Source organism: Dendrobates tinctorius, unplaced genomic scaffold (assembly GCF_039654945.1).
Source record: "Dendrobates tinctorius isolate UK_male_01 unplaced genomic scaffold, ASM3965494v1 ptg000126l, whole genome shotgun sequence".
Taxonomy (NCBI): Eukaryota; Metazoa; Chordata; class Amphibia; order Anura; family Dendrobatidae; genus Dendrobates; species Dendrobates tinctorius.
Window position 1 is genome coordinate 2,768,289 of NW_027361794.1, and position 72,089 is coordinate 2,840,377.

Sequence of the window (72,089 nt, forward strand, 5' to 3'; positions counted from 1 at the left end):
GTGACTGTCGGTGGTGGATACTGCACTTGTGACTGTCAGTGGTGGATACTGCACTTGTGACTGTCAGTGGTGGATACTGCATTTGTAATTAACACAGTCTATTACTCAGTAATCATAGCTTTGTTACCTTCTGGGATTTCTTGCAACTGATAAAAATCAATGAAGTTTAGAAATGTGAAAAGTCTTTATTAACATAATTTCAGTATCTTGCTTGAAGTCTTCATTCCCTATTCTATACCAAATCTGGTAATTTCCCTATCCCATAATATCACAGCGTACCATAGCAATCAGTAATATCCATATAATTATTATCAGATTTTGTACTGTATATGGATTTCAATATTTGAAATAATAAACCAATAATAAGTGATAATACATTATTATCCATTTTTTTTTTTCATGTGATAGAACATTTTTTATGTCATAGGTGTAATTACCTTTTTCAACCCATAGGTGTCACTGTGTTTTATGTAACCAGTGTTTTCATCTTTATTAATAAGGAATATATTTATTATACTAATAATATGTAGGAATGTATAGCCATGAACCAAAATAAGAATATATGAGTGAGCGAATGAATGAATAAAAGAATTGTTGCATATAACTCAGAAGTGAAACATTTTCCTTAGTAATAGAACCATATAATTGCTATATTTAATGAAGCAATATTCTCAGTAGATATTACTTTACTAAATATTGGTGAAAAAATTAAAAATAATGAAAAATAAGAATGAAAAATAAGAATAAGAATAAGGCTTTTATGTTGATGCAGAGTAGTTATGTCTTCAGTAACATATACCCTTAATATTTCCATGATCTGGATTATTTCATAATGGTCATAAACTTGTGTTATCAAAATATTCAAATCATGCAACTTTGCATGTAATTCCTCTTAGTGTAAAGAAATGACTCTTTATAATACTCGTTATTATACCCAATACTTATACCATTGTTCCTTATTAATATTTTTTTTTCCCTATTAAAATGTGTGAAGAAGAGGTATTAATCAAATGTGATTATGTAGTCAGGATAAAAAACATATTTCCCCCTTAATACCAAAAAATATTGTTTCATGAAATAATTCATTTATCAAAACCAAAATTAAAAATAATTAATGTATAAATTATGTGAATTTATACTTGCTTATACCATTATTTGTCTGAAGATGTGTAACCATCAAAATTAATTTGAATATCATAAAATTATCCTTTGGAAAAATTAATTTAAATGTAGTTTAAGATTAACACACTTGGACAGAGAAGGAAGGTCCACTATTCCCAGATACAGCTGGTGAATACCAGGCTCTGTGCTGGTGCCTGTTTAAAAGAGCTAAAGCTGACAAGGAAAGAATAGATTTTCTTCCTAAACTATTTTCTATTTTGTTGTGCGATTGCACTTATCCACAATTAACTAAATCAAGAAATAATAATTACTATAGAAATATAGAAATATATGTTTGTATAGATAATATTTCATTATGTATCTTAATATTCTAATAATTTCCTAAAGATAAAAGCTTTGGGGGTTTTTTTTTTTTTCTTTCTCTCATGCATTCAGGATCCTGAGGTCTCACAAACGTATCACATTACTCGCTCAGCAGCTGCTCATACACTCAGTCACTGTCACTCAGACTGTGTCACATATTAACTTTATACCTCACATATGAAAGTGTGATGAATACACGTATTTTAACCCAAATTATCCTAATTATCAATGCATTGTAAACTATTTCAATTTAGTCTCTTAATATTTCTTTGAATATTCCCCAAATACACATGACATAAATATATATGTATAGCTATACTTGACATTTAGGCCTGGAAAAAAAATTCCATTGCTTTGCAAAAGTTGAGACCCCCTTTAAAATTCTTTTCCTAAGGAACAGGGACATAGTATACTGGTATACTTGTATTATTAGAACAAGGTTCAAATTCCCCTGCTGTGGTTGTCATTCAAACCATGCAGTAAAAAAACACACACCCAGAACATTTTAAAAAGCAATTGGTTATTTCCTTTTAAGGGTTAGATATATAAAATCATGCAATATTGCAACATCCTGTGTAAATAAAGGCATAAATCCTTGGAAGAGAATTTTTCTCGATTAAGTCCTGCTTTGAAATGAAAATTCTAAGGAAACATAAAAAATAAGGTTAATATCATATAATTCTAAATATTATTACTGATGTAGATTTTAATTTTCATTAAAAAATACAGTTCTACTATTTCTACTTCTACAAACACTCTATATATATACTGTATGACTATGTATATATCCACAAACCATAAAACTACAGGATTATACTCTATAAAATAATTACATATAACTCACTAATTGTATAACACTGTTACACAATATATATATTACTTTTTCTAACCAATTCCTACACCCATACTTATTTCTCTGCAAAAAATATCCTGAAAGGTTCTTGCCATTTTAAAGCTGATAGATTCTTGGAGCAGAGTATTCAGTTTACAGGCCATGATGTCACTCACCACCTGTTTCTGTCTGTTAAATTCGGCCATCTTTGTTACAGAAAGAAAATCAGAACTCATCATTTTTCTTAATTCAATTTGTGTCTTTTCGGTGTTCTTTTGCATCATTCCATATGGTTTATAACAAACATGTGATTTTCTTTTTCTTTCTTCGTAGATTTGATTTTGGGGAAATCTCATTTTAGAAGGCTTTGCTAATACAGGCTTCTGATAAGATTTTACTCTGCCTGTCTTTACAAAATTAGCACAATTTACTTTCCTCTCACGATTCTCGTGTTTTCTGGCAAAATCAAGAAATTGCGCACATTCAAACAAAGAATCTTTTTGTGACGCAATAACACGAGATGCAGGATTTAGAAACCAAAATTTGCTTACAAAACTCCTTATGAGGGACGGTGTTTTGACATTCTCACTCAGCATTTTGTACAAACGTTCATATATGGACATGAACGTAAAAATACATTCCTTCCGACCAATCCTTAATTTTTGAAGAATATCAATATCTGGATGATTTTCATTTGATGAACAAAAAATGAGAATTTTTAATCTGTCCTTATCAGTTAAATTCTCATGTGTCTCACCAGATAACTTTAAAGACAATCTCCTAGCAAAATTTACAGGGATCCACATTTTGAACAACTGATTCTTCTCCTCGTTAGATAAATCAAAGTTATCAGTACAACTTTCAAAGATCTCAGAGTTTCTATAAACATCTATTTTGTTGTCATAAGCAGGAATTATTTGGCATATTTTTATCAAATTCTTCCTCACGCTACTTCGGATTTGGGCCTGTGAGTCGTCTATTTTTAGTGGTACGTCTTTCCCTTGTACGTCCTCTACGTCAGTTCTGAAGTCTCCTCCTACTTCTCCATCTTGTTCCACATCTGCAAGGTCACCTTCAATAGCTGCTACTACTTGTAACTGTTTCTCCACATTACAGTGAATCTCGGGAATATCATTATCCTCTACACAATCATTTTTAGATTTCTCTGACACAGATCTATGAAATATATCTACCATCTGTAGAATATTTTTTAATCTCTCTCTTTCTCTATTGAAAAACTTAGAATCTAACCTCTGATTCTCGAGTTCACACTCGGCATATAAACTTAACCATAAAACTTCTGAATTAGAATTGTCTACAGACTTAAATTTCAATTTACTCTGCTTAGCAAGACAATTAATGACATCCATTTCTCTTACCTTGAAATGTCTCAGCTTGTTCCCTTTGATGGACAACGCTGGGTTCCTGTCTTCACACGTCTGGCTTAGGTCTGATACTTTTGGCACTTGTAGTACTTCTCAATCTATCTGGTACTTCTTACTTCTAGGTTCTATGTGATTCTTGTAAATAGTGGAATTCCCGATAACTTGCACATATGATTTGACGTTAGCAAAGTCCAATCCCCCGTGTGGGCAAGTTGAGGGAAATCCGCAAAAAAGTACAAAAATTCAGATCTGGCTGGCTCTCCAATGTAAAATAATGCATATCCTGTAAAATACTCAGGACTAGTTACCAGATAAAAATATAGTGGTTTATTTGGTTTCTTCCATCAAAGAAAGGTTATTACAGAAAAACAGGTGAATAAAAATAAGTGAAAGAGATATTGTCCATTAGATCATGCTCTGAGATCCCACATGGCAAAAGCAACATGTATTCTTCTTCTCTCCGAGATAGCAAATGGCTGCTGTGTCTCAGTTCGGCTTCTCACATCGCCGTCAAGTAATATACCAGCTGTTATGTCATGTCATCTTGCGTCTGTCTCTCATGATGGTGAGGGAAGAAGAGAGCGACCTCTACAGTTAGCCATGAATTATATACGTCTCCTAAAGCACGTGGTCTCTACATATATGGAGCTGTCTTTCTACCATGAGCCAAGCTTAAAAATAGCCTATGTCATGTAAGCTAAAGCATTCTACAGAACTGAGTCTTATAAGAAATTAACGGATTATTAATATTTAACAAGGAGAGACCGGAGCGAGGAGCCGGGGCCTGATCACAAGAGCTGACAATCTGAGGAAACAGCAATGCTGAATTACAGTCTACACTGCGTCACTAGATCCTTATACAGGGGTATAATGAGGCCTCACTGTACAGGAGAGAGCGGAGCGAGGAGCAGGGGCCTGATCACAAGAGCTGACAATCTGAGGAAGCAGCAATGCTGAATAACAGTCTACACTGCGTCACTAGATCCTTATACAGGGGTATAATGAGGCCTCACTGTACAGGAGAGACCGGAGCGAGGAGCCGTGGCCTGATCACAAGAGCTGACAATCTGAGGAAACAGCAATGCTGAATAACAGTCTACACTGCGTCACTAGATCCTTATACAGGGGTATAATGAGGCCTCACTGTACAGGAGAGAGCGGAGCGAGGAGCGGGGGCCTGATCACAAGAGCTGACAATCTGAGGAAACAGCAATGCTGAATAACAGTCTACACTGCGTCACTAGATCCTTATACAGGGGTATAATGAGGCCTCACTGTACAGGAGAGAGCGGAGCGAGGAGCAGGGGCCTGATCACAAGAGCTGACAATCTGAGGAAACAGCAATGCTGAATAACAGTCTACACTGCGTCACTAGATCCTTATACAGGGGTATAATGAGGCCTCACTGTACAGGAGAGACCGGAGCGAGGAGCAGGGGCCTGATCATAAGAGCTGACAATCTGAGGAAGCAGCAATGCTGAATAACAGTCTACACTGCGTCACTAGATGCTTATACAGGTGTATAATGAGGCCTCACTGTACAGGAGAGACCGGAGCGAGGAGCCGGGGCCTGATCACAAGAGCTGACAATCTGAGGAAACAGCAATGCTGAATTACAGTCTACACTGCGTCACTAGATCCTTATACAGGGGTATAATGAGGCCTCACTGTACAGGAGAGAGCGGAGCGAGGAGCCGGGGCCTGATCACAAGAGCTGACAATCTGAGGACACAGCAATGCTGAATAACAGTCTACACTGCGTCACTAGATCCTTATACAGGGGTATAATGAGGCCTCACTGTACAGGAGAGACCGGAGCGAGGAGCCGGGGCCTGATCACAAGAGCTGACAATCTGAGGAAACAGCAATGCTGAATTACAGTCTACACTGCGTCACTAGATCCTTATACAGGGGTATAATGAGGCCTCACTGTACAGGAGAGAGCGGAGCGAGGAGCCGGGGCCTGATCACAAGAGCTGACAATCTGAGGAAACAGCAATGCTGAATAACAGTCTACACTGCGTCACTAGATCCTTATACAGGGGTATAATGAGGCCTCACTGTACAGGAGAGACCGGAGCGAGGAGCAGGGGCCTGATCATAAGAGCTGACAATCTGAGGAAGCAGCAATGCTGAATAACAGTCTACACTGCGTCACTAGATGCTTATACAGGTGTATAATGAGGCCTCACTGTACAGGAGAGACCGGAGCGAGGAGCCGGGGCCTGATCACAAGAGCTGACAATCTGAGGAAACAGCAATGCTGAATTACAGTCTACACTGCGTCACTAGATCCTTATACAGGGGTATAATGAGGCCTCACTGTACAGGAGAGAGCGGAGCGAGGAGCAGGGGCCTGATCACAAGAGCTGACAATCTGAGGAAGCAGCAATGCTGAATAACAGTCTACACTGTGTCACTAGATCCTTATACAGGGGTATAATGAGGCCTCACTGTACAGGAGAGATCGGAGCGAGGAGCGGGGGCCTGATCACAAGAGCTGACAATCTGAGGAAACAGCAATGCTGAATAACAGTCTACACTGCGTCACTAGATCCTTATACAGGGGTATAATGAGGCCTCACTGTACAGGAGAGAGCGGAGCGAGGAGCGGGGGCCTGATCACAAGAGCTGACAATCTGAGGAAACAGCAATGCTGAATAACAGTCTACACTGCATCACTAGATCCTTATACAGGGGTATAATGAGGCCTCACTGTACAGGAGAGACCGGAGCGAGGAGCAGAGGCCTGATCACAAGAGCTGACAATCTGAGGAAACAGCCATGCTGAATAACAGTCTACACTGCGTCACTAGATCCTTATACAGGAGTATAATGAGGCCTCACTGTACAGGAGAGACCGGATCGAGGAGCAGGGGTCTGATCACAAGAGCTGACAATCTGAGGTAACAGCAATGCTGAATAACAGTCTACACTGTGTCACTAGATCCTTATACAGGGGTATAATGAGGCCTCACTGTACAGGAGAGACCGGAGCGAGGAGCAGGGGTCTGATCACAAGAGCTGACAATCTGAGGAAACAGCAATGCTGAATAACAGTCTACACTGCATCACTAGATCCTTATACAGGGGTATAATGAGGCCTCACTGTACAGGAGAGACCGGAGCGAGGAGCAGAGGCCTGATCACAAGAGCTGACAATCTGAGGAAACAGCAATGCTGAATAACAGTCTACACTGCGTCACTAGATCCTTATACAGGAGTATAATGAGGCCTCACTGTACAGGAGAGACCGGAGCGAGGAGCAGGGGTCTGATCACAAGAGCTGACAATCTGAGGTAACAGCAATGCTGAATAACAGTCTACACTGTGTCACTAGATCCTTATACAGGGGTATAATGAGGCCTCACTGTACAGGAGAGATCGGAGCGAGGAGCAGGGGCCTGATCACAAGAGCTGACAATCTGAGGTAACAGCAATGCTGAATAACAGTCTACACTGCGTCACTAGATCCTTATACAGGAGTATAATGAGGCCTCACTGTACAGGAGAGACCGGAGCGAGGAGCAGGGGTCTGATCACAAGAGCTGACAATCTGAGGAAACAGCAATGCTGAATAACAGTCTACACTGTGTCACTAGATCCTTATACAGGGGTATAATGAGGCCTCACTGTACAGGAGAGACCGGAGCGAGGAGCAGGGGTCTGATCACAAGAGCTGACAATCTGAGGTAACAGCAATGCTGAATAACAGTCTACACTGCGTCACTAGATCCTTATACAGGAGTATAATGAGGCCTCACTGTACAGGAGAGACCGGAGCGAGGAGCAGGGGTCTGATCACAAGAGCTGACAATCTGAGGAAACAGCAATGCTGAATAACAGTCTACACTGTGTCACTAGATCCTTATACAGGGGTATAATGAGGCCTCACTGTACAGGAGAGATCGGAGCGAGGAGCAGGGGCCTGATCACAAGAGCTGACAATCTGAGGAGAGAACAATGCTGAATAACCGTCTACACTGCGTCACTAGATCCTTATACAGGTGGAGAAGGAGGCCTCACTGTACAGGAGAGACCGGAGCGAGGAGCAGGGGCCTGATCACAAGAGCTGACAATCTGAGGAAACAGCAATGCTGAATAACAGTCTACACTGCGTCACTAGATCCTTATACAGGGGTATAATGAGGCCTCACTGTACAGGAGAGAGCGGAGCGAGGAGCGGGGGCCTGATCACAAGAGCTGACAATCTGAGGAAACAGCAATGCTGAATAACAGTCTACACTGCATCACTAGATCCTTATACAGGGGTATAATGAGGCCTCACTGTACAGGAGAGACCGGAGCGAGGAGCAGAGGCCTGATCACAAGAGCTGACAATCTGAGGAAACAGCCATGCTGAATAACAGTCTACACTGCGTCACTAGATCCTTATACAGGAGTATAATGAGGCCTCACTGTACAGGAGAGACCGGAGCGAGGAGCAGGGGTCTGATCACAAGAGCTGACAATCTGAGGTAACAGCAATGCTGAATAACAGTCTACACTGTGTCACTAGATCCTTATACAGGGGTATAATGAGGCCTCACTGTACAGGAGAGACCGGAGCGAGGAGCAGGGGTCTGATCACAAGAGCTGACAATCTGAGGAAACAGCAATGCTGAATAACAGTCTACACTGCATCACTAGATCCTTATACAGGGGTATAATGAGGCCTCACTGTACAGGAGAGACCGGAGCGAGGAGCAGAGGCCTGATCACAAGAGCTGACAATCTGAGGAAACAGCAATGCTGAATAACAGTCTACACTGCGTCACTAGATCCTTATACAGGAGTATAATGAGGCCTCACTGTACAGGAGAGACCGGAGCGAGGAGCAGGGGTCTGATCACAAGAGCTGACAATCTGAGGTAACAGCAATGCTGAATAACAGTCTACACTGTGTCACTAGATCCTTATACAGGGGTATAATGAGGCCTCACTGTACAGGAGAGATCGGAGCGAGGAGCAGGGGCCTGATCACAAGAGCTGACAATCTGAGGTAACAACAATGCTGAATAACAGTCTACACTGCGTCACTAGATCCTTATACAGGAGTATAATGAGGCCTCACTGTACAGGAGAGACCGGAGCGAGGAGCAGGGGTCTGATCACAAGAGCTGACAATCTGAGGAAACAGCAATGCTGAATAACAGTCTACACTGTGTCACTAGATCCTTATACAGGGGTATAATGAGGCCTCACTGTACAGGAGAGACCGGAGCGAGGAGCAGGGGTCTGATCACAAGAGCTGACAATCTGAGGTAACAGCAATGCTGAATAACAGTCTACACTGCGTCACTAGATCCTTATACAGGAGTATAATGAGGCCTCACTGTACAGGAGAGACCGGAGCGAGGAGCAGGGGTCTGATCACAAGAGCTGACAATCTGAGGAAACAGCAATGCTGAATAACAGTCTACACTGTGTCACTAGATCCTTATACAGGAGTATAATGAGGCCTCACTGTACAGGAGAGACCGGAGCGAGGAGCAGGGGCCTGATCACAAGAGCTGACAATCTGAGGTAACAGCAATGCTGAATAACAGTCTACACTGTGTCACTAGATCCTTATACAGGAGTATAATGAGGCCTCACTGTACAGGAGAGACCGGAGCGAGGAGCAGGGGCCTGATCACAAGAGCTGACAATCTGAGGAGAGAGCAATGCTGAATAACAGTCTACACTGCGTCACTAGATCCTTATACAGGAGTATAATGAGGCCTCACTGTACAGGAGAGACCGGAGCGAGGAGCAGGGGCCTGATCACAGGAGCTGACAATCTGAGGAAACAGCAATGCTGAATAACAGTCTACACTGCGTCACTAGATCCTTATACAGGAGTATAATGAGGCCTCACTGTACAGGAGAGACCGGAGCGAGGAGCAGGGGCCTGATCACAGGAGCTGACAATCTGAGGACACAGCAATGCTGAATAACCGTCTACACTGCGTCACTAGATCCTTATACAGGAGTATAATGAGGCCTCACTGTACAGGAGAGACCGGAGCGAGGAGCAGGGGCCTGATCACAGGAGCTGACAATCTGAGGAAACAGCAATGCTGAATAACAGTCTACACTGCGTCACTAGATCCTTATACAGGAGTATAATGAGGCCTCACTGTACAGGAGAGACCGGAGCGAGGAGCCGGGGCCTGATCACAAGAGCTGACAATCTGAGGAGAGAGCAATGCTGAATAACCGTCTACACTGCGTCACTAGATCCTTATACAGGTGGAGAAGGAGGCCTCACTGTACAGGCAAAGACTTAGAATAAGGACTGTGGAAAACGGATTTCTATTTAAAAAAGAGCCAAAAGAGCCGGCTCTTTATGGTGAGCGGAGCCGAATGAGCCGGATCACTAAAAAGAGCCGAACTTCCAATCACTACTACGGCCCTGATCATGTGACCCCTGACTCCTCCCCTCCTGTGACATCTTCACAGGTCCTGTGCGCACAGAGCAGCCATATATGTGGAGTGCGGCTCTGCAGGTTAGTGATGGGCATTCTTGCTCTTCTTGCTCCTTTCACCTCTTTTCTCCCTCCTTTCCCTTCATTATAAAGCCTGGGCCTCATTATACAGCTGTACAGGGGTCTAGTGAAGGCTTTTTAGCCCTTTCCTCAGACTGTAGCTCCTGGGATCAGGCCCTCCCTCCTGTCCCTTCACTATAAAGCCTGGGCCTCATTTTACAGCTGTACTGGGGTCTAGTTAAGGCTTTTTAGCCCTTTCCTCAGACTGTAGCTCCTGAGATCAGGCCCTCACTCCAGTTGGGTCGCCCTCACACCCAGGGCAGCAGGGTACCCGGTACCGGGCCGGTGTCAGGGGGAATGTGTCACAGCAGCAGTGACCCAGTCCGTGGCCCTGGGCGCCCAATATCGGTGATGTTAATGGTGTTAAAGTTTATTTGAATAGTTCGTGACGCCACCCGTGGTGTTTGGCAAGGGAGATGGTAAGCCAATGCTGTGTGCAGATCTGCTGGGACTGATGGTGTGGTGCAGCAAAGATGGTATAGCTCCCCACAGGTGGAGCTGTATTCCCAGGGCAGTGTAGGTGCAATGGATGAGGAGAGGCGCAGAGTGGTATAGATGCTGGTACCCAGATATAGCGGTGCTGAAGGTGTTAACAGCAAATGAATGGAGGACACCAAAGCTTGCAGTTTCAAAGCTTTACTCACAGTTCGTGGTACCCACTGGTGCCTGCATCTGTGCCGTGTCCTCCGGGGTAGAGACTCAATCAATCTCCCGGGCAAGTCAGGGTTCTCCTCTCCAACACTCTGCCAACATGTACCTCTCCTAAACGACTCCTCTATTGCGCCTTTAAGTGTGAAGAGCTCCAGTACCGTAGTTCTCTTGAATTCCTCCTGTCAGATGTTCCTAGAACCTTACTTGTATGACAGACAGCTGTAGCCTCTACCAGGGACTCCCTTCTCAGAAGTCCTGGCTCTCTATCCAGTTGCTGTTGTGTCCCAAGTCTTTGATGGGAGTAGTGCATTTACAGCCAACTACTCCACCGGTGTCTGCTGCAGAACCATAAGTGTCCATACAACCTCGGGGACCGGGCCCCGACCTTGCGCTGAGAACTTATAGGCAGGGTTCCTCTTCCAACCCACAACTCCTCTCCTACTCCTTCGTTCTGCGCTGTTCCTTCTCTCTCTTATGGAAGCTTAGGTTGCAGGTCTACGTCTTTCTCCTTCTCTTCTCTTTCCCGTGCCAGCTGGCACAGATCACTGAGGCATCTGCAGCACTCTTTCTAAACTAAACTGAAACTGAACTAAAAACTAACTTCAGAACTGAACTTCTCTGGGACTCACCCTAGACTGACCTACACTTCTTCACTTTCCCCCTATTTTATACTAACTCCACCCACCTCCCAGCACATCTCGTGTTACGAAGCAGGGTTCCACGAATTGTGCTCTGCTACCCCCAGCCTGAAGCTGCTAGGCGGACCTACTGAACTATCCTGTGTGTGGGATGCAGGTGTTGGAGTGTGGAAAGGCGTTCCCAACTTACCTAGTTGGTGGGGCACTACAACTTAGGAGAAGGTGCGGTACCTATGTGGCGACTGAGCCTCAGGGGCGCCACACAGTCCCTTCACTATAAAGCCTGGGCCTCATTATACAGCTGTAGAGGGGTCTAGTGAAGGCTTTTTAGCCCTTTCCTCAGACTGTAGCTTCTGGGATCAGGCCCTCACTCCAGTCCTTTCACTATAAAGCCTGGGTCACATTATACAGCTGTGCAGGGGCCTAGTGAAGGCTTTTTAGCCCTTTCCTCAGACTGTAGCTCCTGGGATCAGGCCCTCACTCCAGTCCCTTCACTATAAAGCCTGAGCCTCATTATGCAGCTGTACAGGGGTCTAGTGAGGGCTTTTTAGCCCTTTCCTCAGACTGTAGCTCCTGGGATCAGGCCCTCACTCCAGTCCCTTCGCTATAAAGCCTGGGCCTCATTATACAGCTGTACAGGGGTCTAGTGAAGGCTTTTTAGCCCTTTCCTCAGACTGCAGCTCCTGGGAACAGGCCCTCCAGTCCTTTCACTATAAAGCCTAGGCCTCATTATACAGCTGTACAGGGGTCTAGTGAAGGCTTTTTAGCCCTTTCCTCAGACTATAGCTCCTGGGAACAGGCCCTCACTCCAGTCCCTTCACTATAAAGCCTGGGTCACCCTCCCAGGGCTGTGGGGTACTCGGTACCGGGCCGGTGTCAAGTGGGATGTGTCACAGCAGCATTGACCCGGTCCGTGGCCCTGGGCGCCCAAGTCTTGGGGGAAATGTAATGGTGTAATGGAATAGTTCGTCATGCCACCTGTGGTGTTTGGCATGCAAGATGTTAAGCTAACGCTGCGTGCAGATCCTCTGGGGCTTATGGTGAGCTTCAGCATAGATTTTGTAGCTCCCCACAGGTGAAGCTGTAACCCCAGGGCAGTGTATTGGCGCAGGCGTGTGAGGAATGTTGGTACCCAGATGTAGCAGTGCTGGCGGCGTTGGCGCACAATTGAATGGAAGACACCAGGGCTTGTAGTTCCAAAGCTTTACTCACAGTTCGTGGTACACACTGGTGCCTGCCTCTGTGCCGTGTCCTCCGGGGCAGAGACTCAATCAATCTCCCGGGCCAGTCAGGCTTCTCCTCTCCAACACTCGGCCAACATGTACCTTTCCTGAACGACTCCTCTATTGCGCCTTTTAGTGTGAAGAGCTCCAGTACCGTGGTACTCTGAAGTTCATCCTGTCACATGTTCCTAACAACTCTACTTGTATGACAGACAGCTGTAGCCTCTCTCGGGGACTCCTTTCTCCAGAGTCCTGGCTCTCTATTATTCAGTTGCTGTTGTGTCCCAAGTCTTGGATAGGAGTAGTGCATTTACAGCCAACTACTCCACCGGTATCTGCTGCAGAACCATAAGTGTCCATACAACCTCGGGGACCGGGCCTCGGCCTTGCGCTGAGAACCTATAGGCAGGGTTCCTCTTCCAACCCACAACTCCTCTCTGTTCTCCTACTCCTTCGTTCCGCGCTATGCCTTCTCTCTCTTAAGAAAGCTTAGGTTGCAGTTCTACGTCTTTCTCTTTCTGTTCCTTTCCTGTGCCAGCTGGCTCAGATCACTGAAGCAGTGTCTGTCTCTCTCTCTCTCTCTCGACTGACCTGTCATTCTAAGGCTGAGTTCACACGTGGCGTTTTTTTCGCGTTTCCGCGGCGGTTTTAACCGCGAAAAATAAGCATCCCATGCATTCCTATGGGATTCCGCAATGCTGTGCTAATGCTGTTTTTACCGCGGCGGAATCGCTTTGCGGTAAAAACCGCAGCATGCTCATTAATTTGCGGAATCGCGGCGATCCCGCACCCATAGGAATGCATTGTTCCGCTTACTTTCCGCATGTGGCTGTGCACACCATGCGGAAAGTAAGCAGAACATTTGCGGATGGTACCCACGGTCCAGAGGGGAGGAGACTGTCCTCCGGGCTTTGGGTACCATACCCCTGTAAAAAATAGAATTTTAAAAATAAAAAATATTGTTATTCTCACCCTCCGACGTCCCGCGCAGTCTTTCCGCTTCTCTTCACGCTCCCGTTCCCAGTAGTCCTTTGCGAAAATGCCCGCGATGGCGTCCGTTCTCGCGGGATCGCGAAGTCTCGCGGTCATTAGCGCGACGTCATCGCGAATTACCGCGAGACGTCGCGATCCCGCGAGAACTGACGTCATCGCGGGCATTTTCGCAAAGGATTACTGGGAACGCCTGCGTGGGACGTCGGAGGGTAAGAATAACACCATTTTTTTAATTTTTTTTTACAATTTATCTTTTACTACTGATGCTGCATAGGCGGCCTCAGTAGTAAAAAGTTGGTCACACTCGTCAAACAATCTGTCAATCAGTTCTCCAAGCGATGCTACAGATCGCTTGGAGAACGCTAGCATTTTGCAAGCTAATTACGCTTGCAAAATGCTAGTTTTTCCGTGGGAAAATCGCGGGAATTTAAAATGCGATTTTCCCGCGGACTGGAATTCCGGAATTCTCGCGGTAATTTCCGCGAGAGTTCCGGTACGTGTGCACTTAGCCTAAACCTTTCCCAGCACATCTCGTGTTACGAAGCAAGGACCCACGAAAGGTGCTCTGCTACCCGCTAAGCGTGGGGTGTCGGGTGCAGGTGTTGGAGTGTGGAAAGGAGTTCCCAACTTACCTAGGTGGTGGGGCCCTACACCTTAGGAGAAGGTGCAGTACCTCTGTGGCGACTGAGCCTCAGGGGCGCCACACGACCACAACAAGCGGCGGATACCGCGTTACACAACGCACCAGGCTCTACTCTACTAAAACCGGTATGTTCTGAACCTCTGACACCAGCGCTACATCTTTAATGCGGACATATCTTTATATCACAGATACAACTTGTAACAGGGAGCACAGCGGATGCTCCATGGCACACAGTGCCTCTCTGACTTAAAGGCATGGACACACTTTTTTTAAGATCATACAATCAACCTCAACTCATACCTCTGTCCTAGCCACATCGGTCACTCGCTCTATCTGTGCATTACAGATACAATTTACCATGGAAAATCTGGCAGGTACCTCACTGCATACAGTGCCTCTCTGACTTAAAGGTATGCATTAAAATTACCTCATATCTTCAAAAGTTGAGTGTCAAGTTTCTGTATCACAGACACTATTATTAGGCATGTAAGTATCATAGTATGGGGCGGCCTAGTTACTATCGTGTACTTGGGTGCAGAGGGGCATTAAGCCGAACTCTGTCCCACCTTCTTAGATGCCATGTTTTCAGCAAGTGGTTAAACTGACAGGGTTTTTGTTGCAGCCGCTCCTGTGCCGTCCCTGCAGTGTACATCTATGTTCTAAGGCCCAAAAGAGTTAATTTTTTTTAAACAATTGTTTATTGTGTGGAAAAATTATAATTTGTCTTCTGCTTTTTCCATGTTTTTTCTTTTTACAAGAATTGTTGGAACCAATTTTTTTTTAGAAACATTTTAGTATCTGGGTTTTTTTCTGTTTTTTCTTATAATATAGGAAAACCTAAGGCCAAAAATAATCCCCATAAAACACTGTACATGGAGACTTTGGGAGCAGCTCATTTCTGTCTGCTGTGTTTGTGGAAACAAAAAATCTTTTCTAAAAGCCTCAAACTTCTGTGTGTGACTCAGACCTGAGATCTAACGTGATAGAAGATTACAGTGCGGGGAAGACGGGAACCTTCATATAGACGGCCGGTGGGGATGGAGTCAGTGACGGACTCTGGCCAAATATGTTTCTAGAGCCGTAGTAGAAGATGAAGATGTCGTCCTCATCATGAAGTAGTTATTTCTCCTGTCCCGTGTAATGAATATCTCCTGCAGTATTGCTAATGCCGATTCCAGTGTCGGGAAATGAGACGAGAATTAGCGTTATGGAAGATGAGTCTATGAGGAACGTATTCAGCTGCCGACTCCGAGGGAGAAACTGCTTGTTGTCTGTGGCCTAAATATATAGGTTTTATTAGTAGATGTAAAGAGGGAAACTAAATACTGTAAAATAATAAATCTCATATGTTTCCCTGATTATCTCCAGTAATTGTATTATTACACAGGATTTTATGATGTTACATCGGCTCATCTTCTCATTCAGGTCTCTACAATATCGGATCCTCTCAGTGAAGATCTATATAAGAGAATTTTCCTGATTTACCCATCAAGGATCAATATGGACAGAGACAAGATGGCGGAGAGGATATTACACCTCACCCTAGAGATCCTCTTCCGGCTTACTGGAGAGGTGAGAAATTCTGATGACGTCACATTACATCATTCTTATCTATGGGAATAACAGATGGACAGAACTGGAGAGGTGAGGACTCTGGAAATGTCTGTAGTGAGATTTATTAATGTGTCTCTCCATAACCAGGATTACACAGTAGTGAAGAAGACCTCTAATGAGCGCTGTCAGGTCCCAGTGTCTGAGGGATGGGGAAGACCCCTGAGTCCAATCACAGGTCCCCCACCTCACCCCCTGATGCATGAGAACATCAATGACCAGAAGATCCTAGAACTCACCTACAAGATGATTGAGCTGCTGACTGGAGAGGTGACACTGCTGGGAATGCTGGGACATTATACAGTAACGCTATGAAGGGATCGGGCGATTGACGGTATCATTGTATGTGTCAGGTTCCTATAAGGTGTCAGGATGTCGCTGTCTATTTCTCCATGGAGGAGTGGGAGTATTTAGAAGGACAGAAAGATCTGTACAAGAACGTCATGATGGAGGTTCCCCAGCCCCTCACATCACCAGGTAATAGACAGGACTAAATACACACGGCCTATAATTATCTGTATGTAAAGAATGAATTCAGTCCCTGTATGTATTTCCTCCAGATCTATCCAGTAAGAGGACAACACCAGAGAGATGTCCCCATCCTCTTCTTCCACAGGACTGTAAACAAGAAGATCCCAATGTTCCTCAGGATCATCAGGTAGATGGAGAGAAGGTGTCATGAGATCTCCCCTATGATGTGTAGACGGCTGTGAAGGTCTTGTGCTCAGTCTTGTTTTATCCACCAGTATTGTATATTTTATACTTGTGTAATGAGAACGGTGGAGATGGCAGGATTAGAGCTGATCATAGATGTCACTTCTCCATCTGTCTGTGACTTTTACAATATTTGTTTCAGGGTGAAGATCTGACCCATATTAATACTACAGAGACATATGTGAGGGGTGATGAGCGGTGTAAAGAGGAGATTCCTACAGATAACCGCCCAGGTGAGTAGTAACCACTAAATACAGAGAAGTCACAGATTCTTCTTAGTCACTGGCAGTGGCTGCTTTATCGGTGGTGTGGTCCGGCCGTATCACAATTGTGTGACCACCATTTCGCCTTTAGACCACAATATTCTCCTCCTTCTGAAAATGTTAAAATTACTTAGTGAAATTGTGAAAGTGGCTGATCGTTACGTTTTCAAATCTGTAACAAGAAGATCCCAATGATCCTCAGGTAGATGCAAAGAAGGTGCCATGAGATCTCTCCTATGATGTGTAGACTGCTGTGAAGGTCTTATGTTCAGTCTTGTTTTATCCACCAGTATTATATGTTTTATACTTGTGTAATGAGAACGGTGTTTACAGTCCTGTGGAAGATCTTCACCTTGAAACAAATATTGTAAATGTCACAGACAGATGGAGAAGTCCCATCTATGATCAGCTCTAATCCTGCCATCTCCACCGTTCTCATTACACAAGTATAAAACATATAATACTGGTGGATAAAACAAGACTGAGCACAAGACCTTCACAGCCGTCTACACATCATAGGGGAGATCTCATGACACCTTCTCTCCATCTACCTGAGGATCATTGGGATCTTCTTGTTTCAGGGTGAAGATCTGACCCATATTAATACTACAGAGACATACACTCACTGGCCACTTTATTAGGTACACCATGCTAGTAACGGGTTGGACCCCCTTTTGCCTTCAGAACTGCCTCAATTCTTCGTGGCAGAGATTCAACAAGGTGCTGGAAGCATTCCTCAGAGATTTTGGACCATATTGACATGATGGCATCACACAGTTGGCGCAGATTTGTCGGCTGCACATCCCTGATGCGAATCTCCCGTTCCACCACATCCCAAAGATGCTCTATTGGATTGAGATCTGGTGACTGAGGAGGCCATTTGAGTACAGTGAACTCATTGTCATGTTCAAGAAACCAATCTGAGATGATTCGAGCTTTATGACATGGCGCATTATCCTGCTGAAAGTAGCCATCAGATGTTGGGTACATTGTGGTCATAAAGGGATGGACATGGTCAGCAACAATACTCAGGTAGGCTGTGGCGTTGCAACGATGCTCAATTGGTACCAAGGGGCCCAAAGAGTGCCAAGAAAAAATTCCCCACACCATGGCACCACCACCACCAGCCTGAACTGTTGATACAAGGCAGGATGGATCCATGCTTTCATGTTGTTTACGCCAAATTCTGACCCTACCATCCGAATGTCGCAGCAGAAATCGAGACTCATCAGACCAGGCAACGTTTGTCCAATCTTCTACTGTCCAATTTCGATGAGCTTGTGCAAATTGTAGCCTCAGTTTCCTGTTCTTAGCTGAGAGGAGTGGTACCCAGTGTGGTCTTCTGCTGCTGTAGCCCATCTGCCTCAAAGTTCGACGCACTGTGCGTTCAGAGATGCTCTTCTGCCTACCTTGGTTGTAACGGGTGGCAATTTGAGTCACTGTTGCCTTTCTATCAGCTCGAACCAGTCTGCCCATTCTCCTCTGACCTCTGGCATCAACAAGGCATTTCCGGCCACAGAACTGCCGCTCACTGGATTTTTTTTCTTTTTCGGACCATTCTCTGTAAACCCTAGAGATGGTTGTGCGTGAAAATCCCAGTAGATCAGCAGTTTCTGAAATACTCAGACCAGCCCTTCTGGCACCAACAATCATGCCACGTTCAAAGGCACTCAAATCACCTTTCTTCCCCATACTGATGCTCGGTTTGAACTGCAGGAGATTGTCTTGACCATGTCTACATGCCTAAATGCACTGAGTTGCCGCCATGTGATTGGCTGATTAGAAATTAAGTCTTAACACACAGTTGGACAGGTGTACGTAATAAAGTGGCCAGTGAGTGTATGTGAAGAGTGATGAGCGGTGTTTAGAGGAGATTCCTACATATGACAATCTCTCATTCTTTAATCTTCTGGTCATGATTTATAGTAGCTTGAATGGTCCATCATTTTATTTATTTTACTCATTTATATAGCGCCATTAATTCCACAGCACTTTATAAACATTATTTGCACTGTTCCTGATGAGGCTCACAATCTAGAATCCCTATCAGTACGTCTTTGGAATGTGTGAGGAAACCGGAGTACCCGGAGGAAACCCAAGCAAACATGGAGAGAACATACAAATTCCATGCAGATGTAGTCCTTGGTTCAACCAGGACCACAGCGCTGCAAGGCTGCAGTGTTAACCACTGAGCCACCGTGCCGCCCACCATAAATGAGTGCAACTCTGGTTTACTGATGGAGTTCTCCACTCGTACATACGTTGTTGTTGGGGATGTAACTTTTTTTATTCTATGTCTATTTTTACCTGTTCATTCTGTATGATAGTTTGATTGTGGTGGGATTGTCCTGCGTCGCTAATGTGAGTCTGTAACTCCCTGCTAGTCCTGGTGATGAAATCTGTCTTGTGGTTGTTGTTTAATCTGTATTTGTAGTTTTCAGTTAATGAGATTCTCGTGCTCTGGGGCGGGGCTGTGGGCAGAGATTTATGTGCTGCTCTGCTTACATATGTATCTGTATTGGCTTATGACAGGTGACTGATCCCTCAGTGACCTGCCCCCCATTTTTAAATAATACATATAATAGTATTGATATTATTGTTGATAATACCTATAATATTGTGGCTATTATGAGGCTTAGAAAATATTTTTTTACATCCAGCAAAATGTCACCAGCGGCGCCTGTCCAGTATAATCTATCTCTTACTTATAGATGCTACTGCGCAGGCGCCGCCATCGCCAGTCACATTTTGCTGGATGTAATTTTTTTCAAAGGGCTCATTCCCACTTGCGATAAAAAAAAAAAATCAGACTGAATTCAGACCAATATTATTCTATGATTGTATCTTCATCTGCGTTTTTTTTTTTTTTTCCGGATCGGCTCACGATCGGACTGGAATAAAATCGCAGCATGCTATGATTGTAAGGGTGGTTTCACATTAGCGCTTTTTAAGCGCACGCACGGCCGGGGGTAGCTCCGCCCCCGAGCCGGCTCTCTGCCCGGCGTGCCCGCCCCTTGCTTGTAGCGCCGCCTCCTAGCGCACAGCGGCGCCTGCGATCGGCGCACCCTATCTTTAGCATAGGGTGCGCAGATCGTGCGCAGGCCGTGCGCTAGTTGCGCTTTGACCTGCGCTGCGCACTTTTGACGGTGCGCCGTGCGCGCCAAAATCCGAAAAGTTTGATTTTGGAGCACACGGCGCACCATCAAAAGTGCGCAGCGCAGGTTAAAGCGCAACTAGCGCACGGCCTGCGCACGATCTGCGCACCCTATGCTAAAGATAGGGTGCGCCGCTGTGCGCTAGGAGGCGGCGCTACAAGCAAGGGGCGGGCACGCCGGGCAGAGAGCCGGCTCGGGGGCGGAGCTACCCCGGCCGTGCGTGCGCTTAAAAAGCGCTAATGTGAAACCACCCTAATCTGAATTCGGATCGCATCCTGCAATAGAAGTCAATGGGTGCGAGAGAAAAATCACACAGCACTCAGACCATGCGACTGCTGTCCAAATTTTACACACCGATCGCATTTGAAAAGCCAGCAATTCATATGTGGGTACAGTACAATCACACTGACAGGTTAGAATAGATATATACACATAGAATACATAGATATACATGTCAGTGACACACACACATATATGTATTTATATTACATAGAAGAAAAGCCGGTAATTCAGCAGCCGCAGTAGTGTAAAATCACTGCAGGAGCCGACAGGATAAAAGAGATGGATTACATACAGTAAATAAATATAGAATAGGCAGATATATAGACAAATACAATTAGTACAGTGTGTATATATATATATATATATATATATTATACATATTCATATAAGTATATATTCCGTGTATATATCTTTTCTACTTTAACCTATAAAAAATGCATGACACGCGTATGACAATTGTATTACACTCGTCCAACTTTCCTGCATCAAAATCGGCCCGATTTTAAAATCGCTATTGTGTCTCCAGGCTAAGCCTCACAATAGCCACAATATTTTAGGCATTATCAACAATAATATCAACGCTATTATTTGCATTATGTAAAAATGGGGGGCAGGTCACTGAAAAATCAGTGACCTGTCATAAGCCAATACAATTGCATATGTAATCAGAGCGACACATAAAGCCCCGCCCACAGACCACCCACAGCCCCACCCCGAAGCACGAGAATCTCATTAACTGAAAACTACAAATACAGATTAAACAACAACCACAAGACGGATTTCATCAACCAAGGTATCATTGTAATCAGTATAACGGCGCCGACCTGACAGTGTCTGTAGATTACTGTGCACAATTCTGCTGACAGTTTCCCTTTAAGACATCACAGCTCTGCACTATTATACACAGTTCTCTTTAAATGCCTAATATTTCTTCTTGAAGCTCATCTGACAGAAAATATTGGACCTTACGATAGTTTAGATTGTGAAGTCACCGAGCCCCATACTCTAATTACCCCAGAGAGGTTTCACCACTTGCTACTCATTTATTACTGATTAAGACTGTTGAGTTTTACCATTTCAGTAGATGTGTTATTATCACAACCCTGTCAGCACCGGCGACTTGCCGCGGCTGAACAGGGTAACTCACCCGCCGCTTTGAGGGAGCCCGAGGTCTGGCGCTGCGTAGGAGTTCAGGCAGATGAGACCTGAGAGCCGTGGTGAGTCGGGATGCTGAGGTATCTGCTAGCAGCAGGACCTGCGGTCATGTGACCGAGCGTCACAGGAGGAGGCGGGGTTACCGCGGAGCACTGCTGGGAGACGGCTGTCCCGGGAGTATGCAGCGGTGGCTCCAGAGGATAAACTCAGTTCAGACAAAACAGAGGGTCATGCACGGAGAGTGCGGCGCAGTACAGAAGGGGCAGGCAGGGGGAGGTCAGGACATAGCCAAGGGGTCATACAAAGAGATGGCAGCGCAGTACAGAAGGGGCAGGCAGAACTCTGGGACAGGGACAGAACCAGATCAGAACCAGACAAACGTAAAGTAGCACAGGCACAAAGCACCGGCACAACACGGTCACACACACTCGGCCAAAGGTCAAAGTATAAGCGACGAGGAATGACCCCACAATGAGGCTATAAGAAGCCTCCCAGAATCCCAGAGTGAGGACATCCAGATTAACCCTAGAACTTCCTAATCCCACAAACTCAGCAAACCATGACCGTTATTGTCTATAGTCACAGTTTTTGATTACAATAGCTTGTGTCAAAAATACTCTAATTTAACCTCTTCCCGCAGCCAGTTTTGTGTTTCTAATCGGACCCCATTTTTAAAATCTGACGTGTGTCACTTTATGTGGTCATAACTTTGGAATTATTCACAAAGGATAATAGGAAACAAATGGACCTTAGACAATAATTTGTACCGTATTTTTTGCTTTATAAGACGCTCCGGATTATAAGACGCACCACAAATTTTGAGGAGAAAAATAGGAAAAAACGTTTATTTAATAAAATGGTGGTGCCTCTTATAATCCAGGTGTCTTATTGCTTACCGGGGGTGGTGGCTGCTGTGAAGTGGGGTCTCAGGGTCGCTGCTGGAGGAGGCAGGATTGGGGTGATACTGCAGGCCACAGGAAGGGATGAGAGGGTGCTCCGATGTGCAGCGCGCTGCCAAGGGGGCTCGTGCAGCGCGCTGCCAGGGGGCTCGTGCAGCGCGCTGCCAGGGGGGCTCGTGCTGCTACCAGGGGGGCTTGTGCTGCTGCCAGGGGGGCTTGTGCTGCTGCCAGGGGGGGTTTGTGCTGCTGCCAGGGGGGCTCGTGCTGCTACCAGGGGGGCTCGTGCTGCTACCAGGGGGGCTCGTGCTGCTACCAGGGGGGCTCGTGCTGCTGCCAGGGGGGGTTTGTGCTGCTGCCAGGGGGGGTTTGTGCTGCTGCCAGGGGGGCTCATGCTGCTGGAGGGGGGCTGTACTGCTGCCAGGGGGGCTCGTGCTGCTACCTGGGGGCTGTACTGCTGCCAGGGGGGGCTCATGCTGCTACCAGGGGGGGCTTGCGCTGCTGCCAGGGGGGTCTGTGCAGTAGCCCGGGGCTCTGCCCACATTTACCGGGTGTCTGTCGGCGCTGTGGGTGTCTCCGGGTGCCCAGCTGTGTCTCCACATGCCCAGCGGTGTCTCCGGTTCCAATCCCGGGGCTCTGGCGACATTTTGTGACAGGCCAGAGCCCCGGGGCTCCCTCTCGGTTCCCTTGTTTTGGGCTCCGGCAATATGGCGGCCGCTGCCGGGGGCGGCGCATGCGCTGATGTGATCTCGGGACTGAGTTCTCGACAGATGAGATTTCAGCGAGATCTGTCCCGAGATCACCATCAGCGCATGCGCTGCCCCCGGCGGCGACCGCCATTTTGCCGGAGCCAAAACAGGGAGCGGGGTTGTCAGAAATCATACTCACCCTCTGCAGCCCCCCTGCTTGTTCCATGTTCTCAGCGCTGCTCTTCCTTCCTGATTCAGCGGTCACGTGGTACCGCTTATTAAACTAATGAATATGCGCATATTTAATGAGCGGTAAAACGTGAGCGCTGAAGCAGGAAGAGAGCAGCGCGCTGAGAACATGGAACATGCAGGGGGGCTGCGCTGCAGAGACAAGCGCCAGGACCGGGTGAGTATGAACGGGGGGGGGGGGGTCACTCTGCTGTCTTGTGTCCTCTGCAGTGACATTCAGGTCAGAGGGCGCGATTGCCCGCTGCCTGCACAGTCACTGCAGAGCCCGCAACGCTGATGAGCAGGGGGGCAGCGACGGAGGTGAGTATACAGTGTTTTTTTTTTTTTTTTTGTAACGGAGTCAGCGGCTGCAGCAAAACTGAGGCCACTCACTGTGCAGCAAAACTGGGGCCACTCACTGTGCAGCATAACTGGGGCCACTCACTGTGCAGCATAACTGGGGCCACTCACTGTGCAGCATAACTGGGGCCACTCACTGTGCAGCATAACTGGGGCCACTCACTGTGCAGCATAGCTGGGGCCACTCACTGTGCAGCATAGCTGGGGCCACTCACTGTGCAGCATAACTGGGGCCACTCACTGTGCCGGATAACTGGGGCCAGAGGAAGCAAAGGAAAGAGTTGTCTCAGGAGATTAGAAAGAAAATTAGACCATCTCCAAGCAGCTTCATGTTCCTGTGACTACAGTTGCACATATTTAATATTCATGGGACTGTAGCCAACCTCCTTGGACGTGGCCGCAGGAGTAAAATTGATGACAAATCAAAGAGACGAATAATACGAATGGTAACAAAAGAGCCCAGAAAAGCTTCTAAACAGATTAAAGGTGAACTTCAAGCTCAAGAACATCAGTGTCAGATCGCACCATCCATAGTTGTATGAGCCAAAGTGGACTTCATGGGAGAAGACCAAGGTGGACACTATTGTTGAAAAAGTTAAAAAAAAAAAAAGCCAGACTGGAATTTGCCAAACTACATGTTGACAGGATATAAAGCTTGGGAAAATGTCCTATGGACAGATTAGACAAAAATTGAACGTTTTGGCAAGGCACATCAGCTCTATGTTCACATATCAAGAAAAGAACACTGTCCCTACTGTGAAACATGGAGGAGGCTCTGTTATGTTCTGGGGCTGCTTTGCTGCATCTGGTGCAGGGTATCTAGAATCTGTGCAGGGTACAATAAAATCTCAAGACTGTCAAGGGATTCTAGAGAGAAATGTGCGCTGCACAGTGTCAGAAAGCTTGGTAACAGTCGCAGGTCATGGGTCTTGCAAAAGGATAATAACCCAAAACACACAGCTAAAAACGCTCAAGAATGGCTAAGAGGAAAACATTGGACTATTCTGCAGTGGCCTTCTTTGAGCCCTGACCTAAATCCTATGGAGCATCTTTGGAAAGAGCTGAATCATGTCTGGAAAAGGTAACCTTCAAACACGAGACAACTGGAGCAGTTTGCTCTTGAGGAGTGGGACAAAATACCTGTCGAGAGGTGCAGAAGTCTAATTGACAGTTACAGGAATCGTTTGATTGCAGTGATTGCCTCAAAAGGTTGAGCAACAAAATATTAAGTTAAGGATACCATCATTTCTGTCCAGGCCTATTTCATGAGTTTTACTATTATATATATTTTTTTTAATTCTGTGGAAGCATGGTTGAAAAGCAATGTGTGACTTTGATTTGTTTTCTTTTTATAGATTTATTTATTATTACTTTTGTCAGATTCAAGTTATTTCTGTGACCATTTTGGGATTTTTTGCCATTAAATGAGGGGTATCAACAATTTTGACAACAAGTGTAGGCGGAGTGAATATTTTGACTCCACAAACACTTTTCAGAAATTAACACGCAGTGGATGTTGGAGAGTGAAAAGTTCACATGTGCCATTTTATTATCCAACACATGGTGTCCAGAATGTGCTCCAGGAGACACACACCGCAAATTAAGTGGATTCTTCTCACTATAATATTGCTAAATACAGGGATCCTAAATGTTGTTTAAGCGCACTGCAAGACTCAGAAGTGAGAGCGGATTTTGCTGGATTGGTTTATAGAAACCCTGTTGCTTTCAACAGCCTTTGAGCCACTAATAGTGTGGGAACCTCTGTTTTATTCAGTCGCCATGACAGCACGGGGACAGGAAACCTACAGACATAAAAAGGGCGGCCCTCTCTCCCGCTTCAATTGGTTTCCTGTCCCTGACAGGGGACCCTGCAGACATACCTGAAGCAGGAGCACCGTCTTAGCAGTCATGGATGCCCGGGCCTGGCGGCCGATTCAGGCAGTGGGGGAACTGTCGATGTAGGCGGTGCAGCTGTAGGTGGCCTCCAGGGGGAGCGTCCACTACAGGAGGGCCCGCGCCGCTACCGGGTAAGTAAAAACCCGGTTCCCTTTCCTTCGTCCTTCACCTCGCCGGGCCCGGGGGTGAGCGCTGTCCTTCTCTACCGGGTGGCGCGCAGGCCCGGAGGTGTCCGCGCCATTACCGCCGCCTAATTCCCCTTCAGGGGGCGGCTGACGGCGTGCGGGCGCAGACTGATGACGCGGCCTGGGCGCGCTGCAGACCGCGGACCTGGCATCGCGGGCGCGCCTCTGGAGGGACGGACAGTGGCGGCGGGTGTGCATGTGGCGTCCGCCGGCTGGGGGAGGGGAGTGTCTCGCTGGGGATTCGGTCGGGGGGTGGAGGATGCGGGGAGGTGAAGTAGGTACCGGGCGCTGATGGAAGGCACCTGTGAGCCCCAGAGGGGGCGGTGCCAGGTCTATTTAAGGGCTCAGGTGACCGGGAGAGCTGCTTCTGGCCCTGTAGTAGCCCATAATGGCGTCTCAGGAGCAGCCAGAGCCTCTGGAAGAGACGCAGCCTCAGTCCTCAGAGAAGCCGGAGCAGCGTTCTAGCAGCAGCAGTCGTTCTGAGAAACACAAGTCTACTCAGAAGGCGAGACCTGAAAAGTCCATGAGCCGTAAGATTGTGGTGGCTCTGATGGCCCCCCCGCAGAACCCGGTACTGCGCTGTCGTATGCCAGGGTAAGTGAGCTTCAAGAAAGTTCAGTGGGTGATGATCTGTTCCCCTTATGTTCCCTCTCTCCCATTCTGCCAGGGGAGAAAGAGTTCGGGGAAAAGCAAGCACAGACAGTGTGCCGAGTGCGGAGTCCCCCTCCCGGACGGTCAGGGAAGGAATCTCTGTAGACCCTGTATTAACCACCTGGTCTCGGAAGAGACGGCTGACTTTTCCTCCAGTATAAGGGAGATAGTCAGGCAGGAACTTAGGAGTTCGGCTGGATTCCGGTCTCCGGGAAAACCTAGAGACAAGTCCCCTAGACCATTACTCTTAGTCTCCGATAGTGATTCGCACGAGCTAAGATCAGATTCATCATCATCATCATCGTCCTCGTCATCTGAGACCAGATCAGGACGTTCCTGTTTCCCACTGGAGCAGGTCAATCATCTAATAAAGGCGGTAAATACTACAATGGGAATTGAGGTAACCCCAACAGAGAAGTCAGTACAGGATTCTATGTTTCGGGGTTTGGACCGAAAAAATCGAAGGTCATGCCCTCTAATAGACAAAGTTAATGCTCTTATCACTAGAGAATGGAAAAAAAACTGAGAGGAAGGGCTCCCTACCTCTGGCCTTTAAGAGAAGGTATCCTTTCAAGGAGACAGATTCAGCATCATGGGATAAAGCCCCAAGATTGGATGTGGCTATAGCAAAGGCTTGCAAAACGACTTCTCTTCCCTTTGAGGATCTGGGTAGCTTAATAGACCCTTTGGATAGGAAGGCCGATGCTTTTCTCAAGGGAACCTGGGAGACATCAGCTGGAGCCCTTCGACCAGCAATTGCGGCCACATGCACCGCCAGATCCCTAACGGTTTGGTTAGACCAGCTAGAAGGACAGATAAGGGATAAAGTCCCGAGACAGGACATTCTTTCCTCCCTCTCTACAGCTCAAGGAGCAGCGGCCTTCCTCTCGGATGCATCGGCGGACTCAGTGAAATTGGCAGCCAGATCCGCGGCCCTCTCCAATGCGGCCCGCAGAGCCTTATGGCTTAAATGTTGGCTGGGTGATTTGCAGGCCAGATCTAAATTATGCGGTGTCCCGTGTGAGGGAACTTACTTGTTTGGCAAAGTTCTGGACGAACTGTTGGAGAAGGCAGGCGATAGCAAGAAACGCTTCCCATATTTGGGTAGACCGCCTTTCAGAAGTGGCTCCTACAGAAGGTGGTTTGATCGTAGACGACCCTCCAGAGAAAGATCTAGATATGACACCAGGAGAAGAGGTAGGGGGTATATGTTTAACACCCCTCGTGACCGTAATGATCCCAAATGACTGGGAGGAAGGTTGCTGTCCTTCTACCCGGCCTGTTCGCATATCTCAAGTAGTCCTTGGATACGGAGCATCATCAGAACGGGACTAAGATTCGAGTTCCAGCAGACTCCGGGCGACAAGTTTATCCTAACTCCCATCCTTTCTTCACCCACAGAACAGAAGGCGTTGGAGGCGGAGATCTACGATCTTCTCCGGAAAGGTGTATTGATTAAAGTTCCTGAGCCACAAAGAGGTAAGGGGTTTTACTCCCCTCTCTTTCTAGTCAGGAAGCCGGATGGCTCTTATCGTACCATAATTAATCTCAAATGCCTTAATAAATTCATCAAAATCTACGCTTTCAAAATGGAGTCTGTAAAATCGGCGATTAAACTACTGTTCGGGGGGTGCTTTATGGTAGTCGACCTTAAAGATGCCTATTATCATGTTCCGATACATGCAGAACATCAGCAGTTCTTAAGGGTAGCCGTCTCGCTGGAAGGAAAAATAAGCCATTTTCAGTATACAGCACTTCCCTTTGGGGTGGTGGTGGCTCCCCGGGTCTTTACAAAATTAATGGCAGAGGTTATGGCCCATCTGCATGAACAAAACATTCTTGTAGTTCCCTATCTAGACGATCTCATGATTGTGGGGAACTGAGTCTCATTGTGCCACCCAATTAGGGAAGGTAATAGCCAGCTTCCAAAATCTGGGTTGGATCATTAACTTTAAAAAATCACGACTACAACCCACGAAAGTACAATTCCTAGGCCTTACTATAGACTCTGATTTACAGGAATGTCGATTACCAGAGTCTAAGGTTCTGAAAACTCAACATCACATACGTAGGGTAATGGATAATCCGTCAATTACCCTTAGAGGGGCTATGTCACTTTTAGGCTCTCTTACGGCATGCATTCCGGCAGTACTCTGGGCACAACTCCACACAAGAACCCTACAGTGGGACATCCTACACAACACCCATCGGCTTGAGGGTTGCCTCGAGGCTAGAGTCACCTTATCTGATGTTACTGTTCAGTCCCTTCATTGGTGGTCCCTGGGCTCGAATCTGCGTAGGGGTGTCCCTTGGATAAACCGAATCTCCCGAATTTTAACCACAGACGCTAGCCCCAGAGGTTGTGGGGGGCTCATATGGGGGATAACTGGGTCCAGGGAGTATGGTCTCCGCCCGAACAAAGTTTCTCCTCTAACCTTAAAGAGTTGCTAGCAGTAGAGCGGGCAGTGAATGCTTTCCTTGTGTCCCTACAGGGCGAACACGTCAGAGTATTCTCAGACAACCAAGTAACTGTAGCCTACATTAACCACCAGGGGGGAATCTCCGGTCCAGACCCTTAATGGATGTAGCAAATTGTATTTTCCAGATCGCCGAACTACACCTCCTATCCCTCACAGCTCTACACATAAAGGGAAAGCAAAATCTAACAGCCGACTTCTTAAGTCGCAACAGGCTCAAACAGGGAGAATGGACACTAAAAAAAGCCATCTTTGGATCGTGCACAGGTGGGGGCTTCCAGAGATAGACTTGTTCGCCAGCAGAAGGAACAGTCAACTCCCTCTGTTCTTCTCTCTGGATCCCAGAGAAAACCCGTACGCAGTGGACGCTTTCCTGGTTCAGTGGAGCTTCGGACTAGCATACGCCTTCCCCCCTCTGGGTCTGATTCCGATGGTGCTAAGGAAAATCCGAGAGGACAGGGCCAGGGTTATCTTGATAGCCCCATTCTGGCCCAGGAGGGCATGGTTTCCTTGGCTGAGGGAGATGTCTGTATCCCAGCCATGGATTCTCCCCGAGCTCCCGGACCTTTTATCCCAGGGTCCAGTATATCACCCACGAGTCTCCAATTTACATCTAGCGGCATGGAGCTTGAGGGGGAACTGTTAAGGGGAAGAGGCTTTTCCCAGAGGCTAGTCAATACCCTCCTAAAAAGTAGGAAAGCCTCCACAACAGATATCTATGCTAGAGTCTGGAAAAGGTTTTTAGCAGTGTCAGGAGCGGAAGTCGGTCAAAGAATCCGAATTGATCAGATTCTGGAGTTTCTTCAAAAGGGATTGGAGATGGGTCTAGCCACGAATACACTTAGAGTCCAGGTCTCGGCGCTAGGGGCTTTTTACAACTGCAACTTAGCGAGCAATTACTGGGTGGCAAGATTCATTAAAGCAGCAGCAAGATCCAGACCCATCGTTAAAGACAGGCTGGTCCCATGAGACCTCAACCTTGTTTTATCAGCTCTGACAGAGCCTCCCTTTGAGCCCATTAATTCCATTCCCATAAAGATCCTATCATTTAAAACTGCCCTGTTGGTGGCCCTAACGTCAGCTAGGAGGGTTAGTGACTTGCAGGCCCTCTCTAGGATACCTCCATACACTCAGTTCACAGATGATAGGGTCACCTTAAAACCAGACCCCTTATATCTACCCAAAGTCGCCTCAAAATTCCACAGGCTTCAGGAAATAGTCCTCCCATCCTTCTACCCGAACCCCTCTAACCCAACCGAGCAGAAGCTCCATTTCCTCGATGTGAAACGGTGTCTCCATAGTTACATTTCAGCCACGGAGCCATGGAAAAAAGACAATGCCCTATTTGTATCGTTCCAGGGAGCTAGGAAAGGACTTAGAGTGTCCAAGAACACCCTAGCTAGGTGGATTAGGGAGGCTATCTCTTTTGCTTATACAGCAGGTGGACTGGAGATTCCGGAAGGCATAAGAGCGCACTCTACTCGGGCCATGGCAACATCCTGGGCAGATCGGAAGTATCCATCGATGACATACGTAAGGCAGCCACATGGTCCTCTCCATCAACTTTTTTCAACCACTATAGACTAGACTTAGGCGGGTCCACCGACCTCACGTTCGGGAGAAAGGTGCTGTAAATCTCTCGTGGTGCTGTCATGGCAACTGAATAAATGCTCAGCTACTTACCGGTAGCGGTGTTTTTAAGGAGCCCATGACAGCACCTTCACATTCCCTCCCTCTGCTTTCACATATTGGGTCAGCACCTTTACTTTATTTAAAAAATTAGTCACAGTAGTAGAGACATGTAGTTGACCGTACATATTTAAGTTGCTACTAACCAGGGAGGTCCTCTCATGCTCTGTAATCCAACTGAAGCTGGAGAGAGGGCCGCCCTTTTTATGTCTATAGGTTTCCTGTCCCCGAAGGGCGGATCCCCTCTCTCATGGTGCTGTCATGGGCTCCTGAAACACACCGCTACCGGTAAGTAGCTGAGCATTTTCCATTGATAGATGATGGACCTGAGTGGAGACTTGGTTTTTGTGAGATGAGAATTGTTATTATTTACACCTACATAACATTATTTTTCTTTTTATTCGATATTTGGGAGGTAGAATAAACAAACAGTTGAACACCACACACTACTGGATCATCCGACAATGTTTTCTATTAGACTGTGAACTGTCATTGTTTTTTACATAGCTTGCCGTTTTTATGGACAATTTAAGTAGAAGTGTTCAAAAATATAAAACTAAAGGATATTTTATTAAAAACTAATAATTGTTTATATCTTAGCAGATGACTGTACCAGGAGATCAGAGGGACAGCTGACATCTTCAGCTTTTAAATCTGATGATCTTGAGATCCCACAGGATACAACTGAAGTCATTGCTATTACTACAGATACACCATCATCCATTCACAGCAAAGATCTGTCATCTGATCCTATGAAACAGGTCCTGTCTTCTGATTTATTACCGACTACTAAGAAAAATCAAAGTCACAAAAGAGGCATTAAAAAACAAACTGCTCCTAAAGCAAAGAATTCATTTTCATGTTCAGAATGTGGGAAATGTTTTGACAGGAATGGACATCTTGATATACACCTTAGAACCCACACAGGGGAGAAGCCTTTTTCATGTTCAGAATGTGGGAAATGTTTTACCCAGAAAGGGAATCTTGTTATACACCAAATAACTCACACAGGGGAGAAGCCTTTTTCCTGTTCAGAATGTGGGAAATGTTTTGCATATATATCAGCTTGTGTTAAGCACCAGAGAGCTCACTCAGGGAAGAAGCCTTTTTCCTGTTCAGAATGTGGAAAATGTTTTTACCAGAAATCACATCTTGTTAGTCACCAGAAAACTCATACAGGGGAGAAGCTTTTTTCCTGTTCAGAATGTGGAAAATGTTATTACCAGAAATCACATCTTGTTAGTCACCAGAAAACTCATACAGGGGAGAAGCTTTTTTCCTGTTCAGAATGTGGAAAATGTTTTTACCAGAAATCACATCTTATTCGTCACCAGAAAACTCACAGAGGGGAGAAGCCATTTTCCTGTTCAAAATGTGGGAAATGTTTTTACAAGAAATCATATCTTATTCGTCACCAGAAAACTCACGCAGGGGAGAAGCCTTTTTCCTGTTCAGAATGTGGGAAATGTTTTAACCAGAAATCACATCTTGTTAGTCACCAGAAAACTCACACAGGGGAGAAGCCTTTTTCCTGTTCAGAATGTGGGAAATGTTTTGCATATGTATCAGCTTGTGTTAAGCACCAGAGAGCTCACTCAGGGGAGAAGCCTTTTTCCTGTTCAGAATGTGGAAAATGTTTTTCCCAGAAATCATATCTTGTTCTGCACCAGAATACTCACACAGGGCAGAAGCCTTTTTCCTGTTCAGAATGTGAGAAATGTTTTAACCAGAAATCACATCTTATTCGTCACCAGAAAACTCACGCAGGGGAGAAGCCTTTTTCCTGTTCAGAATGTGGGAAATGTTTTAACCAGAAATCACATCTGGTTAGTCACCAGAAAACTCACACAGGGGAGAAGCCTTTTTCCTGTTCAGAATGTGGGAAATGTTTTGCATATGTATCAGCTTGTGTTAAGCACCAGAGAGCTCACTCAGGGGAGAAGCCTTTTTCCTGTTCAGAATGTGGAAAATGTTTTTCCCAGAAATCATATCTTGTTCTGCACCAGAATACTCACACAGGGCAGAAGCCTTTTTCCTGTTCAGAATGTGAGAAATGTTTTAACCAGAAATCACATCTTGTTAGTCACCAGAGAACTCACACAGGGGAGAAGCCTTTTTCCTGTTCAAAATGTGAGAAAAAATTTACTTGGAAATCAACTCTTAATAAACATCAGAGATGTCATATAGGGAAGAAGCCTTTTTTATGTTCATAATGTTTGAATAGTTTTAACCAAAATTGGGTCTTCTTAAATGGGTTGTCTCTTGTCATGTCTCATGTTCACTGACAAAAGGATAAAACTTAACTTTATTAATTCCAAATGTAAAACTATACCCATAATTCACCCCCTGAAGGTTAGCCAGAAGGTGACTAATAGAAAAAACATGTACCCCACATTTCAGTATATAGGATGAAGTGACATATACACACTCACCGAGCCTCTCATTTCTACGGGTTTCATTGTCCTCACCAAAGACGACTCATCAGGAGACTTTATTTAATATTGACCTATATTCAAGCGAGACTGGACAAAAAAAACTAAAATCATGTTATCCAAAACAGGAATAGAAAGTATGTGTAAATACAGTATAGTTAGTGTTTTTTCACCTATAGGGACTGCCCTAGTTTGGTATTGTAACAGCTGTCAATTAGTAGTGCAGACAAATTGTCCTAGACTAAACTCCGTTTTCAGACGGCCCAATATATACCACTTAGGGAAAACTTACCTGCTCCAAAGATCATTAGCAGCTTCTAACTAATGGCCATGCTGCGGTCTGTCAAGGAATGAGTGCAATATCCATAAAGACTAGAGATATGTGCAACCATAATATCTGGGAGATCTGTGCAATTATTTAGTATGAATATGGAAATGATCTCTGGAAGTTAAGTGTTCCCTGAGCGGTATATACTGTAGTTTCACATACTATCTATTCCTCATACTGGAGTGGCTTATAAACTTACGAAGAATATAGTTTGAAGTCTGGGATTTGCCAATATGTGACTAGTTTTCTGACTGTTTCGGATAACATGATACATGATTTTAGGGTTTTCTTCGTCTAGTCTCTCTTGAATATAGGTCAATATTAAATAGTCTCCTGATGAGTCGTCTTTGGTGAGGGCGACAAATCCCGTAGAGATGAGAGGCTTGGAGTGAGTGTGTATACATCCCCTCACCCTATATACTGAGACGTGGGGTATATGTTTTTTATATTAGTCACCTTCTGACTAACCTTCAGGGGGTGAATTATGGGTATAGTTTTACATTTGTAATTAATAAAGTTTAGTTTTATCCTTTTGTCAATGAATCTTCTAATCAACGGATAATTATATACATAAATATTTTTTTTTCTCAGTGAACTCATTCCTCATGCTTGGCCTCACATTAAAATAAAAACGCTCCTTTTCCGCTGTTGTACGACCTCTGCTTCAGTGGTGTTGAGACTCACTGCCCGGGGGCTTATGTGTGGTTGTTACATAACATGAGACCTGCGCCTAATCAGTGGCAGGTTCACGGTCCCCTTCTTTGGACGTATTGAACATCAGCAGGAAGCCAGGGCTGCGGCTGCTCTCTGACTTCCTCATGATGCCCGATTTTTCTGAAAGTGGGGACAGTGACACCAGCACTGATTGGGCAAAGGGCTCACGTGACGTAAAAACCTCAAAAGAGACTCAAGAACGCAACTGCTGACACCGCTGAAACGGTGCCAGCATGGGAGGTTTGTAGAAGTGTTTTTATTTTAACAAGACCAAACATGAGAAATGAGAAGGGGTAAAACATAAAAAATCCCACACAGAGAAAAGTCATTATCATATCTAGTGTGTGAGAAATGACTTACAGGAAAATCATATTTTATTCGGTCGTCCATGACCGCACCACCTGAGAGAGGGGATCCGCCCTCCAGGAACAGGAAATCCTACAGATACATAAGGGCGGCACCTCTCCCATGCATCAGTTGGTTTCCTGTTCCTGGAGTACAGGATTCCCTACAGATCTTGCCATCATGGATGAGGAATCCCCAGGCCGGCTGTCTGACTCAGGTAGCCGGGGGTCTCCTACCTCGGGCAGTGCGGAGTCCCCTGGAAGCGCCACGGTGGCCCGCGCAGGGTTCCACGTCAGTGTGCGGGGCAGGTGGGAGCGGGGTCCGGCGGATGCCCGTCTCCTGGGCCGGCGCCGGCAGGTAAGTATGGCCTCTCCTCCCCTGATCCCGGTCCTCGTTCTGGCCGGTGCGGTCCCCCTCAGCCTGGATCGCGGTCGGGGGCGTGCGGCTGCGCCTCGGTGGCGTCCGGGAGGGCGCTGTGTGTCGGGTGCCGCCATGGCGCTGGTGTCCTGCGCGTCCCCGTACCGGGGGGGGATGCGGCAGGGGGCGGGGCCGGTAGTGCTGGTGGTCTGCGCATCCTCGCCAAGCATCCGGACCGGAAGTGACGCGGCGGGGTCGGTGGCCTGCGCGTCCTCGCGCGCCTGTACCGGAAGTGACGCGGCGGGGGGGGCCAGCGGCGCCGGACCGGAAGTCGGGTGCCGGCGATTTTTCTCCCTCCCCGTGCGTTGCCGGGCGCGGTGGCGCGGCCGCCGGCAGAGCGGTAGGGGCGCGGCACGCAGAGGGAGGGACGATGGGGGAGAGGGGGCAAAAATCAGCACCTGGCCACGTCACCTGTGAACCCGGATTACCGGGGGGAAAAAGAGTACAGAGGCACTGACGAGCGGCTTCTGCTCAGATGCAGGATGGACGAGCAGGAAGCTCCCGTGCCCCAGCTGGACAAAGAGCAGGAACGTACCTCAGAGAGGTCACAAACCAGCTCCCAGCAAAAGAAGAAACTAATCCGGCCACAGAAGTTCCTCCAGGCCGAAGGATCCAGCTCGCCCCCCCCCCCCCCCGTGATTTGGTACCTACGCCTTCTGCTCAGGGTAAGAGATCTTCGTGAATGCACCCTGACGCAGTGTCCACCTTATGTTTTCCTCCTATAGGGAAAGAAATGTACTGACAAGGCAAAAAACAGGGAATGCGCCCTTTGCAAGTGCCCCTTGCCGGCTGCCTACCCTAAGAGGCTGTGCCAGTCATGCATATGGCAGACGGTAAAAAAAAAAAAAAAAAAAGGGGGGGGCGTAGTCCCAAAAAATTACAGGCATACTTCCTTACTCTGTCCCCCCTCCTGTAGGTGGCGGAAGAAACCCCTGACTTCGCTACAAGTCTAAGGGAAATAATCAGGACGGAGGTTAAAGCCCTGAAATCCGTACCCCAGCGGGAGTCGTCTAGGAAGAGAAAGAGGGCAAGTTTTTCGGGGTCAGGCTCTTCAGCTGACCCTAGAGGGAATGAAGAGTCCTCAGAGCCCTCCACCTCTGCATCCAGTCGTTTCTGCCTATGTCTGGAACCAGTGGACAAACTAGTCAAAGTAGTCAGAGCTACCATGGGGGTAACAGACAGCAGACCTGAACGGTCTGCACAGGACCTAATGTTCAGGGGTTTAGACCCCAGGAAACATAAGTCGTTCCTGTTAAATGACAAGGTCCAAAATTTGATTAACAGGGAATGGAGGAAACCTGAAAGAAAAGGCTCCCTACCACCAGCCTTTAAACAGCGATATCCCTTTGAGGACCCTGTGGTGAATAAATGGGATAAAGCCCCAAAATTGGATGCAGCAGTGGCTAAGGCGTCCAAAAAATCCGCTATCCCCTTTGATGACATGGTCTAATTAAAGGATCTGCTGGATAAAAAGGCGGACTCCTACTTGAAAGGCACATTGGAGATGTCGGCTGGTGCCCTGAGACTGACGGTTGCAGCTACCTGCACGGCCAGATCTATGATGGTCTGGCTGGACCAGCTAGAAACACAGAGGACAGAGCCTCGATGGAATCTATCTTGAAAACCCTACCCACCATCCAGGATGCGGCAGCCTTTTTAGCCAACGCTTCGGCAGATTCCGCAAGAATGGCGGCCAAGGCCGCAGGGCTATCAAATGCTGCCCGACGGGCTATATGGCTAAACTGCTGGCCCGGGGATATCCAGGCCAGATCCCGGCTGTGCTCCATCCCGTGTGAGGGGGAATATCTATTTGGACCAGTCCTAGATGAACTCCTGGAGAGGGCTGGCGACGATAAAAAGAAATTCCCTTCCCTGCCCACCTCTTCCTATAGACGTCCCTTTTGCTAGGAAGAGGTTTTTTCGGAGGAGGTCATCCAGGGACCGGGGCAGATGGGAAGATAAGAAGAGGAAAGGTACCGGCTTTATGTTTGGAGGGGGACGCCAAGAAGCATTCCGTGAGACCAAGAAACCCCCCCCAATGACTAGAGGCCCCGGTGGGAGGTAGACTATCGACCTTCTTCCAAGCCTGGTCGCGGATCTCGAACAGTAACTGGATCCTGGGGTTGGTAGGCTCAGGCCTAAAGCTCGAATTTGCCTGTGTCCCCCAGAACAGTTTTAGGGTCACCCCGCTCAGGTCTTCCTTGGCGGAACAGACTGCCCTAGAAACCGAAGTTGTTGACCTGTGTCAGAATGGAGTATTGATAAAGGTACCAGAGGCGGAGAAGGGCGAAGGCTTCTACTCCCCCCCTATTTTTGGTCCGTAAACCAGATAATTCCTACAGGACCATAATTAATCTGAAAGCACTCAACAGATACCTGGTCATTCGGCCTTTCGAAATGGAAACGATCAGTTCCACAATAAAGTTGCTGTTCGAAAATTGCTTTATGGTGGTGTTGGATTTAAAAGACGCTTATTACCATATACCTATCTATGCGTCTCATCAGCGTTTCCTTAGAGTGGCAGTTCATTTGGAGGGGTCGTTACAGCATTTTCAATATGTCACCCTTCCCTTTGGTATAGCAGTCGTCCCCCGGGTGTTCACTAAAGTTATAGCGGAAGTTATGGCCCATCTACGGGAGGGAGACAACCTAGTAATCCCCTACCTGGATGACTTCCTTATTGTAGACAAAACAGCAGTCCATTGTCTGGATCAATTGCAAAAAGCAAAATCGGCTTTGGAACGATTAGGGTGGCTATTAAACATTAAGAAGTCCCGTCTACAGCCCATGAAAGTCCAGCAGTTCTTGAGCCTAATCCTAGATTCGCAGAATCAGGAATGTCGTCTTCCACCCGAAAAATTAGTTCGCCTACGTCAACAGGTCTTGAACGCCTCCAATAACCCTACCATGTCTCTCAGGAAAGCAATGTCCCTCCTGGATTCTCTCTCATCCTGCATCCCCGCGGTCCGGTGGGCCCAGTTCCACACAAGGGGGCTACAGGGTGAGGTTTTACGACATGAAAAGATCCTGGGTGGTTATCTAGAAGGCCAGTTGACTCTATCCCAACACACTTTGAGATCACTTGAATGGTGGCTAGACGAGAACAATCTAGCCAAAAGGGTACCCTGGGAACATAACCCGAGTAGTGACCACAGACTCAAGCCCTACGGGTTGGGGAGCCCACATGAGGGAAATCTTGATCAAGGACCTGTGGGAGGGCCATCAGTTGGGAATGTCCTCCAACCTGAAAGAGCTAACAGCCGTGGAGCAGGCAGTTAAAAACCTTCTTGTGTATCTACAGGGTCGCCATGTTCGAATATTTTCCGACAATCAGGTCACCGTGGCTTACATCAACCACCAAGGTGGCACTCGGTCCAGGCCCCTGATGGAGGTCGCAGAACGGCTGTTCCAGTGGGCAGAGCAACATCTATCTTTAACAGCTCTGCACATAAAAGGAAGGGAAAACACCACAGCAGACTTGTTAATCCGCAACCTTCTAAAGCAAGGGGAATGGTCCTTAAGAGCGTTCATCTTCAACCAAATAGTACAAAAATGAGGGCAGCCAGAAATGGACCTCTTCGCCACCAGAGAGAAAGGGAAGGTGCCTCAGTTCTGCTCTCTGAATCCCAGGGAGAACCCTCTGGCAGTAGATGCTCTTCTAATCAAATGGGACTTCGGCTTAGCATACGCCTTTCCTCCCCTGGCTTTACTACCCCTGGTGATGAGGAAAGTCAGGAAGGACAAAGCAAGGATTATAGTGATCGCCCCGTTTTGGCCCAGGAGGGCTTGGTTCTCATGCCTCAGGACCATGTCGGTATCCAACCCTTGGGTCCTACCATACATCCCAGACCTCCTGTCCCAGGGCCCAGTTTGCCATCCTCAGGTAGCTGGCCTACATCTGACGGCGTGGATTTTGAACGGGCACTTCTAAAAGAGAGAGGTTTTTCCCCGGCCCTAATTAACACCCTGCTTAAAAGCAGAAAGCCGGTTACAACCAAAATCTACGTAAGGATCTGGAAAAAAATTCCTTCAGAGCTCAGGGGTAGTAGCTGGACAGTCCACTCCCATAGCACAGATCTTAGAGTTCTTGCAAAAAGGTCTGGACATGGGACTCTCCACCAGCACCCTTAAGGTACAGGTGTCGGCTCTAGGGGCACTGTTCAACTGCAACATCGCCAGTAACCATTGGATCAATAGGTTTATTAAAGCAACAGAAATATCCAAAAAAAGAGGAAGAATACAGCGCACCACAACGGAGATAAGTACAAATTAATTTTATTGATGCCCATATAGCATAAAACAGGAGAAGAAACATACAGGTGTGAACACCACCCTATGGTAATACATAAAACCACATCAAGGGGTTATATGGCAAACAATTGTGCATGTATACGATGAAGCGTATCATCAATGGTATAACATAAACGCATGTGCGTTAGACGATGTACTCCAAAAGCAGGCAAAAAAATATAAAGTGCTATGTACATGCCTGAAGATAATGTACGTAATACATCCAGGCTTGAGTAACAAGAAGCAATTGCTAGAAGGCATATATAGAGCGTCTGTCTAAAAATCCAACATCATAAATGAGTATAGAATATCATAAGACTCCAAATTACCTCTAATGGGTTAAATACCAGAATACAACATATGTATAATAATGGGAATAGACAGACACAATATATATGTAAAAGTACCCATACTAGCGCTTAATGTAATATAAACTAACCATTGCATCAATGCCCACTATATACCTAAATGTATGCATAAATGTGAATACCAAAGTAATAATGTATATGGCCCAAAGTGCTGGCACATAAAAAATCACAGCATACAATAATTGCACAATGCCCACTAAAAATAACAGACCCTCATCACACAGACAAAATCACAGCAAATGCTGAATGCATACCTGGGGGTGAAAAGACAAACCCCGACGCGCGTTTCGCGTCAGCTTCCTCGGGGGGGTTATCTGTGTGATGAGGGTCTGTTAATTTTAGTGGGCATTGTGCAATTATTGTATGCTGTGATTTTTTTATGTGCCAGCACTTTGGGCCATATACATTAATACTTTGGTATTCACATTTATGCATACATTTAGGTATATAGTGGGCATTGATGCAATGGTTAGTTTATATTACATTATGCACTAGTATGGGTAATTTTACATATATATTGTGTTTGTCTATTCCCATTATTAGACATATCTTGTATTCTGGTATTTAACCCATTAGAGGTAATTTGGAGTCTTATGATATTCTATACTCATTTATGATGTTGGATTTTTAGACCGACGCTCTATATATGCCTTCTAGCAATTGCTTCTTGTTACTCAAGCCAGGATGTATTACGTACATTATCTTCAGGCATGCACATAGCACTTAATATTTTTTTGCCTGCTTTTGCAGTACATCGTCTAACGCACATACGTTTATGTTATACCATTGATGATACGCTTCATCGTATACATGCACAATTGTTTGCCATATGACCCCTTGATGTGGTTTTATGTATTACCATAGGGTGGTGTTCACACCTGTATGTTTCTTCTCCTGTTTTATGCTATATGGGCATCAATAAAATTCATTTGTATTTATCTCCGTTGTGGTGCGCTGTATTCTTCCTCTTTTTTGGATATTTATGATATTAGGAAGGGCGATATATACTGAGACCTCTTTAGGACTCATTTATTAAAGCAACAGGTAGGTCCAGACCGATAGTGAGAAATAAATTTATGCCATGGGATCTAAACCTATTCCTTACGGCCATGACAGAGGCCCCGTTTGAGCCTATTTCATCAGCTTCCACGAAAAACAAGTCCCTTAAAGTGGCTCTCCTGGTAGCGTTGACATCAGCCCATAGAGTGAGTGACATCCAGGCGCTATCTAGACTTCCTCCTTACATACAATTCAGGGATGACAGGGTAATTCTTACACCCGATCCAGCATACCTGCCTAAAGTAGCCTCCAGTTTCCATAGAACTCAGGAGATAGTTCTTCCATCCTTCCTCCCTAATCCCACAAACGATATGGAAAGAAAATTACACACTCTAGACCAGGGGTCCTCAAACTTTTTAAACAGGGGGCCAGATTACGGTCCCTCGGACCGTTGGAGGGCCGGAATATAGTTTTAAAAAAATTATGAATAAATTCCTGTGCACACAATAGGCAGCACAGGTCCCCATTAGGCAGCACAAGTCCCCAATAGGCAGGTAGATGTCCCCATTAGGCAGATAAATGTCCCCAATAGGCAGCACAGGTCCCCATTAGGCAGGTAAATGTCCCCATTAGGCAGGTAAATGTCCCCAATAGGCAGCACAGGTCTCCATTAGGCAGGTAAATGTCCCCATTAGGCAGCACAGGTCCCCAATAGGCAGGTAAATGTCCCGATTAGGCAGGACAGGTCCCATTAGGCAGCACAGGTCCCCATTAGGCAGGTAAATGTCCCATTAGGTCCCCATTAGGCAGGTAAATGTCCCCAATAGGCAGGTAAATGTCCCCATTAGGCAGCACAGGTCCCCAATAGGCAGGTAAATGTCCCCATTAGGCAGCACAGGTCCCCAATAGGCAGGTAAATGTCCCCATTAGGCGGCACAAGTCCCCATCCATTAGGCAGCACAGGTCCCCAATAGGCAGGTAAATGTCCCCAATAAGCAGCACAGGTCCCAATTAGGCAGCAGCACAGGTCCCCAATTGGCAGGTAAATGTTCCCATTAGGCAGATAAATGTCCCCAATAGGACCCGGCGTTAAAAAAAAAAGCACTCACCTATGTCCCCCGCTGCTCTGAAGAGGCGCCCGCTCATCTCAGTCTTCTTCCTGCACAGGCACACAGGCGGCATGATGACAATCACGCCGTCTGTGTTCACTGTGCTCTGCTGCAAACGGAGGGCTGCGTAACGCCTTTCCTCGGCGCCTCGTCCCGCCCACGATTACAGGGCCCGCCGGCATTGAACTGCAGTGCAGTTCATGAGTTCATTGTCGGCCTGGAGGGGGGCCGGATAAAAGTCCTTGGCGGGCCGCAGTTTGAGGACCCATGCTCTAGACGTTAGGAGATGCCTCCTAGAGTACCTGACAGTTACCGACCCCTGGAAAAAAGAATGCCTTATTTATTTCCTATCAGGGCACTAGAAAGGGCCTTAGGACTTCAAAAAGTTCGCTGGCAAGATGGATTAGGGAGGCCATTTCTTTAGCATACACCTCAAAAGGTAAACCAGCCCCTGGCAAGCTGAGAGCGCATTCCACCAGGGCTATGGCAACCTCTTGGGCAGAGAGATCGGAGGTCTCGATCGACCAGATATGTAAGGCAGCTACTTGGTCCTCTCCGAGCACCTTCTACAACCATTATAGACTAGACCTGGGTGGTTCCTCAGACCTCTCCTTTGGTGTCAGGGTTCTGCAGGCTGTAGTCCCTCCCTAAAGTAATTATTACTCTCTGTAATTCTCTCAGGTGGTGCTGTCATGGACGACCGAATAAAGTCGTAGTTACTCACCGGTTAACGGTATTTTTCGGAGTCCATGACAGCACCCGTATATTCCCTCCCTTTAGTTTAATTTGGGTGTGCACTTCTTCCTCTTATATGTACACGGGTAATTAATGGTCGTGTAGAGTATTGTATATAAATTATGCTATTAACCATTGTGGTCCTCTTGTGCTCTGTAAACCAACTGATGCGTCGGAGAGGTGCCTCCCTTATGTATCTGTAGGATTTCCTGTTCCTGGAGGGCGGATCCCCTCTCTCAGGTGGTGCTGTCATGGACTCCGAAAAATACCGTTAACCGGTGAGTAACTATGACTTTGCTGACCATCAAAAATAACAGACATGGAGAACCTATATATTTTATTGACAAATTGTACAAAAACATGATGCGTGCGGCGTGCGTTCAAGGATGGAATATTATTTGGGAGTTTTATAGAATAAATTCAAGGTGAGAATATTATATGGGACTTTTATAGGATAAACCAAATACCAACAGAAAATAAACCACCCAATACAAACATTTATCAGTAGAAATAACTCCTCTTTACAGTATTAGGTAAAGTATAAAAGAATTGCACCATTTTCCGATACCCATCTTGTCTCCATTTTTCATGATCTCGGGTTGGGTGAGGGCTTATTTTTTGTTCGCCGAGCTGATGTTTTTAATGAATACCATTTTGGTGCAGATACGATCTTTTGATTGCCCGTTATTGCATTTTAATGCAATGTTGCGGCAACCAAAAACACTTAATTCTGGCGTTTTTAGTTTGTTTTCTCGTTATGCAGTTTAGCGATCGGTTAAATTCTTTTTTTATATTGACAGTTCGGGCAATTCTGAATGTGGCGATACCAAATATGTATGTTTGATTTTTATTTATTTTTTTATTTTGAATGGGGCAAAAGGGGGTAATTTGAACTTTTTTATATATATATATATATATATATATATATATATATATATATATATATATATATATATATATATATATATTTTTTTTTTTTTTTAAACATTTTATTTTACTCTTGGCATTGTGAAGACATACAGCATGGTATCTTAATTAACCAGACAACTATTTTTAGTAAACGAAGAATCATAGATTGTTATCTGTATGTTGGCTTTCAAATTTAAGTTTTAATTTCTGGTTGGTTAAGAAAACAGGATTTTGTTTGTGTATGCCTGTAATATTGACTTTTATTGTGTGCTTATCCTTAATCACTACTGATGTTTGCTGATATGCTAATTATGCAATGTATTATGGAGCCAGTTTGTTGACTTCTAAAGGAGAAAGGGAAAAACTATGCAAATAGTTCAAATATTCAAGTAATGCTACTTGATCTTGTCTCCATTCTTACCATTTATGTAAATACTGAGTGAGGGACACTTGTTAAGTCTAAAAATAGGTTACATGAGAAACAGCGAGAGAGATGAGAGATTCTGCCAAGACATCCATACATCCCAAAAGGACCAGAGACAGGACAGCAGCCATTTTTCATCATGGCCCCTTTACGAGGGACACGGATCTATCATTCTATAGGAAACAACCTAGGGGTTTTCAGCCTCAGTTGGAAGAATACAATTCTGCTCCATTGACCATTGCTGAACCACGGATACGTTTGGAGAAGCCAGGTTGTGATCCTCGGATCAACTGGCCTTGTACCTTGTATAGCGTCAATGGACTGTCATCTTCCTACACTTGTTGTTACCTCCTCTCTGTGTGCGTGCCACAGTGCGCTTCCCGAAGAAGCGGTAGTGAAACGCGCATCGGGGCAGAGGGACGCCCGGGGGATTCCATGTGCCAGATATAGGTAATACTATTCCACTTTGTCATTCATCTCAAACATGTGCCTAGTCCTCCCACTTTATGCAATGTCATGTATGCAGGGGTACTTGCATTCACTGTGATTTTCTGTTCTTAATACATATGCATAGCGGTTTGATATGTGAGCAGTTAGGTCTATACACCCTTTGCACATATTTATTTTCATATATCTTTTGGTGTCATTTATGCCAATTCACAGGTTATTGTAATCTGTTTATACATATTTTTGCACAGTGAGAAAGATTTCACATGTGGTTGATACTATACCTCATTATGGCTATTATCACGGATACCCTATGGCTGTAATTAGTCCCTCCTTTTTTGGATACACACCTCTGTAGAGTTTTGTATTTTAACATTTTCTGATTAAAATAAAATATTATTAACCAGTACCGTGGTTATAGGAGCCTAATTTCTTGATGTTATGGCTTCCAATTTGTGATTAATGGCCTTGTACATTGTATAGCGTCAATGGACTGTCATCTTCCTACACTTGTTACCTCCTACCTGTGTGCGTACCACAAGTGGAGTAGTCGACCCTGGAAGATGAAGCCAGGTTGTGATCCTCGGATCAAATGGCCTTTTACCTTGTATGGACTTAATGGACTGACATCACCTTACGCTTGTCGTTACCTCCTTTCTGTGTGCGTGCCACAGGTGGGGTAGTGACCCTGGAAGATCTGAAGTCACGGCTGCTATTAGCAGAAGGGTGAGACTCTGTAATGTGCACCATCTTGGGTATTTTGCTGGGACTGTTCAATGTGTTATCTGCCTGTTTTGTGGTTCAATAAAGCATTACCACACTGTTTTACTCTCACCCTGTGTTGTCTGAGTAGCGTTTTGCCCATGTTAAAAGGAGAGCGGGAGTTCGGCGGGACAATCCCTGGTCCATGCGGTTTCAGCTAGCAGGTAGCGCTCCTAGCAATTTGGCAGTTACAACCATAGAGGTCTGCTGGAGACCTCTGATTGTCATGCCAAGTCATCGGTGACCCGCGATCATGTGACGGGGTCACCAATGGGCGGGATTTCCGGCGCTCTCCGGAAGTGTGAGTTAAATGCCGCTGTCAGAGGCGGTTAGGGGCACATGTCAGGTGTTCAAAATAGCTAACATTTGCAGGAAAAGATGTGGTCTCAGGGCCAGAGCCCACATCAAAGGGAGGGAGTCCAACATCGGCTTACATGGAGTAAAATGTATACTAAGAGAGTGTCACTATCAAGGTGGCAATGAGATTAAGTGCACCGTATTTATCGAATATAAGATAAATAAATACACATATATATATATATATATATATATATATAGTATATATATATGAATTGCAGGTATATCACTTGATATCGGTTTATAAGGTCTAGATATTGTGCACGTATAAATGAATAGCTTAATGAGAGATGAAGAGTCCTGAGAAGTCTCAAAAGCTTGCAATTTGTTACTGTCATGATCCAGGTCGGGGTTTGCTTTCTGCTTCCTGACCTGGTCAGGCGGGGGTTAACTTTCTCTGCCTCTCTCTGGTGTATGGGTGGCTATTTCCCTGCGCTGTGGCTGGCAACTGATGTCAGTGATAGTTCGTGTCTTCGTTGAGAGCAGCTGACCTAGCATACCCTGAGTGTGTTCTTTGCTACCTGTCTGCCTGTATTTGTATTTGTCTCGTTCCCGGGATCACACATGCGAGGAATACAGCCTAGTCTCACATGTTAATACCCGGCACTGCCGCCGGCACTCGGGAGCGGAGCCTGCGGCTGCATGTATTGCTATGTGGCTGCACACTCCGCTCCTAAGTGTTGTTGTATGCTATATAGGGTGTCAATATATGCCTAAATGTATGTTTACCTTCTCAGTAACCTGAGTTTTTTGTGACACATTGGTATGTCTATTTTATTTGTTCTTTAATGGTTTGTTTGCTCTTACTCTACGTTGCAGTCAGGTCCAGTTGGTGGACCTCCTTTAATTTTTACGAACACTGTGCCTTGTTTTTAAATGCTTTTAATTTTCTATTTGTGTGGATGTAGGGAAGGTGACCTGACGGACGGACGGACTAGTCAGAGTGAAGAAGGAAAGGTTTGCACAGTGTAGGTAAGTGTCAGTTATTATAGTGGGGAAACAGCTAGGAAAGTGTAGTGGACGTGCAGTACCTTGGGTGGACATTAGATGGCAGGGAGGAGTGTGAGCAAAGGACTTGACAGCAGCTTAGGGCTTTAGAAACCATTGGTCATGGGGGGCGTGGTTGGAGTGACAGTTTCAAGGAACCGGGTGAGATATAAATTCTGAGGGAGGGTTCCAGAAAGTTCCAGTCCCCAGGGGGAGCTCAGGTGACAGGAGGACTGCGCCAGTCTGTGTGCTCTGAGGAGAATCCGACCAGGGGGACTGAGGAGAGAGAACGTCAGGGGGGTGGTCCTGACAGAAAGGTACCGCAGAAGAGACGTGGCAGTGGGTGCAAGATACTGTATTTACACGACGACTGACCAGTGGAAGCGCTGTTGGTTTACGGGCCTAGGGCGGCCACAGTGACGGACCTGTCAGGAACGTCAAACAGTGAAGGAGGGACGTTACGTACAAATACGTCCCTGGTGGAAAGTACAGTGTGAAAACGGCTCTGACAACGAAGGGCCGACAAGTGAAGAGAAGTGCGGTGTGTTGCGGAGGCCGTTAGGCGGACGGCAAGTAAAGAAATAAACTTGGACCTGTTGTACCCAGTACCTGCCTCCATCTTGTCTCTGTGTCATCTCTGGGCGGTATAAAAGAGGGATCACCCCCCCCAGCTCGCCCCCCCCACCAACCCTACATTTGGCGTAGTCGGCAGGATCGCCGCCGCTAATACATCATCTTCTGCGGCAGACCTGCCTCAAAGAATGGAAAAGGACTTGGACTACTAAGTTTGGATTACAATTACCTGTGGATTACAAATGACCTACCTGTGGAATACAAATGGGAAGCGCTGTGGCGGATCTGTGTGGCCAGCAGAAGATCCGGGGCGGTATCAGGAGCTGCGCAAGATGGCGGCATTACTACAGCGCAGGGGAGAGGTCCGGGTGTTTGCAGTCGTGTTGAATGGACTGGGACCCCCTCCAACATACCCCCGTGGACAGCAGTATGTGCCCGGAGGCCGACGCTCTCATGTACTGGACCCTAACAGATGGGTGGAAAGGCCTGCCAATGCCCCACCCAGCAGGAGGAGTGGCACAGAAGGTCTTGGCTGTGGCTGTTTGGCGCCATTCGATTGCTGCCCACCGGACGGTATGAGACGCTGCGGGTGTCGGGGCATCGGCCGCCTGGAGTGGCAATGGCGGCGGGAGAACGAAGTGAGCCAGAAGACGTCATCCTCGGGTCCATGGGCAAGAAGCAGAGCCTGTGCGGGGCCCGAGCGGAGTCAGAAAGAGCGGCTGCCATTGATACCGGCGGAGAGCCTCCCCACGGAGCCCCTGAGTATGAAGGCTAGGCCCGCGGAGCAGCGGGTTGGAGAGCGTAGGCTGCGGGAGGAGCCGTGTGGTGATGTGACGGAGGCGGCGGTGCCGGGGAAGGTGAGAGTTCCCCCGGTCCTGCCGGTGGCTACCCCAGCGGCCCCTATCATTCTGCCGCAGCACGCAGCCTCCTGCGTACCGGAAAGCCTGGCTGCAGAAGACCCTATGCTTTACGCGGAGTTGAGCGAGGCCCCTGTCCCTGTCCCTGAGCCAATCCGCCCGGAGTCATCAGGGCGGAGTTCATTGGCAAGAGGCTCGGTTGCACTTCCTCGGCCGATCTCAGCTTCATCACTTGAATCGGCTGTCACTCCGGCTCTGCTTAAAGTTGTGGATGCGGCCTACCCTGCGGCCGTGAAAATGCCAGCGCTAAAAACAGCGGCGGCCTGTTTGACGGGCCCTTTGGACCAGCCCCCCAAAAACACGGCTGCTCTCAACCGCCACTCGGCCCCAGCGGCTGCTGGGCCACAGATACCATCGGCCGCCTCTGCCCCACGTCCTTTTTCGGCAAGCTCCCGCCCACCGGACTCTGGGACTGGTGCGGTACCCTCCGTTTGGGTTGCGGAGGTTATTAAGGGAAAGAAGACACGGGAGAAAGCGATTTGGAAACAGCTGCATGACAAGGGGGAGGCTGGCATGGCGGAGAAGAGATCACAGGGACGGCTGGTATACACCAACCTCGAGAAGGGGTACGATTTCATCCGTGATAAGACAGGCCAGAAAGTATATGTGAACGTGGCTTCTATACGGCATGGCCGGGCTCTGAAAGTAGGGGACTTGGTTTCCTATTATAAAGAGTACTGCCCCCGCGGATATTATGCGGTGGCAGTGCTGGCGGAACCCGAGGAATGCGAACCCTCGTAAAGAGGACTGTTGTGGACACTCCCTGCATCCCAGGAGCTCCACGGTTGTGGGGCCCCTTGCTACCGGCCATCAGGAGATGGCCTGGACTGTCAGAATTTCGGTGCACCGTTGTGCAGGTTAAAAAGGACAGTTGCGTTTAAAAAATGTTTTGTTGTTATCTGATGCAAATATTTTCTTTTTCTCTCTTTTCTTATGTTCCATGTATGGAAAGCAAACGTAAAGTTGATTGCCTGACAGAGCGGGGATATGTAGAAGAGAGGGAGTGTCCATGTCCAAGGAAGGGGGAGGAAAAAGGAGTACTGGTGATGTTTACTGTTGGATGTTGAGTTTTAAAGCAAAAGAAAAAAAAATATATAAAAATGGGTACTTGTGCTATTATAAAGTTGTTTGATGTATAATATGCAAGGTAAAATGCAACAGGTCCGGGTAAGGGAAGGTCTGCGGGACCAAAGGAAAGTGTTAGATCCGGTAAGGATCTAAGAGTTGAGGAGGTCTGGGAGACCGGGAACGCCGACCATGACATGTTATTGAAAGAAAGGAAAATGAGTTGGAAGACGTGAGAGAGACAGCCGTCCTAGGTCAGGTCCCCAACACCACGGACACCCCTGAAGGAGGAAGGCGGGCGCTGGTAATGATCTGGAAGGACCTCGATCATGGCGTACCGAATAGTGGAAGGTGACAGTAGGGGAGAGTAGGGGAAGGTACACGCCATAGAGAGAATATGGGTGTACCTAGCCCAATGTGAAAGACGTTGTCATGTGGCGTGCGCGCTTGTGAGTAGCAGAAGGCTGCTCAGAGCATAGTGCTCCCAGTATGGTTCGGCCCCCGCAGATAGTGGGTTTGGCTCAACAGCTGGTCCGACAACAGAATGTAGGTGTAGCTTCAGAACGACGAAGGCAGGGATGACGATTGTCGAGGACGACAATGGACAAAGGGGGAGTGTAGGGAAGGTGACCTGACGGACGGACGGACTAGTCAGAGTGAAGAAGGAAAGGTTTGCACAGTGTAGGTAAGTGTCAGTTATTACAGTGGGGAAACAGCTAGGAAAGTGTAGTGGACGTGCAGTACCTTGGGTGGACATTAGATGGCAGGGAGGAGTGTGAGCAAAGGACTTGACAGCAGCTTAGGGCTTTAGAAACCGTTGGTCATGGGGGGCGTGGTTGGAGTGACAGTTTCAAGGAACCGGGTGAGATATAAATTCTGAGGGAGGGTTCCAGAAAGTTCCAGTCCCCAGGGGGAGCTCAGGTGACACGAGGACTGCGCCAGTCTGTGCGCTCTGAGGAGAATCCGACCAGGGGGACTGAGGAGAGAGAACGTCAGGGGGGTGGTCCTGACAGAAAGGTACCGCAGAAGAGACGTGGCAGTGGGTGCAAAATACTGTATTTACACGACGACTGACCAGTGGAAGCGCTGTTGGTTTACGGGCCTAGGGCGGCCACAGTGACGGACCTGTCAGGAACGTCAAACAGTGAAGGAGGGATGTTACGTACAAATACGTCCCTGGTGAAAAGTACAGTGTGAAAACGGCTCTGAAAACGAAGGGCCGACAAGTGAAGAGAAGTGCGGTGTGTTGCGGAGGCCGTTAGGCGGACGGCAAGTAAAGAAATAAACTTGGACCTGTTGTACCCAGTACCTGCCTCCATCTTGTCTCTGTGTCATCTCTGCGCGGTATAAAAGAGGGATCACCCCCCCAGCTCGTCCCCTCACCAACCCTACATGGACTCTAATAAATTTGATATCATTTGAATGCATTTTTGGTGGTCCCTGATCTTTAGCATGTTTCTTTGTCCAAGTAACGAGTATACTCGCTCATCACTAGTTGCTGTCCTAGAACTTCTGGGAGAGGACGTAGATAGCTGAAGAACATTATTCTAGCCAGAAAGTTGTTGGCTTTACATTGGATAGACAATTCTCCCCCAATGATAACAGAACTAAAATCCAGGATAAATATCACTCTATGCTTGGAAAGGGAAGCTTATATTAAAGGAACGCTCTCAAGAAATCCATCCACATATGGGAACAATGGGTAATTACCCCAGGCATTGCTTCAGAAAACCTTCTCAGAAATCCTATACTGGACCAAACCTCCATTCCCTTACAATAAACCGGGAATTTATATCCTTATACCCAAGGTGTCCGCAGAAAATAATTGTCTCAGACCACACAATTGTAACTTCATAGATATATTCTTTTTCTTTTGATGTCCCAATAAGGAAAAAAATAATCAGTCAGGAAGTATTCAGATATTTGTCTGTACAAATGTAAAATTACTATTCTAAAGCATTGTACTATAGAGCGAAATTGGGATTTATCTCATTGTAACCGGTTGTTGTAATGTTTACTGGTTTTTCTTTTTAATGTTTTTTCTCATAATGTTTGTATTAAAAAAAAAAAAATAGAATTTTCTCACGCAGCAGTGCTGCCATAAGTCACAGGTGAACTCGTGTGACCTCCGGCGGAGTGATACAGCAGCGGAGGGTTATCTTCGTCATTGTATCGCTGTGCACCTGGAGAGTGGTCGCATGAGCTCATGCAGCTGTTCTCCACGGGACATCGACGTGGGACTCTCGATATTAGTGGACTACGGCGGAGAGGTGAGTATAGGTTGCTTTATTATTTTATGTTTATTACAGGAGACGAAGGCTTCGGGGAATTGGGTGTGTGCTGTGAGTATGTACTCTGTTATGTGTTGCATGTCATGTGTATGTACTGTATGTTATATGTTGTGTATGTTCTGTCTTTTTTTTTTTTTTTACATTCTCCACAATAGCCGGATAATGGGAATACTGCTTTCCCATCATCCCTAATGCTGCCACTGTAGCGGGCATAGCCGGATGGGACAAGTAGTCCCATTGGATCATGCCCGCACAGGCCACACAGACCCCTGATCGGCCCAGCACAGCCCGCACAGATGCCCGATCAGCCCGGCAGAGCGCGCACAGACCCCCGATCGGCCCGGCAGAGCCCGCACACAGTCTCCGCCCATTACTCGCATTTCCCGTAGAAATACATTGTACTCGCTGCTCGTTACGAGTACCAGAGTATTAGGAGCTACTCGTAACGAGTACAGCGAGTCCGAGTATTTCACTACTCGCTCATCCCTAATAATATGGTATTTGAATTTGTAACCTCTATTTTACCTGGGCTTTCCACAGAAAATACTTCTAAAAAGTGAATTTTACACAGAATCAGACATTGTATGCTTTGTAGTCAAAGTTGTAAAGATGTCTGACAAGACTCCGGCATAACTGGGCTCTCCTAAAAACGCTGGTGAAGGCAACCCCCGATGTCCGAAAATCTTTCAATGATTTAATCACAGCCATAGGGGAGATTGCTTTAAACACCTTGAAAGGCCGAATTCCACTGAAAGAGCGGCTTAAAGTATACTAAAGAAATGGCGTAAATCTATAAGAACCCTGAGTGATAGATCACAACCCAAAAAGAAAAAAAAGTCTACTAAAGCAGACCGGCGGGATTATAGGGCCTCTTTTAGGTTTTGCAATATCGATAATAACAAGCCATCTCGCAGGCAAATAATGGAGCATACAGAGAAAATGAATCTAGTCCCCAAACAGGACCTAACCAAACTAAGACCTCCTAATACAGACAATATATGACAGGGTGTTATTCGTCGCCTTGATGATCAAATTAGTGAGATTTTACAACGATGTGACATGCACGATGACGTGAAAATTAAAAAGTATAATGTCGTACTACAGAAATACTTGGTTTATGCTAAACACGATGCAAAGGAACCAGTAACTTTACATCTCGTTACCTCCTGAAAATTATCACCAACAATTGCCAAATTCAGACCCTGACAAAAATCAAGAGGTCACGGAAATTGTCAGCCATGTAAACCAGAGATATAAAAAGAATGCTGAATTTTTAATAAACAGATTACTGCAGAATAAAAATGTTACATCATGGAAGGATAAAAGCAAATTTATTTTCAAAAGATCTGTAATACCAGGATCTAACTTGCTGGATTTGGCACGTAGTACAACACAGAATTGTGCTCCGACCAGCAGTAATCTCATTCAGGATTAATTTTTGTGGGCAATGGCCGAGTTTAATATTCCATCTACGGTTGTGGGTAAATCGCTACTAGACAGCTTTTAGGTGGATTAAAAATCTCCATCATTGAAGCCATCGCTGTATCTATGTAAGGGGGTGGCGTTCCTATGGACCATAGAGACAAGCTGCCACTTTAAGAGACAACACCCCCCCTTGGATAGAGCAATGGGACATTCTCTCTCCCCTGCAGTAAAGACTGTGTGGTTTCTTCTACCAGCACTGGAGAGGGAAGGGGCTGGTTTTCTGTGTGTGAGTTGAGAGCGGAGATTTCTGCAGGAAGCAGACATGCCTGCCTGGAGCTGTGAGGAAAGGAACGTTTAGTCTGAGACTGTGACTTTGTAAACTCTTCTGGGGATAACCAGGTGGCTTTTCTGTGTTGTTGTGAGGAGCCACAAAGAAAAGACAAGAAAGGAATCCAGAGGAGGGAATCCACTGTTTCTAGGAGCATCACTGGACCTTCACACAAGGAAAATACCACGTTGCACAGAGCTTCCAAGAAGTAGTTAGCACCATCTTGCAAAGCTGGAGGGGCCCTGGGATTGGACTGAGATACCAACGCTACTGTGTGTGTTAACATCTTCTGTGCATATGCTAGGGTTTAAGATAGGCTGCAATAGACAGAGCACGGCATCCGTGTGGCCTGGTTAGCAAAGGCCAGATAGGTTATAGTTAGTGTAGCATCATACATGACTTTACTGTGTTGTCTTGCCAGTTGGATAAATAAACTGAGCTGTTATAGTTGGTTCTCTGTGCTGTTTGATGGCCCGGCTAGAGAATATTATCCTTGTAAATTGTCTGTTTTCATTTCATACCCCTGTTTCTGCCTTTTCCTAAACACTGCATTCCTTGCCTGTAAATAAAGTAACCCTTTGTTGCTTGCACCTCATCTTGTGTACCTTAGTCTCCCCGCATTGTGGTGGTCCCCTGACGATCGCTTCATCTACACCCCAAATGCCATCAAGACCACACTGTGCAATTTAATCTTTAGACTCCCCATCATTAGGTGTCACACAGGAACTCTGCTACCTAAAAAAAAAAAAAAAAAAAAAAAAAAAAAGTCTCTTCCGATCCTATAATCCATGTGGCTCCACGATGTAAGTGATGTGTAGGATAAATGATTTAGCTGGATTGTAACGCTCCATATTCTGTAAGAATTGTAATGATGTGTATATTATTAATTGCAGTTGTAATGCGTTTTATATTATTGAATTGTCTTGTGTCTACATTAAGTCTGTGACTGAATCATTCTGAGATGTAATTATTTTCAGAAACAAAATCTTTAATAACTTTTACAATATTGTGTCTCTCCTTTTTACAAATGGGCAAAACACACACTTTATACTTGGGAAGGTGATTTGGAAGGGCTGAGAAATAGGTTTATGGGCCTTATAAATAATATGTCCAATCAATGAGAATCACACTATCAAATAAGAATGACAAATAAATGATTTGATGGGGATATTAATCTCATAAAATACAGAGAACTGGGAAGGTGATTTGAAAGAGCTGAATAATAGGTTAATATGCCCAATCAATGAGAATCACACTATCAAATAAGAATGGCAAATAAATGATCAGATGGGTATATCAAACTCATCAAATATAGGGAGAGAGGTCATATAAAATACAGGAAACAGCACAACAGATGGTCTGATAGGGGAGGGGGGAGGAACAGAACACACTTTTTGATACTTTGATAAGGGTATGGCACCTGTCAGATTAAGTTTGGCTAATATGTAAGATACACTACTTGTTTGTTTTTAAAAAAAGAGCCATGGACCCGCAAACTGGCATCCTGCTGAATGACAAATCTGTGTCCCTCGTGTTGGAGCCATGTTGTCTTGTAGAGAGTCTAAATGATCTTCTGATGTAAATCTGTATGTTACAGAGGCACATATATCCTCTTTTTATGGATTTACAATGATATATTTACAATGATGGTCTAGCCATCTTGAGGGAGTGAAGGGTAGATGGAGTTAGTGAATGGGCTACACATGCACACTTACACATAGAATGACTGTGATTAGTGAACGTGATAGGCCGCTCTGAACAAATGTGTTTTGAGGGAGCGCCTGAAACTATGCAAATTGTGGATAGTCCTAATTTCTTGGGGTAGAGCATTCCAGAGGATTGGCGCAGTGTGGGTGAAGTCTCGAAGTCGGGAGTGGGAGGTACGGATTAGTGCAGAGGTTAGTTGAAAGTTGATTGCAGAGTGCAGCGTTCGGTTAGGCCGATAGACAGAAATTAGGGAGGAGATGTAGGGGGGTGCTGCACTGTGGAGAGCTTTGTGGGTGAGAACAAGGATTGGCGAAGAGCGGACGTGTCCGAGTACCGATTAGCCAGATGGACGATCCTGGCCGCTGCATTAAGTATGGACTGGAGAGGGGATAGTCGAGTAACGGTGTATACTATGAGTTATTTTTATATGGTTTCAATCAGTTTAATATAATATATACTGTATCCTTACTTCCAGGGAGGTAAGCAAAAGGTCACTGAAAGTTACTTAAGATAAAGGAATGTAAATTACTGGTCATTTGTTTATCCATCAACAAAGGACAATTGATATTCAAGGCAACTACCCTAATTAGATTGGGTGTGCTAACTTTCCCCATGGATTGTCACCTGGTGAAATCTCATCTATTTGGTTTCAGGGGACTTTCTCATTAGCATTCAAGGATAGATCAAAGCTTTTTAACTAAGACTCATTTGGATGCTTTTGGGGGGATAAAAGGAGAGACATAGAGGGATCTGGACAGACAAGAGAGGACACTGAGATGAGACTATCTGAATAATGTAACGTATGAATAATGCTTGTTTCTGATTAATGCATATGTATTTATAGCTTTATACTGTTTACTATTTGATCTTATCACTTATTAAGTAAATCAATTTAGTAAATTCAATTCTTGTGTGAGCATTTTCTTATTCATCACAATCCATTTAAAACCCTTACACTACAAACGGGGAGGTCAATTAATAGAGCGTTGCAGTAATCCAGGCAGGAGTGGATCAATGCAACAGTGAGGTTTTTGTTTCCCTGGTGAGAAACGGGCGGATTCTCGATATTCTTTAGGTGTAAGCGGCAAGAGCGGGCAAGAGATTGTATCTGGGATGTGAATGAGAGATTGGTGTCAAATATAACACCCAGACAGCGTGCCTGCTGCCGGGGTGTTATTGTGGTGCCACCCACGGAGAGGGAAATGTCTGATTTAGGGAGGTTAGTAGAAGGCGGGAGCAGAAGAAGTTCAGTTTGAGAGGTTGAGTTTCAGATAGAGAGCGGACATGATGTTGGAGACTGCGGACAGTCACTGGCGTTCTTTAGTACAGCGGGGTTAGGGTCGGGGAATGACGTATATAGTTGTGTCATCAGCATAAAGATGTTACGGAAAGCCAAATCTGCTGATCGTCTGTCCAATTGGGGCCATGTAGAGAGAGAAGAGAAGGGGGCCAAGGACTGAGCCCTGAGGTACCACGACAGCGAGAGGAAGAGGAGATGACGGGGAGCCAGAGAGCAAAACACTGAAGGAGCGGTCAGAAAGATAGGACGAGAACCAGGAGAGAGCCGTGCCCTTAATGCCTAGTGACTGGAGCCTAGAGAGTAGAAGATGGTGGTCAACAGTGTTGAAAGCTGCAGATAGGTCAAGAAGAATGAGCAGAGAGTGGTCACCGTTACGTTTTGCTGTCAGAAGGTCATTGGTCACTTTGATGAGTGCAGTTTCAGTCGAATGTAGGGGGCAGAAGCCAGACTTTGAAGGGTCTAGGAGGGGGTGAGTGGAGAGGTAATGAGTAAGGTGGGAGTAAACTAGGCACTCCAAAAGTTTAGAGATGAAGGGGAAATTGGAGACTGGTCTATAGTTGTTTGTGCAGGATGGGTCGAGAGCAAGTTTCTTTAGTAATGGAGTAATAATGGTGTGTTTGAAGGAGGATGGGAAAATGACCGAGGAGAGGGAGAGATTAAAGATTGTAGTTAGGTGAGTTGTGACGACTGGAGGAGATGTGAGGGAATGGGGTCGGTAGTGCATGTGGTCGGACGAGAAGAAGAGAGGAGTCTGGAGACTTCTTCTGTGATGGGATCAGTGTGGAAAGTGAGCCAGGGGAGATGCAGGAAGGGATGGGAGTCACAGCACTTGGTGGTTGGGAGCAGATTTCCTGACGGATATTATCTATTTTTTCTGTAAAGTGGGAGGCCAGGTCATCAGCACAAATGTCTGTGATAGGGGCTTGTGCTTTTGGCCTGAGGAAGGAGTGAAAAGTGTCAAAAAGTTTCTTGGGGTTGTTGGCTAGTGAGATCAGGGTGGTGAAGTAGGTCTGTTTGGCGAGGTGAAGGGCAGTGTTATAGGTTCTTAACATAAATTTGAAGTGGATGAAGTCTTCTGGTGTGCGGGTTTTTCTCCATAGGCATTCAGCACTCCTAGAGCATCGCTGGAGAAGTTGAGTTTGCGATGTGAGCCAGGGCTGTTTTACTCTGTTTGGAGGTTCTGAGGGTGAGGGGAGCTACTTGGTCAAGGGTGCTTCTAAGAGTGTCGTAGTGAATAACAGCCAGATCAGGACAGGAAAAAGAGGAGATTGGGGACAGTGATGAGTGTAGGGAGTCTGAAAGTGTTGGAGGGTTAATGGCTTGTAGATTTCTGACTGTGTGGTCGGTAGGAGTGAGTTGGGGTGAGCGAGGATTTTTGACCGTGAAGGAGAGAATGTTGTGGTCAGAGAGTGGAAGTGGTGAGTTATTTAGGTGGGAGATTGAACAGAGCCGGACAAAGACCAGATCAAGGGTGTTACCGTCCTTGTGTGTCTCAGATGTTGAAAGCTGCGAGAGGCCTAGAGAGGTGGTTAGTGATTGAAGCTGGGATCAGATGTGGAAGTAGGGCTGTTAATGGGGATGTTGAAGTCTCCCAGGATAAGAGTTGGTAGTTCTGAGGACATGAAGTGCGGCAGCCAGGCTGAAAAGTGGTCAAGGAAGTGGGAGGGTGAGCCTGGGGGCCGGTATATGACTGCTACTCTGAGGGAGAGGGGATGGAAGAGTCTGATGGTGTGGACCTCAAAAGAAGGGAATGAGAGTGATGGAACGGGGGGATGACATGGAAAGTGGATAGTGGGGACAGGAGTATGCTTACTCCACCACCATGTCTGTTTGTGGGTCTCGGGGAATGAGAGAATTGTAAGCCACCATAGGAAATGGCAGCAGGAGACAGTGTCAGAATCCTGAATCCAGGTTTCAGTGAGGGCCAACAGTTTTTATTTAAACGCCACCAATGTCCTCGATCTCCTGTAATTAATCTAAAATAAAAAAGCAACAATATACCACACCTGTCTGTCATTCTGTCCCATGCCATAATCCATGTTTGGGGGATAAACAGTTTTCAGCCTAGACTGTGCCAAGATGCGACCGTCCCGGCTGACAACCACTGGTGAATGAACTGCTGCGATCACACCTTCAGAGACCGGTGGTGATGTCATCGAGGTTACCTCCGGTCAGTGCGGCTCCGTTCCCAGCCTGGCTTAACTGCCGTGTCTTCAGTGACATCCCGCTAGCACCTTGAGAGTTTTTCTCACGGTGCTAGCGGGAATCTCACCAAGGTGACCACAGTTCAACCCGGCTGGGAATGCAGCCTCATTGACATCACCAGCAGTTCAGTCACCAGTGGTTTTCAGCCAGGACAGCCACATCTTGGTACCGTCCAGGTTGAAAACTGTTTATCCCCCAGACATGGATCATGGCGTGGGGCAGAACGATAGACAGGTATGGTATATTGTTTTTTATTTTAACTTTATTACAGGAGATTGAGGGCTTCGGTGGAATTAGGCGAGGTTGTTAGTATGGTTTAATTAAGATTATTAGAGGAGTCATTTTTTTCAATTAAATGATTTTTGTCATGATCCAGGACGGGTTTTCGCTTTGGCCCGTCCTGGTCAGACGGGGTTAATTGTTTCTGCCTCTCTCTGGCAGAGGGTGGCTATTTAATGCTCACTGGACCTGGGTCCGCTGTCAGTTATACTCCTGCCCTCGGCTGAGTTAGTTGACCTCTTGTGTACGTGTGCCTTGTGCCTGATAACTTGTTGCTTGTTTGGTTTTGATCCGGTTCTGTCCGTTACGAGTTCTGCCTGTCCCTCTTGTGCCGCACCGCCCTCTCGTGTATGACTCTCTGCTTGTGACTTGACTATTCTCTGCTCATCCCTTTTGTACCGCACCGCCCTCTCGTGTATGACCTCTGCTTGTCTGACCTTCGTTTTCCTCTCCTCTACTACAGTATTCCTGCAGTAGGTACATTACATCATCTGCAGTAATAGGACGCTAAGCCCCGCCCCCTGCAGTCACCTGATCGTAGGTCCTGGTACTCTCTAACTATTTTCCGTGCCTCAAATCCTGTCTGCTTAAACCTCCACTACCGTATTGGTCCCCGAGGTCTCCTGCAGTGTGGGAGTCACCCTGCTCAGCAGTGGCAGTTGCCGACGCTGACAGGATCCTGACAAATTTATAAGGGGGTTCTCACAGGTGGTTAAACCCCTCACAGACATGACTCAAAAGGGGGCCGATATCAAGAATTGGTCAGCCGCAGCGATAGCGGTGTTTCAGTTTTTAAAAAAATGCTTCATGTCTGCTCCGGTTCTTATTCAACCGGACCCGTCTGAACCATTTATTGTTGAGGTGGACGCCTCAGAGGTGGGGGTGGGGGCGGTATTGTCCCAGGGACCCGCCACTTTGACCAATTTGAGACCTTGCACCTTTTTCTCGAAGAAATTCTCCCCTGCGGAGAGAAACTATGATGTTGGGAATCGAGAACTTCTGGCCGTAAAGTTGGCCTTTGAAGAATGAAGGCATTTTTTGGAGGGGGCTGTCCATCCTATAACCGTAATTATGGACCACAAAAACCTAGCTTACATTGAGTCAGCTAAAAGGTTGACTCCCAGACAGGCTAGATGGTCACTTTTTTTTTCCCGATTCAACTTCACGATCACTTTTCGGCCAAGATCCAAAAATGTCAGAGCTGATGCCTTGTTACAACAATCTAGATCCGGTGTCCCCCCCCCCGAACCTCCTTTCTTCAGCCTGGGTTGGTGGTGGCAGGTGTTTCTAATATGTTGGAACGGGAGATTCGGGAAGCCCAGTCTCTTGCACCTCCGGCTAAGCCGGTGGATAAACTTTTTGTGCCAGCTCAGTTTCGTCTCAAGGTTTTCCGGGAGTTCCATTACTCAGTTCTGGGTGGACATCCAGGGATATCGGCTACCCGGAAGGCCATTTCTAGAGTATTCTGGTGGTCTTCTTTAGCCTCTGATGTTGGGGAATATGTATCTGCATGTGATGTTTGTGCCCGTTCAAAACCCCCCATAACCGGCCGGCCAGGGAATTGGTACCACTGCCAATTCCTGAGAGACCATGGACTCATTTGTCCATGGATTTCATCACCAACCTTCCTCCCTCCAAGGGTAATACCGTCATTTGGGTTGTGGTGGACAGGTTTAGTAAGCAGGCACATTTTGTACTTTTGGCAGCTCTACCTAATGAGGAAACATTGTCCAGATTGTTTGTTGAGCATGTGGTGCGGTTGCATGGGGTACCCTTGAATGTGGTGTCTGATAGAGGAGTGCAATTTGTTTCCAGATTTTGGAGGGCTTTTTGCAAGAGGTTGGGTATTAGTCTGTCCTTTTCATCCGCTTATCATCCAGAGACTAATGGGCAGACTGAGCGGACCAATCAGTCTCTGGAGCAAATTCTGCGTTGCTTGACCTCAGCCCGAAAAGATGATTGGTGTTCTGTGTTACCGTTGGCCGAGTTTGCGTTTAACAACCGCATTAACCAGTCTACAGGTACATCTCCCTTTTTCTGCAACTATGGGTTTCATCCTCATTTTGGAGAATTTTCTCGTTTGAACTCTGGATGTCCTGGGGCGGATGAGACTATCCAGCGGTTGGGGGAGGTATGGCGGGAGGTCCAGAGTAACATTACGAAGGCCCAAGATAAATTTAAATTTTTTGCAGACAAAAAATGATCCGCGGGACCGGTGTTTCAGATTGGGGATAAGGTATGGTTATCTACCAAGAATATAAGGCTCAAGGTCCCCTCTGTGAAGCTTGGACCGAAGTTTATAGGTCCCTATGAAATTACCGAAGCAGTTAACCCAGTGGCTTTTCGGTTGCATCTCCCGCCATCTCTACAGATCCCCAATGTTTTCCATAGGGCCCTTTTGAAACCTGTGAGTTCCGGTGGGGAGGGATCATCAGCTTCCCCGGCACTGGTTTTGGTAGACGGGCAGTCTGAGTACGAGGTGGAATGAATTGTCGACTCTAGCTTGGTCCGTCGTGCCCTTCAATATCTGGTACATTGGAAAGGCTACGGTCCTGAAGAACGGTCGTGGGTTCCTGCTCGATCGGTTCATGCGGATCGGTTGGTCCGGGCCTTTCATGCCAAGAATCCTGTGGGACCTGGGGGTCCAGTGGCCCCCCCATTGAGAGGAGGGTACTGTCATGATCCAGGATGGGGTTTTGCTTTGGCCTGTCCTGGTCAGACAGGGGGTTGTTTCTGCCTCTCTCCTACAGAGGGTGGCTATTTAATGCTCACTGGATCTGGGTCCGGTATCAGTTATACTCCTGCCCTTGGCTGAGTTAGTTGACCTCTTGTGTACATGTGCCTTGTGCCTGATAACTTGTTGCTTGTTTGGTTTTGATCCGGTTCTGTCCCTGTTACGAGTTCTGCCTGTCCCTCTTGTACCGCACCGCCCTCTCATGTATGACTCTCTGCTTGTGACTTGACTATTCTCTGCTCATCCCTTTTGTACCGCACCGCCCTCTCGTGTATGACCTCTGCTTGTCTGACCTGTGTTTTCCTCTCCTCTACTACAGTATTCCTGCAGTAGGTACATTACATCATCTGCAGTAATAGGACGCTAAGCCCCGCCCCCTGCAGTCACCTGATCGTAGGTCCTGGTACTCCTAACTATTTTCCGTGCCTCAAATCCTGTCTGCTTAAACCTTCACTACCGTATTGGGCCCCGAGTTCTCCTGCAGTGTGGGTAAGTCACCCTGCTCAGCCGTGGCAGTTGCCGACGCTGACAGGATCCTGACAATTTTATTCAGCCTGTGTCTTTATTTACCATGTAACTATAGGATTAGTAATGGATAGGTGTCTTATAGACGCCTCTCCATAACTAAGCCATGGGCTTGATGTCACCTGACAATGCAAAGGTGACATCAACCCCCCAAACTATCACCCCACTTGCCACTGCTACAGGGCAAGTGGGAAGAGATGAGCAAAGCACCAGAATTGGCGCATCTAATAGATGTGCCTTTTCTGGGCAGCTACGAGCTGCTATTTTTAGGCTGGGGGGGCAATATCCATTGGCCTTTACCAGCCTGAGAATACATAGTAACATAGTTAGCAAGGCCGAAAAAAGATATTTGTCCATCCAGTTAAGCCTATGTTCCATCAGAAAAAATCCCCAGATCTACGTCCTTCTAAAGAACCTAATAACTGTAAGATACAATATTGTTACCCTCCAGGAAGACATCCAGGCCTCTCTTGGACCGCTTGACTGAGTTTGCCATCACCACCTCCTCAGTCAAGATATTCCAGATTCTCACTGCTGTAACAGTAAAGAATCCTCTTCTATGTTCGTGGAAAAAACCTCTCCTCCAGACACAGAGAATGACCCCCTTGTAACTGTCACCTTCCTTGGTATAAACAGATCCTCGGAGAGATATTTGTATTGTGCTCTTATATACCTATGCATGGTTATTAGATCGCCCCTCAGTCTTCTTTTTTTCTAGACTAAATAATCCCAATTTTGCTTATCTCTCTGGGTGTTGTAGTTCCCCCATCCTCTTTATTAATGTTGTTGCCCTCCTTTGTACTCACTCTAGTTCCATTATATCTTTCCTGAGCACTGGTGCCTAAAACTGTACACTACTCCATGTGCGGTCTAACCAGGGATTTGTACAGCGGCAGTATAATGCTCTCATCATGTGTATCCAGACCTCTTTTAATGCACCCCATGATCCTGTTTGCCTTGGCAGCCGCTGCCTGGCACTGGCTGCTCCAGGTAAGTTTATCATTAACTAGGATCCCCAAGTCCTTCTCCATGTCAGATTTACCCAGTGGTTTACCGTTCAGTGTGTAATGGTGATATTGATTCCTTCTTCCCATGTGTATAACTTTACATTTATCATTGTTAAACCGCATCTGCCATCATTCGGCCCAAGTTTCCAACTTATCCAGATCCATCTGTAGCTGTATACTATCTTCTCTTGTATTGACTGCTTTACATAGTTTTGTATCATCTGTAAATATCGATATTTTACTGTGTAAACCTTCAACCAGATCGTTAAAAAATATGTTGAAGAGAATAAGTCCCAACACCGACCCCTGCGGTACCCCACTGGTCACAGCGACCCAGTTAGAGAATATACCATTTATAACCACCCTCTGCTTTCTATCACTAAGCCAGTTACTTACCACCAGAATGTCAAGGAATCATTACAAAGCTAAAGAAGAAAATAACCGGGTGCCTCTAGTAGTCACCTACAACCCAAATCTGGAAGTGCTAAGGGGAGCTGCACGGAAATTACAACCTTTACTACAAAAAGATGCCGGATTGCAATCCATTTTTCCAGACACCCCACTACTGTGCTTTAGGCAGCCCCCAAATCTAACAAACATCATTGTCAGAAGCTCCCTGTCCTCCCCAACAGCTGCAGGAACCTTTCCTTGCAACCAGAAAAAATGTAAAACCTGTCCATTTATAATGACCACGGACAAGATAAAGATCCCCAATTCACGTCAGGACTACAAGATCCCAGGTACTTTCAGCTGCATCACATCTAACGTATTTAATTATTTGTACTTAATGTCCAACTGGGGGTTTGTATGTGGGGGAGACAGGGCAAAAGCTTAGAACAAGGTTGAATTCTCATCGCCACACAATAAGAGAAAAAAGAATGGATCTGCCTGTGGCAAAACATTTTTGTATGCCTGATGACAGAACCGTAGATATGAAATTACTGGTATTGAAAGGTAACATCACATCTCAGAGAGAGAGAGGAGTCTGTGAGTATAAATTCATGACGACCCTTGACACTCTCAGTGCAGGAATGAATGTGTCGCATGGATTTATGTCTTTTTACATCAATTAAGAAATTTGCTCCTAAGACCTAGTGGGGGCATCACAACATATTACCAGACCGCAATCAGAGGACAATAAAACATCCAGCCTCCTTTATCTATGAACTGTTCCAATATTTATGTTTCTCCCTCTCCCATAATGATAATTCTGCTTCACGTTACTTGTCTTATCTATTTCATTTTTTCTGTGCTGTATTGTGCATAAATATGTGATTCTTCAGATTTTGTATTAGTCAATGCCTGATGAAGAGACCTGAGTAGTCTTGAAAGCTTGCAATTTATTACCATCTTTTCAGTTAACAATTGAAAGGTATCAACCACTGAGGACTCTCAATTCTGAATATTTTTTTTGCCCATTTACACACATTTTTCCCCAGACCCAGCATTCTCATTTTGTGTACCAACCTCTTGTCTGGCACGGTATCAAACACTTTGGAAAAATCAAGATACACCACATCTAATGACTCACCTTGGTCCAGTCTATAGCTTACCTCTTCATAAAAACTGGTTAGATTGGTTTGACAGGAGCGATTCCTCATAAACCCATGCTGATATGGAGTTAAACAGTTATTGTCATTGAGATAATCCAGAATAACATCCCTCAGAAACCCTTCAAATATTTTACCAACAATAGAGCTTAGACTTACTGGCCTATAATTTCCAGGTTCACTTTTAGAGCCCTTTTTGAATATTGGTACCACATTTGCTATGCGCCAGTCCTGTGGAACAGTCCCCATGGCTATAGAGTCCCTAAATAAAAGAAATAATGGATTGTCTATTACATTACTTAGTTCTCTTAGTACTCGTGGGTGTATGCAATCCGGACCCAGAGATTTATCTATTTTAATCCTATTTAGCCGCTTTCGCACCTCTTCTTGGGTTAGATTGGTGACCCTTAATATAGGGTTTTCTTTGTCTCTCGGCATTTCACTCAGCATTTTATTTTCCACCGTGGAGAAGATGTTTAAGGCCTGTTTCACACATCAGTTTTTCCAGATAAGTCAAAATCCGCCAAAATGTGAAAATGGCGGATCCGCTAAAAATGTGTCAAAACGGATGCAAGTGGATGGTACGGATCTGGTTTTTGACGGATCTGCTATACGGATTTGTGTACGGATCTGTCAAAAACCGGATCCGTACCATCCGCTTGCATCCGTTTTTGCCATCTGTTGGGTCCGTTTTCTGACGTATCCGTTTTCCCACACCTTCCAAATGGGATGCTCCCAAATATGATTGGCTCTTGGAAAATGGTCCCAAATGTGATTGGATCCTGGAAACTAGGGAAAACTATATCTATGGTGTTGTAAAACAATATCTTTGAAAGGTTGTAGAGCTAGTGGCAAAGATGGAAGGAGTAATAGCGAATATTAACAGCATCAGTGTGGATTTTGATTTTCAATGCAATCGTTTGGCAATTATTGCTCTGCAGAGGGAGAAAAGAAGACTGCGAATCCTGCGTCGGAGGAAGAGACGACAGTGGATTGATCCTATAAAGGTGCAGAAGTTTACCTTTGGCGTTTTTTCAACACTTTATCTGGAATTGAGGGATAACCCGGACAAGTTCTTTAATTATGTGCGCATGAGAGAGGACTTGTTTGAAATTTTGGTGGAGCGTGTCGGAGCGCAAATCCAGAGAAGGGACACCTACGCGCGTTTGTCTATATCACCGGCGGAGCGTTTGATGGTGACCCTTCGGTATGTTATCTTTTTTTTTTAAGTTTTCATATTCTGCAGACTTTTATTGTCATGTTCTTGCTTGTAGTTTGTATTAATTTTACTTTTTTCCCCTTTTTTTAACAGGTTCCTGGCAACTGGAGAATCCTTCACCTCCCTCTATTATCAGTTCCGGCTTGGGATATCGACAATCTCTGGAATAGTCCAACAAACCTGCCGGGCATCGTGGGATTGTCTAGAGGAGGAGTACATCCCACAGCCAACACAGGAAAGGTGGCTTGAGATTGCTGACAACTTTCATGAAATCTGCCAGTTTCCGAATTGTGTTGGTGCAGTTGATGGGAAGCATATAAGGATTGTGAAATCCGTTGGATCCGGATCTAAATATTTCAACTATAAGAAATTCTTCTCCATTGTATTGATGGCCATTGCAGACTCAAAATGAAAATTTATTGGGGTCGACATTGGTGCGTATGGTCGATCCAATGATTCGCAGGTATTCAAGATGTCCGCAATGGGCCGTCGTTTGTATGGAGACAATTTTGAATTCCCACCTCCAAGACCACTCCCTGGAACAACAGGCCCACCAATGCCATTTGTATGTGTTGGAGACGATGCATTTCAACTCTCTAAACATCTTCTCAAGCCATATGGAAGTCATGGATTGACACACACCAAAAAAATCTTTAACTATCGATTGACAAGAGAGCGAAGAGTGGTGGAGTGCGCTTTTGGGATTTTAACATCAAAGTGGAGAGTGCTTTTTACTGCCATAAAAATGAAATCTGAGACTGTGGATGAGGTGGTGAAGGCATGTGTCATCCTGCACAATTTTGTCATGTCAAGGGAACCTGTTTCCATGGAAGAAAATGTTTGTGAAACCACCTTGTGGGATTATCACCAGACATGTGTTCGGAGTACTGTGTCACTGACAAGAATGAGAGACACATTTGCTGATTATTTTGTGTCACCAGAAGGAAGAATTGACTGGCAAGATGACAAGGTATAATTTTTTTTTTTTATATACCAAGGTTCCTTTTTTGTATAAGAAAAACTTTTGTAATTTTTCCTTTAATAGTTTTGAGACCTTTACACCAATTGTGGGTAATAAAAGTGTTGTGCATTTTTACCTGTACACCACCGGTGTACCTTGAACCTTTACCAAGTGTTGTGTATTTTTACCTGTACACCACCGGTGTACCTTGAACCTTTACCAAGTGTTGTGTATTTTTTACCTGTACACCACCGGTGTACCTTGAACCTTTACCAAGTGTTGTGTATTTTTACCTGTACACCACCGGTGTACCTTGAACCTCTACCAAGTGTTGTGTATTATCACCTGTACACCACCAGTGTACCTTGAACCTTTACCAAGTGTTGTGTATTTTTACCTGTACACCACTTGTGCACCTTGAACCTTTACCAAGTGTTGTGTATTACCAACTGTACACCAATGGTGTTAAGAAAAAAATTAAACCACACAATAAAATTCTTTGGAAACAAAAAAAAGCTGGATTACTTACTGGTAATGCTCTTTTAATGAGTCCACGACAGCACCCACTTGGAGAGCGGGATCCGCCCATAGGAACAGGAAACCTACAGAGATAAAAGAGGGCGGTCTGCCTCTCCTCCTCAGTTGGATTTCAGAGTACCCGGAGGACCGCCAATTATTAGGCCATTATATTATTCAGTATTCTAAATTTATTAATTTTACAACTAAGACGGTGTATATTCATTATGTTAACTTCTAGGGAGGGTTAGTGAACGGGTGCTGTCGTGGACTCATTAAAAGAGCATTACCGGTAAGTAATCCGGCTTTTTACTCTTCGCCACGACAGCACCCACTTGGAGAGACTTTCAGAGACCTTTACCTGGGAGGGACCACCGTGCCGAGGACCGCTCTACCAAAGGGTAGGTCAGACGAACATGATAAGTCAAGCCTATAGTGGTTATAAAAGGTAGAGGGCGTTGCCCAAGTAGCAGCCTTACATATAGACTCGATTGCGACGTCTCCCCTCTCCGCCCAAGAGGAGGCCATAGATCTGGTGGAGTGTGCCTTGATACCCTCCGGAGGATCTTCATTGCTCACGGAGTATGCCAGGCTGATTGCATCTCTGATCCATCGAGACAGGGTACCCCTTGTGACCTCATATCCCTTCTTTTGGCCCTGGAAGGAAATAAATAGAGCCCTACTCTTCCTCCAGCTGCTAGACCTCTTGATATATTGTAGTACTGCTCTTCTAACATCTAGCGTATGGAACTTTTCTTCCTCTGGAGTAGAAGGGTTACTAAAAAATGAGGGGAGGTGGATCTCTTGTGATCTATGAAACTTCCCTGCTACCTTTGGTAAGTAGGAGGGGTCTGGTTTTAATATTAACTGATCCTGGAATGTCAACAGAAAAGGGGATTCTATTGAAAGTGCTTGTATGTCGCTAACTCTTCTGGCTGAGGTTAGTTCAACTAGCAGTACTGTTTTGAGAAATAGATGTTTAAGGGATATTGAGTCTAACGGTTCAAATGGAGGGAGTGTAAGGGCCTCTAGCACCAGGTTCAAGTCCCAAGGAGGGACTCTAGGTGTGTGTACAGGTTCGCTCCGCTCACAGGCCGAGATAAATCTGGCTATCCATCTATTGACTGCCACGTTATAACTATAGAGGGCTCCTAGAGCCGACACCTGGACTTTTAGTGTGTTAACCGATAGTCCTAACTCTTTCCCTTTTTGTAGAAACTCTAGGATTGCTGTTATCAGGATTTCTCTGGAATCAGGAGCTGTGTGAAACTCTAGGAATTTCCTCCACACCCTGGTGTAAATTTTCGTCGTAGCCAGTTTCCGACTTTGTAGGAGAGTTTTGACTAACCCTTCTGAGAAACCTCTTGCTCTCAACATTTCCCTTTCAAGTTCCAGGCCGTCAAGTGGAGATTGTCTATTTGAGGATGGAAGAATGGCCCCTGCGAGAGGAGCCTGGGGGTTGAAGGAAGCACCCAAGGGTCTGTCACTGACATTGCTTGCAGGCATGAAAACCACAGCCTCCTGGGCCAGAATGGCGCTATTAAGATTATTCGTGCTTCCTCCGCCCTGATCTTCCTGATCACCTGCGGTAGTAGTATGATTTGGGGGAAGGCATATGCCAGTTTGAACCGCCATGGGGCTTGGAGGGCATCCAGGATTTCTGGACTGTCTGTCGCATTCAGAGAAGCGAATCTTCGCACCTGCCTGTTTCCCCTGGTGGCGAAGAGATCTATCTGGGGAAGACCCCATAGTGACACGATGCGTGTGAATATTTGCTGATTCAGGCACCACTCTCCTTGCCGTAGTGTATGGCGGCTTAGAAAGTCTGCTTCCGAATTGTCTTCCCCTCTTATGTGGAGGGCTGAGAGAGACGAAAAATGTTTTCCGGCCAAGGACAAGATCTTTCTTGCGGAAGACATTAATGTGACTGATCGAGTCCCGCCTTGCCTGTTCAGATATGCGACCACTGTGGTGTTGTCTGACAGGATTCTCACGTTCTGTCCTTGTAACTGTGGAAGAAAATGATATAATGCATGACCCACTGCTTTTAGCTCTTTCAAGTTTGATGAATCCTGCTCCTCCCTTATACCCCATAAGCCTTGGGTGAAGGTGCTTCCCATATGAGCTCCCCATCCTGTGGGGCTGGCGTCAGTAGTAATTATACGGGAGGGTGTTACTACACATGGTACTCCTCCCGATAAGTTATCCTCATCTAGCCACCACGCTAGGGAGGTTATCACCGTCTGAGATAAATTGATTTTCTTCCTCAAATTCCCATGGTCCTGAGTTTCCTCCAAGAGGATTTGATGTTGTAATTCTCTTGTGTGGAATTGGGCCCACCGAACCGCCGGGATGCAGGAAGTAAGGGACCCCAGGAGGGAAATTGCCTCCCTTAAAGATATGTGTGGTTTGTCTATTGCTAACCTGACTTTCGTTTTAATTGCTGTAATCTTTACCTGTGGCAGCAGACATTTTTGGCTTATGGAGTCTAGCTGAAGACCCAGGAAGGACTGAACTGATTGTGGTTTGATTCTGGACTTTTTGAAATTTATTACCCAACCAAGAGCCTGTAGGGACAAGATTGCATCAGTCACTCGTTCATTACATTGTCTAGTTGAGTTCCCTATTATCAAAAAATCATCCAAATAGGGAACTATCAGTGTGTCCTTCTGTCGTAAGAAAGCCATCACTTCCAGCATCACCTTTGTAAAGACTCTTGGTGCGATGGAAAGTCCGAATGGCATGGCTGTGAACTGAAGGTGTTGTATGGTGCCCTCGAGGAAGACCGCCAGTCTGAGGTATTTCTGGAATCTGTAATGGATGGGAAGATGATAATAGGCATCTTTCAGATCCAGGCCTGCCATCATACAATTGGGAAAGAGGAGCTTAATTGTGGATCTAATAGACTCCATTTTAAATTTATGATTTATTATGAATACATTTAGTTTCTTCAGATTAATTATCGTCCTGAAGGAGCCATCGGGTTTAGGTATCAGAAAGAGAGGGGAGTAAAATCCTCTCCCTTCCTGTCCTCTAGGCACCTGGACCAAGACTTTTTTGTTCAGCAGACTGAAAATTTCAGTCTCTAAGGCCCGTTGTTGGACTGGGGAGCTGAGGGATGTTACGATGACTGAGTTATGGGGTACATGATGGAACTCTAATTTTAGTCCTTCCCTAATAATGCCTAGGACCCAAGGGCTGGCCGTGATCTTCTCCCATTCCTGAAGGAAAAATTTTAGTCTCCCTCCTACTGGAGGGACTGGTTCCTTAGCTCCGATCTCTGCGGAAGGAGGATCCTCTAAACCTAGCACCTTTGCCTTTTCCTTCCTTCGTGGCCCAGTGATTTTGATTCTCTGTTGGTCTTCCCCTACCGAATGGTCGTCTCCTAAATGTCCTCCTATAAAATGGGAGAGAGGGGTTAGGGAACCCTTTTTTCCTTTTCTTTGCTTTAGCAAGGATTTCATCCAAAGCTTTTCCAAACAAAAACTCACCCTCACAAGGTATGGCACAGAGCTTTGCCTTGGATTGGGTGTCACTTTTCCAGCTCTTAAGCCACAGGCTACGCCTGGCGTTATTAAGCAAGCCTGCTGTTCTGGCTGCCATGCGTAGTGAGTCGGCCGACGCATCTGCTATTTATGCCACTGCGCCACGAATCAGTAGTATCGCAGCTCGTAGCTTGTCTCTGGAGACTTTTTGTTCTACTTGCTGGTCTAGCTGATCAATCCAGACCAGCATAGAGCGAGCTGTGCACATACTGGCTATTGCCGGCTTAAACGTGCCCGTAGCTGCCTCCCATGCCCTCTTTAGTGAGGCATCCGCTTTCTGATCCAGTGGGTCTTTTAGAATCCCTGCATCTTCTACTGGTAAGGCCGACTGTTTTGAGGTTGAGGCGACTGCTGCGTCGACTTTCGGGACCTTAGACCACGTTGACAATTCCTCGTCGCTGAAGGGATACCTTCTTTTTGATGCCGAGGGAAGATAACCTCTCTGGTCCTGCTTCTCCCATTCCTTTCTCACTAGGGCTTTTATCGCCGGTATATCGGGAAAAACCCTCCTCCTCCTATCTGTCAATCCCGCAAACATAATCTCTTGTGTCGTCTGCGGTTCTTTAGTCTCTGCGCATCCCATGGTGTTTCTCACTGATTTCACCAAGTTGTCCATGTTATCTAACGGAAAACATGAACGTCCCTCGATATCAGAGGAAGATGATGTAGACGTATTGGAGCTGTCAGAGACTACTGCTTCGTCCTCATCCGTATCTAAGCTAACTGCAGTTGGCTTGTTAGTCATAGTTTTCTTAGATATGCCGCTAGACTGGGTTAGGGCCTGTAACGCCTCTCTTATTATAGCCCTTATGTCTGTGACCGGTGTTGAAGCCTGTTTTGCGGTTTCATTAATACATTTTTTGCACAGCCTCTTTGTATAAGAGTCAGGTAAGGGACGTGAACAGAGGGCACATTCTTTGTTTTTTGATTTTTCTTTCCTCTTAGCCTACGGTCGACGTAGCGGATTTTTTTGTCTTTTTTGGGGGGGGGGAGAGAGAGGGAGAGAGAGATTCTTTAACAGCTTGATAGGCAGAGAGTCGTCAACTCACCCAGAGAAGCTGTAGGTACCGGCTCAGGAGGCTGAGAAGGGGTTCTATTGGCATGGCTTCTGTGGCTCCTATCCGAGGAGCCTCGACGTGAGTGATCCTTGGCTGCCGCTGTATCACCTGCCTGGGGATGCGTGTCCTGTCTTGGGGAAGACATGTCTGCACGCTCTATCCATATCCCCACCGGTTTTTTATATCCCCCTTCAATACCTGGTACCTCCCCCTCCCAGGTGCGCCTGCCTGCGGCGCGCTCATTGACATGCAACCAGCCTGGAAATACAGTCACCGACGCTGCTGCATTAAACCTTCTCCCTTTTTTTTTCCTGGAGGGGGCGGGGAGTGCTCCTCCTTGCTGATCTCGAGTGGCTGTGAGACACCGCGCATGCGCCGTACACTGAGGAACCTCCGTTAACCTGGAAGTTCCTCCTTACCTCCTCCCAGCGCTGTATGTGTGTCCTCGCTGAGGCCTAGAATGACGGAGATAATTGCTTCATCTCGGCTCTGCACTCCTACACGAACCGGGATGGCTGCCTCCAAAATCCCATTGACGTGTATAATATACCAGAAAACCCCCGGTCTGCTCCACGCAGTACCGGTGTTTCTCCTTGCGCTGCCGCTGTCCTAGACGAGGAGGGAGCCGGA

At 46.2% G+C, this 72,089-nt stretch overlaps 1 protein-coding gene across 4 annotated transcripts; it reads left to right on the forward strand.

The window, feature by feature from the left end:
* The first annotated feature begins 10,084 nt into the window (after nucleotides 1-10,084).
* On the forward strand, nucleotides 10,085-33,351 carry LOC141047229 (uncharacterized). Of its 4 annotated transcripts, none has more exons than XM_073542187.1 (7): nucleotides 10,085-10,193; nucleotides 15,806-15,952; nucleotides 16,082-16,261; nucleotides 16,345-16,468; nucleotides 16,552-16,649; nucleotides 16,848-16,938; nucleotides 31,232-33,351. In XM_073542187.1, the coding sequence occupies exons 1-7, from the start codon at nucleotides 10,173-10,175 to the stop codon at nucleotides 32,842-32,844; spliced, it is 2,274 nt and encodes a 757-aa protein (XP_073398288.1). In that variant the 5' UTR covers nucleotides 10,085-10,172; the 3' UTR covers nucleotides 32,845-33,351. The 4 variants fall into 4 exon arrangements, with proteins under 4 accessions (XP_073398288.1, XP_073398289.1, XP_073398290.1 ...); XM_073542188.1 differs by having other exon boundaries at nucleotides 31,235-33,351; XM_073542189.1 differs by lacking the exon at nucleotides 10,085-10,193 and adding an exon at nucleotides 10,224-10,651.
* The last annotated feature ends 38,738 nt before the right edge of the window (nucleotides 33,352-72,089 follow it).

What these genes read in the sequence shown, in the direction of transcription:
- LOC141047229 (XM_073542187.1), top strand. Translation starts at nt 10,173, where the DNA reads ATGTGGAGTGCGGCTCTGCAG. An exon ending in CCAGCCCCTCACATCACCAG is followed by an intron (nt 16,469 to 16,551) that starts GTAATAGACAGG and finishes TATTTCCTCCAG; the next exon opens with ATCTATCCAGTAAGAGGACA. An exon ending in TCCTACAGATAACCGCCCAG is followed by an intron (nt 16,939 to 31,231) that starts GTGAGTAGTAAC and finishes TTTATATCTTAG; the next exon opens with CAGATGACTGTACCAGGAGA.